Source organism: Pyrus communis, chromosome 4 (genome assembly GCF_963583255.1).
Source record: "Pyrus communis chromosome 4, drPyrComm1.1, whole genome shotgun sequence".
Taxonomy (NCBI): Eukaryota; Viridiplantae; Streptophyta; class Magnoliopsida; order Rosales; family Rosaceae; genus Pyrus; species Pyrus communis.
The window spans coordinates 13,196,397-13,268,485 of record NC_084806.1 but is presented as its reverse complement, the minus strand read 5'-3'; the positions used below and the strand labels follow the sequence as shown (position 1 = coordinate 13,268,485).

The window sequence follows — 72,089 nt, the reverse complement described above, 5'->3', positions numbered from 1 at the left end:
TTTCATACTTTATGCATGAATTTAAGCTTGGCTTGTGATACTTTTACAACGATTAGGCCTTGAGACATGATTGGGATTGTATGTGACATTTTTAAGTCCCAACAGCCAGCAACAGCCAGCCCACTGTTTGGGCTTAGACTGTTTTTTTTTTCCCCCTCCATTTTGGGGCTTAGGTTTTTTGCGAAGAAAAAAGGGCTAAAAAACATTTGGGCCAGCAGCCCAAGTTTTTTTTGCCACATGTTGGGCCTTTTATTTGTGCTCGGCCTTGGGCTCCTTCTACTACAGCCTGCAGCTGCTCCTTTTGGTCTGCCTTTTCTCAACCAAAAAGCCAAATTTTCTCCTGAGCCCAAGGAGAGGATCCTCCTGACCAAGACACGTGGGCCGTTGGATGAAAATCTAAAGGCTACAAACAGAGGGATCACTTTAAAGTTATAATAATTATAGTTGTTGGATGAAAATCCAATCGTCCACATGTCTTGGTCAAGAGGATCCTCTCCTTGGGCTTAGGAGAGGATCCAAATCCAAATTTTGGCTTGTTTCTTGCTTCTAGCCTGTACCCGACCATGCTGGGGTGCCTGGGGTCCAATGGCAAAGTTCAATTTTGGCAAAATTTTATATTCTTGACGGTTGTGATTATATCTTCGTTCTTAATCCTATCCTTATTTGTGTCCCAGCACATTCAACGGAGTATTGTCATCTCTGCTAGATTCATTTTCTCCATTTGCTACTTTTTTATTACCCAACATTTCATGCCATAAAGTATTGATGGCCTTATTGTCGTCCTATAAAAAAATTTCTCGAGCTTTACTAGCATACGACGATCGCACAACACACATGATGCACTCTTTCACTTCTTAACTTGTACTCTATGGTTGAGATCTCCATCTAGTTCTTCATCTTTGTGCAAGATAGAATCCAAGATAACGAAAGTGTTTACTCTTTGGTACTTCATGATCTCCATTTCTCATTCCTATCTTATTTGGACCCCCACTGAACTTGCACTCCATATACTTTGTCTTTGACCTACTTAGGCGAAGACCTTTAAATTCAACACTTTCTGCCAAAAGTTAAGCTTTGCACTCTCTCTTGCATTTTATCTATTAGCACTATATTATTTACGAAAAGCATACACCAAGTGCTATCATCTTGAATATGTCATGTTAACTTGTCTATTACCAATACAAAAAGATAGAGAACTTAAAGATGAACCTTGGTGTAATCATATGATTATGTGAAACTTTTAATTTATCCTTAAGTTCTTAGCAAGTCGTTGCTAAGAACTTAAGTCGTTGCTCATTGTACATATCTTTTATTACTTGAATATATGCCACCGTACTCATTTCTTATCTAGAATTTTCACACCAATATGCAATTGAGAAAAAAAGGGAATATTCGCTCAAAGCCGAATACAGCAATGAATGCCCAAGCTTACATATTTGATGATATTATGAAGTTATATTTGTACAGTATTCTACTTCAAATTCCACTAGATTATAAAAAGAGATTCAAACTTGGATCGATGAAAAGCACATCTGCAATCCAATCAATGTGGCTACGTGAAAAAATAAAATTACAACGATCTAAATGAATTACATCCACTTATTTCAACATGAGTAACCCAAATACATTCAATTTCAGAAACCAGTGGGTGGCATTAAACAGTAACTTGAAAATGGTTAATTGTTGATCATGCTTGATCGAATTTTAGAAACACATCAAAACAATACATAGGAACATTATTTCTGTAATCCCAAAACAAAAAGATATTTCTCTGCCTTTCAACGATACGGTTCTCGTCATAGCCCTAAAACTAATTAAGCAAACTAATTTCACAAGGTAATTCATGAACAATACCAGGCAGCTCCTGTGAACTTTACGATGGATCTTGAGGCCTGCTCCGGGAAGATCATTAGGGGAAGGCTGAGTCACCTCCAGATTTCCCCTTTTTTATTTCAACCAAAAGCAATTAACTTAGCAGTTTGATAGATGACACAATCTAGAAGGATCGAGAAAATGCTTCCAGGCTAAACGAAATCCAGTTTTCAAGGAACATTCATAACTTGGATGCACTGCAAGACGTCTGAGACAGCAATAACAAGGTCGCCTGACTTGATCAAATTCCTGGCCTTCAGCAGCGAGAAGGTTTTATTAAGGTTGCTCTCCATATCATCGGAGAAGCTCACCCTAAACGGTATCAGACCCCACTGTAGGTTCAGACGTCTCCGTACAGATGTCGTGTTAGTAAAAGCAAAGATTGGGCAGTCTGGCCGGCAGCGAGACAAGAGAGATGCCATGTGGCCTGTCTTTGTATAGACAAAAAGAGCATCTACCTCCAAATTATTGGCTGCAAAATGCAAACCACATCAAGATATTGTTCCAAATGCAGAAAAAGCGATGACTAAAACAAGAATATAATTCAACAGAAAGGATCAATAAATTCAATACTAATATAATCATTCCTTTGAATTAGCCATCTTACGAGGAGGTTGAGAATAAATGAAGACATGCAAGAACTAAAATGTTTAAAATAGATGCAGCCGAAATGCTATCCCAAAAAAAGTTATAAGATGAGAAAATACATTATTTTTTGTCATTTGGATATGTTGGTTCAGCTTTGCTGCAACTTAGGAGCTGCATTTTATACAATAAAAAAAGGAAAACATTTTGGAACAAAGAATCCAGATACAATGTGGCTACCAAAATGCATAAATCACATATGATTATCTCAACATTACTTTCATGTGGGTGTGTGTGTGTTTGGTAGAAGTGAGAAATTTGCTTTTGTTATTAGTTTATTGCTTATAGTGAAAGATGCGATTTATATTACACTAGATGGAAATCCTGGCATAAATCCACCCTAAGAGAACACAGGAGCCCTTTACATCAAGACTCTCAGTGTAGATCTATTACAAGTAGTTTATATTGACAGACACGACCAACCCAGGGAGTTCCCTAACCATAGTACTATTATACATGCAAACAAACAGATAACTACTTAGCTTAGCTCACTTAGAAACGTATTTAGCGAATACTTACCCATCTTGGCAGCAGAAATGCAAATCTCCTCTGAAATACTGTCAGAAAATGAAGTTCCAATAGCTGGCAGTTCCATAGCTTCATGACGTTTCTCTTCCCTCCACCATCTTTCAATCCTCAGACTAACACTTCTGAGAACAGCCAATGACTTTTCTGGGAACTGGCCCATAGCCGACTCACCAGAAAGCATCAAAGCATCAGCGCGCTGCCTCACTGCTTCAGAAACATCAGCCACTTCAGCTCTAGTGGGCGTAGGATATTCAATCATAGATTCAAGTAGTTGAGAAGCCACAATGACTGGCTTATTTAGCTGCCGACAAACTTGAACAATCTTTTGCTGGGCTGCTGGGACCTGTTCTAGTGGTATCTGAGCACCGAGATCTCCTCTTGCTACCATTGCTCCATCTGATGCTTGAATGATCTCTTCCAAGTTCTTTAGCGAGTCAATACTCTCTATCTTTGCAATGACAGCAACATCGCTGCAGCAAAATAATTTTAAAAAATTATCTTAAATGAGGAACACATGTTAACCATCTTGGACAAAGTAGAACAAAATAGTCAGTAGGAATGATATTTATCTCAGTATATCTAATTCAAGTGGCACATAGGTATATTAACCTTTAATTATTCAATCAAAATGATTGCACAACCAACGTATTAAAAGAAATTTCACAAACCATAAACCTTACAAAATATATATAGGTGGTAGAAAGAAATATCAAATCTCTTAACACTGAAAGAACTAAGGCTATCTCCAACCGACCCAGCTAAAGGGCCATAGGCTAAAATATAGCCTATTTTGACACGAAAACCGTCTCCAATCGAGGGCTAGGCCAAAGGGCTTGTAGGCACCACCAGGCCAGCGGGCTAGCCAAAATGAGCCAGCCAGCCAGCCCGATGCAGCAGCCCAGCCAGCACCTTCTGGTCCTATAAACCCGACAAGTTCCATGCTTAATCACATGTCGATTGAAAGAAACAATATTGCAGCAGAACCTCTTCTTAAGTGATGCATCAACTTAATTAATTAAAGCAGCTTTAGCAAAAAGTTAATTAATTATCTCTTCTTTTCGTACACAAAATAAACATTTTAATTTTATGTTTTGCAAGTAATCACATCCCCGGTATTGACTATTAAAATTTCATAATATTATTTATATATTTTTCTTATATTATGTACTTTTTTTAGTATATTATCTTATGTACTTTGGCAAAAAGAATTATACCATGCAAGTGGGCAAACTAATAATTAAACCTTAATTTGGGCTTTAAAAAAATTAATAATACAATCAGGACGCATGCAAGAGCCAAAGTATCGTTGGGGTTGGTCCAGTGGAATGTTGCATATATACGTAATTAAATTTAATTTATTTCATAAACCTAACATTAAACTATTTAGTGACGATGATTTAGGTCAGTGTTTTAAAGACACGCCTCGGGGCATGCCTAGGTGGCCTTGGAGGCGGGGCTTTGGAAATTTCGCCTCTGTTTTCTTGGATTGGGCAGAAACTCGCTTAGGCTTTGTCGGGACGCACCTAGGCGGCTGAGGCGCACCTGAGGCGTTGACTGGGCATTTCCGTGATCCAAAGTCTTGCTTGAAATCTGAAATTTTCTGGAAAACTCTGTGCTCTGTAACTATGTTGCAGCGGCGTCTTCACGAAGAAGACAACCGCGCGAGGAAGAAGAAGGGTTTTTTATTTTTTATAAAGTCTTGGCCCAAAACAACGTCGCTTTGGCCAAGTCTAATTATTTATTTATTTTTATAATCACTGCAGTCCTTCTCTGCCAATTCTCTGCTATTTTCACCATCCAATATCCCATTTTCTCTGTAACCAACCAATACCCGATTCTCTCTGCTATATTTCACCCCATCCCCAATTCCACAATTCCCCAATTCCTCAAACCCTAAATTCTCAATCCCAATCCTATATTTCAAATTTACACCAATCTCGTACCTCAATTTGTTTCAAAATTCTCCAAACCACCATTATTTGTTTCAAAATTCAAGTTTTTTAGTACTCTAATCTCAATATATAATTATATATACAATATATATTAAATTATTTAGGTCCTGTGAGGACTTGCCTCACACCTAGGCGGGGCTATCCATGGAACGCCTCACCTACGCCTCCGCCTTTTAATACATTGATTTAGGTACAACCTTTTTTATTATTGGTTGGTTATTGTTCGGAGGTTCTTTTCGTTATAGAACATATTAAAAAATAGCCCCCTCCAGTTGGAGATGGGTTTTTTGTCAAAGTGCTATGTTTTGGCCTATGGCTTTTGGCCCCTTTGGTTGTAGATGGTACAAAATATGGCCTGGCATTGTTCATTAAAAAATAATTTCTTGCAAGGCTAAAGGGCTAAACATGGCCCTTTGGCCCCCTTTCGGTTGGAGATGGCCTAACAAGAGCACTGACTCAATACTCAATAGGAACAACAGGAAGGAGGCTTCATAATGGAACGAAAACATATGACCACAAAATATAATATGTAAATGTATATGTATAATATATGTATTTAAGACTTAACTTCTTTACCTATCTCGTGACCGTGCAGCAATATAGCTTTTAAGATGATTAATGACTTCCGCAGACTTGACAAAAGATACAGCGATAAAATCAACACCCTCTACAATCCCAAAATCAATGTCCAACCAATCCTGAATATATTGAAAACTCAGAGTGTGAGAACAAAAGATAAGTTTAAAGAACTTACCAATATTATTATGTGGAAATAATACACAAGTAGATTTTAGCAATAACAGAAGAAATGAAGAACAATCACAAATGTATGTCATTGCAAAGATATACACTTTTCAAATGATATACAATCACAAATGCATATACAAGCACAAATGATATACACTTTTCAAAGTTTGCCAATTCATGATTATGCTTTTAAGAATTGAAGTTAGACCAGACCATACCCCAGAGTCCAGACAAGGTTATCAGAGTACAGAATTAGCCTTATGACCAATTTGAGATTGTGACACGAATTAATAATTATGAAAACATTCAAAACTTGGGATTCCTTTATGTAATCTCGCTCAAGAGACAATCCATCTTTGTGATACGAAATTTGTAGGTAAGGATGCTTCATATCAGAAGACACTAATGCACTGAAACCATAACTCCATGCTTACAAACCAACAATAGAGTTATCCAAATAGTAATAATATGACAAAGCTGTGCTTACCAGAAGAGAGTAGTATAATTTAAATTTGAGAATCTTAGAAACGAAAGTCATTTCAAAACTGAAAATAAACATATGTGGAAGTTGAAGAAAAGATGATTATAAAAGTGTAGTCTTAGACTTTTAGCTCAGCCTTTCGAAACTTATTCTCCTCTTTTCAAAGTAATGGCATTAAATAATTAACTAGTTTTGAACACGCTTTGACAAATATTGAAACAAAAGCATATGCAACAGAACCATCACTAGACGTGATTGAAGATGCATATATGCATTCAAAAATTCAACTTGAACAATTTGATAATTCCTAATGGACACATCAAATGTATCAATATTCAACTTGCACATTCGAAAGCCTTGCTAATACGTTTTGAAAAACAATGTAAAGAGTGGAATGCAGCCCCTGTGGAATCCTATACCAGGTTTACAGGCCAAAATGGCCAGCTTAGTTATATTGTCAAATTGTCAATTATAGTTTATAACTAGACAAATATATGTATTCGGAAGTTGGAACATACAGAAGGCTCGTCAGGGCATCGTTATGCATTTTACTCACTATGTAAGTCACATACAAAAAATAACATTTAGAAATTCAATACATACATCCCCCGATGAGTCCCTCAATGTTTTTCTTATGTAAAAGAACGAAAATAATGAGCAAACCTTAGAAGAAATTGTGGGAAGCATGGCATTGCGTTCTCGCACTAAACTCCCGTCCCTCCAGAAAGTCAAATTAGCCCGAGGCAGCAACAAACCAGGATCAGTACACTTACACTTAACATCAGGACCAAGCTTCTCAATCACCTCGAACCTCACCATCCCGCCATCCACAAGCAGTTCATCGCCCACTTTCACATCTGCAAGCATCATATCATACATCAATTTTCGCATTTCAACTAAAACAAAGCGGGAAAAGCTTAAAAATTTAAGAAATTTGGTGATATAATTTAATTACCTTCAGCAAAACCTTCATAATTCACATTGATGGTGTGCTGGGGGAGAGTGGAGCCGAAAGCTCTTACACTAAAAGTCCATACTTCACCATCCTGTACATTCGAAAACCAAACTAATCAGCCAATCAGCACTCAGCATGAAACATTGCACATAAGGTGCTTGACAAAATGTCACAAAGAAGCAAACACACGGACCTCGGCTTTGGCGGAGGAGGCGCCACCCAAATCACCCATATGAATCTCGCTGCCTTCGGTGTCCATCATGATGGCGACGGCGTATCCCTTGTCCACGTTGAGCCTCCTGACGCGCTGAATGACCTCGCGGTGCCACTCGCGGGTGCCGTGGCACATGTTGATGCGCGCCACGTTCATGCCGCCGACGGCGAGCGACTCGAGCTGGTCGAATCCGGAGGTGGCGGGACCGATGGTGCATACGAGCTTGGTGCGCCTGGTGGAGCGGAATCCGTTCTCCCGGAGCTCGGCTTCGGTGACGGCGTCGACCTCGATGGAGCTGGAGAGAGCATGGTCGGCGTGCGAAGCAGAGGATTGGAGCCCCGAGGAGGATATGCCGTTGTCGGTGGCGAGAACGGAAGGCTTGCGATCGGAGGAGGAGGCTCTGATGGAGATCTTTGGGAAGAAAGGGGAAGCGGTTGTAGCGGTGGTGGTGACCGGCAACCGGCGATTGAAGGTGGAGAGGAAGGAGGAGTGATGTTTTGGGATGGCGAGGTTGGAAGGGGTGAGGGGATGTACGGACTGCGACATTGTGACTGGTGTTGACCGGCGGTGTACGGTCACGGAGGAAGAAGGTGGGGAGTTTAAAAGGGGAGAGTTGGGCGGGGTTACCGAAGAGGAGATAGCTTTGGGAAATTGGGAGGAGTTTCCAAAGCGAGGAAAATGGACGAGGGACAAAAACGACTGGAGACCGATGGGCATGGATGATACGACGGCGTTTTCCTAGTCCCTTGTTTGCGGAGACGTGTATGAGGGGTAGGGGAAGAATTACCAACAGGATCCTCTTCCGATTTTTTTGCTGAGATTTTGAGGATTTGTAAATCGTGTTTGATTATCGTACATCGTGCGATTAGTTTTTATCAAGTACTATTTACGTTTAATTTTAAATAAAAATATTTAAAATAATTTTTTATCGCATGATGTACGATGAACGAACACGATTCAAGGATCCGAATTCGAAGAATTAGGTGATGATTACCACGTGGCAAATGATTTGTTTGACAGTTGGCAGTTTAGATTGAGAATGTATTTGGTGATTTGAAGATGAGTGTTTCTTTTTTGGGTAAATTACACAAAACTACCTCAACTATTGGGTCATTAACAATTCCATACTTTGTCTTTAAAAAGTTTCAATGTCATACCTTATCTTCGAATTTGTTGCAATGTCATATCTTCCGTCATTTGTCTGTCAATTCCTCTATTAAATGCTGACGTGACTTGAGGTGAGGCCCACTTTCTATTAAAATTTATTAAAATAATAATTTACCCTTAAGGAAAAGAAAAAAAACTCAAGCACCCAGATCCCATCTTCCCCGACCCCCTTCCCTGCGATCCAAATCCAAAACCACTCCCCACGACATCCTCCTCCTCCTCCTCCTCCTATCCTACCCCCAAACCCTAATTGCACCCTCCTCTACAAGCACTCGCCGTCGCCCAACCTCGACCTCTTCATCCTTATTCTCGTCCTCTTCTCCAAGGCCACCCTGTTTTCCTTGCCTTGCTCCTGAGACTCTGGCGCCATATGACCGCGCCTGGGTCTCATCGCTAGGAGGAAAGGTGGTGGTGGGAGAGGAAGTTGGAGGTAGCGGTGGGTTTGGGGAAGACGAGAGGGGGAAGAAAGGGATGGGTTAGGGGGATGGGTGCGAGGGTGGGTGCGGAGGAAGAGATAAAGGATGGGTGCGGAGGAGGAGGTGGAGGATGGGTTTGGGGATAGGTGCGATGGTGGGTGCAGAGGAGGAGGAGGATGTTGTGGGTGGGAGTGGTTTTGGATTTGGGTTGAAGGGAAGGGGGTTGCAGGGAAGGGGGGTCGGGGAAAATGGAATCTAGGTGTTTGAGTTTTTTTTTTTAAAGGTAAATTATTATTTTAATCATTTTTTATTAATTTTTTAATAGAAAGTGGGCCCTACCTTAAGTCACATCAGCATTTAACAGAGGAATTGAGAGACAACTGACGGAAGGTATGACATTGCAACAAATTCGAATATAAGGTATGACATTGAAACTTTTTAAAGACGAGGTACTGTTAATAACCCAATAATTGAGGTAGTTTTGTGTAATTTACCCCTTTTTTTCCACAAAAGAAAAACTTAGGTGCTTTGAAGAAGAGTAAATGTTGCATCCAAAATTTGTATATTTAATTTGTCATCGACGCATTCATAAATCCATAATGTTTTTCTTTTAACAACAAATTTTCCATATCGCTTACCCTTTTATTTTTCTAATAAAGATTGATTCAAACGCATGACATTCTTACAATATTGGGAAGAAAAGTCTAGTAGACCTACAGTGACATGCTCCAATCTCGATATCCCCAAATACCAGGATAGGCACATGTTGGCCAACACCCGAGGGTGACGAAGCTATTTGAAACATGCACACAATTAAGAATACGTAATTATAACGAATTAAACCAAAGCAGAATCGTGTTCAATGCATACAACTAATCAAGAATAATGTGAAATAATTATTGTAAAAGGTATGAACAAAGGAATGGGTCCTACCCTTAGAAGACTTGAAGATCCAAACGCGGAATTTCCTTGACGCCTGGACTATGTTCCTTAATTCTAACTCCTGAAGGGGGCGCAAAACAGAAAATGTGAGAGGACCAAAGTTTATAATAATAATGCTAATAATAAGAAAACCATTTTCTTTCTGAATATACTAACCCCTTATTTTGAAAACACACATATATGTAATACTATATAGTAGTTTTCCGAATACTCTACCTGCCGTGAAAACGTTCATAAAATCAATACGTATGAAACTGTGCTCAATGAATATAGTCACCCGAAAGCAAATCCGTAAAACCTCTGTAAATCCCATCTATGATGTACTCTCTAGGGGTATCATAGTCGCCCAAAGGCAGTACCTATCCATCACCTAAAAGTGAAGTTGTATGACACTAGGTTACGCCAGTGAAGAAACATGGTAGGCCCCATCACCCGAAGGTGAAGCTGTACGACTCCGGATTACGCCGGAGAAGAAATATATAACATCACACACCAACACTAGCCGTGGCTAGTGAAACTGTCTGACACTGGTTTTGCCAGTGAAGTTGGGGGTATGGCATAAATATCTCACTCCTCATTCGTAAGAAGGCAGTACTAGTCCATCACCCGAAGGTGAAACTGTATGACTTCAGGTTACGTTGGAGAAGAACATACACATAAATATCCTCAACTGTGTCCTACGGCCATATAAATCTATATACCCATGTTTTGTGGATGTGTTGTATGATAACCCGCTAGAAAAGCACCAAAAACATATCTCAAAATCTCATCTCAAATCTGGAGCTCAAAAGCTCAAAGTCTTATCTCATAAAACCATGATAACGCATAATCATAAATCTGTAAAATAGATCATATTTGAAAGCCATAGAATTTCATATACGAGAATCCAAATATTCATAACCTTCCGTAAAACGTAAATTCGAGAAATCATAAATATTTCATAAAAGCAATTTAAATAAATCATAAATAGTGCATGGACGTAAAATCAAGAAATCATGCCTTTCGTGAATGCAAACCTAATATTTTATAAAAACATGCAAGTTAAGAAGGGGTCCACTCACAGTATTCCATTGCTAAGAATCACCCGGACTAGAGATGATGGTGTCGTTTCCTACCAATGCACCTAAACACAATTTGAGGCCATTTAGTAAAACTTTACCAAAGTGATAAAATTTGGGAAAATGGATAGCGGATTTGGAATCAGGACGTCGAAATTAGCTTAGGAGAGGTTCCGGTCGAAATTTGAAAAAGTCAACCCAACAATCAACATTTATAGGTTAATGTCAACAGGTCAGGTCAACAACCAACGGTTAATGGGTTGGGTTAACGGGTCGGATCCGGTTATGGTTTTGAGCCTAGGTTATTGAGTTACAGGATTTGGGCCTAGAATTCAAATCAGGCTTGTGCCGGGTTATAGCATTGGGCTTGGTTATTGGGCCAATGGGTTTGGATCGGGTTAGGGTTATTGGGCCAAAGGGTTTTGGGCCGGTTTATTTGATTTAGATTTGGGTTGGATCCGAGTTAGGTTTAGTGGGTTAGGCCTGAGGCTAAGTGGATTGGACCTGGTTCAATGGTTTAGGTTTTGGGCTGGGTACTTGGTTCCCGGGTTAGGTCAACCTAGTTTCAGATCGGATTTCCCAGGGAAGGAAACCGAAGCTTCCCAAGCTCTGATTAGGCTCATTTTTATAGCATTTGTAATGATTCAAAAGCCAAAATGAAGCTTGACATGAGAGGAAGATATTTGTACTATTTTGGAGTTGTGTAATGGGCGGAGTTACCCTGAAATTGGCTTTTAAGCCGTCGGTTCTCACCGGAAAAATATGGAGAAAATGTTTCTGAGGTATCCTTGTGTTCAAACACTACCAAAGCACCTAAAAAACTACCTAAACACAGTACTAAACGCGATCTAGGAAGATTTAGGGGTGGTTTCGAACTTACCTTGTCAGAAATCACGTGCACAATGACTATGCACAGTGCCAAGAAGGAGAGAGAGTGAGATCGAAGAGGTGAGGGAAAAAAGGGAAGGTCCGAGTGGTGGTGATGGTGTGATCGCGGTGGTTGCTGTCTGTGTGTATGTATGTAAGTATGTGTATGTGTGTGTTCACCGAAGTATGTGGCTCGAGTAAGGGGGTTGCAAAAATGGAGGGTTAAAGAGAAACAAAGGGAGCTCAAGAAAGAAAGAGAGAGAAGTCCGAAAGAGAAATGAAAGAGAGAGAGTTCCAGAAGATCAGCGGAGGAGACAGGTGGCAGACAGGGAAGTAGGGTGTGGGCTTCACGTGTCAGAATAATATTAAAAATAATTAAATATCCAACCCTAATATCTAGAATAGTGAATTGATAATTTTGCCCCTCTACTTCGTAATTCCGTAAAATGTTCCTCGTAACTCCAAGTCCAATTCCGCTTGTGCCCACATGCTCGTAGTGACGAGTTCTACAAGGATACTTTGAGAAAACGAATCTTACGTGACATGACAAGGCGGTCAACAAAAGTCAACACATTTGCCTTGAAGGGTATTTTTGTAATTTCACAATTATAGAAACCGTAATATTTGGGGACAGGTCGTTATAATCTACTGCCTTAAGAAAATTTCATCCCCAAAATTTAAAATAACTTGATATAAGTAAAATACTCGAAAATAGGGAGAGACTATGTGTGTGTGTGTGTGTACAAGGAAGAAATCAAATTAGAGCGGCTGCATAAAAGAGAATGCCCTTCCGTCACGATCGGATTGCAATGATTCCTCTTTCATACCTCCAAACTCAAACCTTCTTCCTTCCTCAATAATATAGTATAGTATAATACTCATATAAAAATATATGGTTGGAAATACATATTATTATGTAATAACATAAAGTAAAATATATATGCGTATAATAAAATAACGGCAAAAATATATGTATATAAAAACGTGCAATTCAAATACTTTATTGAGTTTAAAATCAAATATGGAAATAACCCACCCAAAATTTTGTAATAGCAAAAAGATACATTTATAAATAAAATAATGTAGTTTAAAAATATTTGCACAAAAAATCAAAACCAAAAATGAAAATGGCCTTGCCCAAGCATTCGTCATGTCACGTACTCTTAGAATGGGTGTGTGTGTCCTGGGTCGGGTCCTAACCATAGCAAACCACTGTTGTAGATGGGCCGACTTGCCCACTTGCTTAGCAAACCCAACAATTAAGCCATCGACGCCAATAACTCATCGTTATCTCAATAAGCAAATGAGAAGTTCCCGAGGGTGCCACAATTACCATTTTGCTCCTCAATGTGAGAGTGTGCCAAGATCGTCCAATTCACGCCTCGATTGCGCTACCGCATTACTCCAAAACGCACCAGTCAGAGCTGTTAGAAGTGCTTCAACATCCACACACACATGAACGATAAAGTCCTGAAGTGAAGTAATTGAAAGATGCGTAGAGGCGAACACATGTGATATAACATTTCTTTCATGACTAACTGCAATGATCGCACTCCTAATCGAAAGGTACAAGATTCAAAATCTATATTAGAAGAACTATCACCTTGACCACTTCCTTCGAATAACGGTTACCGCTTCAAACCACATATAGAAATGCACACCACAAATGCCACACTCAGAGTTTACATTTCTATCTTCACCAATTCCATGCCAAAATACTGCTTAGTCCCCAAGGCCACTTAAAATTCTTCCTGGTAAGTATGGTAAGCTGGTGAAAAGGTTATGCCCCAAATGTTCCTGTTAAAATTAGTATGAAACTGGATGCACATTTCAGCCGAGTTGATCCATCATGAATTCCTCAAGAATTAAGCGAGAAATCATGTCGAGAAGGTTCAAAGAACACTCAAGAATTTGAGGGTCAAAACAAGTCCATTAAATCTTGAGTACAAGATATCTAGATTTGATTATATAACTCTGATGCTTGAGTACATACAAGTACCTCACTTGATTGGATGATGACAATTTGGAAATAGTCGAACTTGAAAATTGGCTAACTTAGTTTTCTGATGATCGAGAGTCATGTCGCAAAAGTCTCCAAAAGTTCCACACAAGGTGGAAATATGAATGATTGAAGAATATTCAGGTATCAGTGTACCCTTCTATTGAGGTGCTCAACAACTACGCTTGCACAATTGGGATGGTACATGATGGTGCGGTCATATACATTGATATATTCTATAGATCACCGCCACCAGAAACTTAGCTCATTTTAAGTGAAGATGCAACTAAGAAGTTTGCGAAGTTGAACGATAGTTTACTAAAAACCAACGAACAGAAATTTGGATTTTCGCATGACTCAAAATTCACAAAAAGTCGTTACAACGGTAGCTCTAGGAATATTAGATCACCAGTGGTGAAGATTCGCTCGATAGGGTGCTAATTGGGTGATTCAAAGGCTGACAATCTTAACTAAAAACCTCAACGTCTGAGTGATCCTCCTGAATAGTCTGTCTACTTCATAGGTAATATAAAAAATAGAAGGGTTTTCCAAGATTGACTTAGCTATCTTTTAGTACCATGAGGTGAAACTAAGATTACAAGTAGAGCTGACATAGACCAAAATGTCAGAGAGTCTAGAAGATTCGAAAATGAGGAATTTGGACAAATGGTTCAAGGTATAGTCCTCATGGACCGAGGGATAGTACACTGAGTGACATGGTCGACAAACATCGAATCATTATCAAAGTCTCCACATAGGGGTGTCATTAGGTTTTCAAATAAGGATGGTAGGATGAGACAACACCTAGAACAAAACTAACTTTTTCCTAGCCAAAAGAAATGGAAGTAGGGGTATGGTTAAGGAATCGTTGACAACTGTCGATAGAATCGACAAGACCAATGATATTTCGCAATTCATGACACTCGTGATGATTTTTGATTTCCTACAATTGCAACCTTGGATTTGGTAAGAATCTCTTCTGCTACGCTCACGTCTCCCAAGAAGGTACATAATCTAAGCAAGGTCGACATTGGAATAACCTGATATAAGCTGGATATTAATGTTTAATAACTAACCTCGTGGTTAGAGTAAACAAGAAGTTATCACTTAGATAATCACCAAGAATTTTTCTAAGGGTCCATATGAATTCCCTCAGTCAAAACAACAAGTCTGAGAAAGTTGATTCGCTCTACCCCACAGATACATGCTAACCTTATCTACAAATGGTATTTCCATAATTTCTTCTAACCCAAACTTCGAGCGTCTTAAATGATCTCCCAACTGGTATACCTCTACCCGTCATTCCAAAGGAATGCATGTCGCAGAGGACCATCCTCCCCTTTGATCCTCAACTGTTCCAAATTAGACTTTCTCCCACTGAGATTTCCTCTAATTCACGTCACTCTATGCCATTCCTAGGGAATGCATGTTGCAGAGTAGCGATCCGATGTTCAAAGTCATTAATCAATTGGTTACGTCTAGCTTGAGGCACAATCCCGACACGTTCAATAGGATGTGACTATTCATCCATAATGAGGATTGCACTACTATGCCGAAAGATGCCAATAAACAGAAGCCATGACATCCAAATGATATCAAGGTCGACATATTACTAGAGTAGGAGAATATCTTAAGTATGCTCTGAACAAACCATGCTCTAATACCAAACTGACACGCCCCAATCCTGATATCCCTACATACCAGGATAGGCATATGCTAGCCGACACCCGAGGTTGACGAAGCCATTTGAAACATGTATAAAAAATAAAAAAAAATGTAATTATAATGAATTAAACCAAAGCAGAATCATGTTCAGAGAATACAACTAATCAAGAATAATGTTAAAGATTTATTGTAAAAGGTATGAACAAAGGAATGGGTCTTACCTTGAGAAGACGCAAAGATCCGTACGTGGAATTTCCCTAACACCGGGACTGTGTGCCTCGATTCTAACACATGAAGGGGCACAAAACAGAAAATGTGAGTAGACCAAAGTTTATAATAATAATACTAATAATAAGAAAACTGTTTTCTTTATGAACATACTAACCCCTTGTTTTGAAAACACATATATATAATACTATATAGTAGCTTTCCGAAAACTTTACATGCCATGAAAACATTCATAAAATCAGTACGTATGAAACCGTGCTAAAAAATGAATATAGCCGCTCGAAGGCAAATTCGTAAAACCTCCGTAAGTCCCATCAATTTTGTACTCTTTAGGGGTATCATAGTCGCCCGAAGGCAGTACCTATCCATCATCCGAAGGTGAAGCTGTACGACACTGGGTTATGCCAGTGAAGAAACATGGTAGGCCCCATCACCTAACGGTGAAGCTGTACGACTCCGAGTTACGCTGGAGAAGAAATATATAACATCACACAACGACACTAGTTGTAGCTAGTGAAGCTGCTTGACACTGGTTTCGCCAGTGAAGCTAGGGCTATGGCATTAATATCTCACTCCTCATTCGCATGAATGTGATGTTGTACGGCACTGGGTTACGCTAGTGAAGAAACATGGTAGGCCTTATGACCTAAAGGTGAAGTTGTAAAACTCCGGGTTATGCCGGAGAAGAAACATACACATAAATATCCTCAACTGTGTCCTATGGCCATAGACATCTACATACCCATAATAACGCATTATCATAAATTTGTAAAATATATCATATTTGAAAGCCATAGAATTTCATATACAAGAATCCAAATATTCATAACCATTCGTAAAACGTAAATTCGAGAAATCATAAATATTTCGTAAAAGCAATTTAAATAAATCATAATTAGTGCATAAACGTAAAATCAAGAAATCATGCCTTTCGTGAATGCAAACCTAATATTTTATAAAAACATGCAAGTTAAGAAGGGGTCCACTCACAGTATTCCATTGCTGAGGAGTCGCCCGAACTAGAGAGGATGGTGTCGCTTCTAAACACAATTTGAGGTCATTTAGTAAAACTCTACCAAAACGATAGAATTGTGTAAAACGGATAGCAGATTTGGAATCAAGACGTCGAAATTAGCCTTGGAGGGGTCCCAGCTGAAATCCGAAATAATCAACCTAAAAGTCAACGTTGACCGGTCAATCGTCAATGAAAGTCAACGGGTCGGGTCAACGAGTCAATGGGTCAGATCCATTTAGGGTTAATGGCCCAATGGTTTTGGGCCTAGGTTATTGGGTTATTGGATTTGGGCCTAAAATTTGAATTAGGCTTGGACCGGGTTTGCACTGGGCTTAGGGATGGGCAAAATACCCATGGGTTTGGGTAACCGCGGTTATCTGCCCATTTAAAGTTCATGGTTACAATTATGGGTAACAGTTTAGACGAACAAAGGGTTATGGATATAACCGTTTATGGGTATAACCGTTTATCCGTGAAATTTAAATAGACGGTTATGGGTATTACCAGTGGTTATAACGGGTATCCATCGGTCTTCGGTATTACCCGCGGTTATAACGGGGATTCATTTAATTTAATATATGTAAAATTAAAAAAAAATTAAAAACCCTAAATTTTCAATCTCTCCGAACTCAAAGTCTCAAACGTCCTATCCCATACTCATCTCTCCCTCATCGTTGCCCTCTCTCTCATCTCTGTCGCTCATCTATCTCTCCTCTACGGACTCAGAGTTGAGAGAATTCACTCTATTGGGTTTCTACGGAGGTTATGAGGCAATGAAAGTTTAGTTTTTTTATATTTGTTTGTCCATTGACTTGATCAGAACAATTGGATTGTATAAGTGAGGGCTTAGTGATTCAAACTGGAGTAACATCTTTGTTCGTCAGATTTGTTAGTTTAGTGTTATTCATCTGAGGATCATATACTTAATGTTTAATCTCGTCTGTGTTCTACAATGCGAAATTAGTATGCAGGGCCTAGTAAGTTCTTATAGAAGTATCAGCGTTTGTAAGATTTGTTGTTTTAGTTTAATACATATAAGCATCGCATACAATTTCAATCTCATCAATGTCAATGGCGGAGCCAGAAAATATTTTATGGGTGGGCTAGCTAAAAAAATTACCCTAAAATCAAATTTTTTGGTTTTTGCTACATACGTATTCTATGCAAAAATTTAAGTTTAACTTTTGTATTTATATACTTAAAATTTGCTTGGCAGGAACTCAATAAGCTTCGCAATTGCAAACTAACAAAATTACAATGAATCATCAAATTTCACATATATTTAGATTTAAACACAAGAAGAAGATAGAAAACTTGATATCTCAATTACAATCACACAACTAGATCAAAGAAAAACACTGAAAGTAGAAGTAAAGACAATATTAAAAAATTGGTTGAAACTAATATAAACCCCACTATATCAAAGCAGAATAATCTTGAACAAAATGACATCACAATTTTCGTGGTAATTTTTATATTTTTAGTTGTGCTAAATACTCACTGGGCTAGTTTCATTAAAAATAATTCTTCTTAAACATTTCTTTTTGTCTATTATATCTACACACTAAAGTATATATACATATTGCTACAAATCCTCCTTGGGCTACAGCCCACTGTAGTCCATAGTGTGGCTACACCATTGATCAATGTTATACAGTGCCACAATTTGCCTCTATGCAAATGAATCCATTAGTGTTCGAAAGTGTTTAGTTTCGGAATATTTTGGAGCTTTGAATTATCTAGTATTCAAAATAATGACTACTTTTTGTTTTTAGAAGCTTTACTTTGTAATCATATGGATTATAATTAAAGACTTGCTTAGGTGTAACAGAAAAATATAGTTTGTAAACTATTATTTCAATTATTTGAATTGTATGAGGACTTAAATTATTAAAATAGGGAAATGCATGCTAAAATGTACCTATAACGGTGTTTAATTCTTAGAAAATGAAAATCATGACAAATTTTTCTTTTGTAATTTTCAAGTTGTTAAAAAAAAAACATGTAGACGAGTAAAAAAAGGGGTAAACGGGTAAATGGCTATGGTTAAATTGGTACACGGTTGTGATTAAATGGGTGCACATTTATGGGTATGGTTAACCGTTTATAAACGGTTATGGGTATGGGTATAACCGTTTATGCAATTACCCAATGAGTAAATGGTTATGCAGGTATGAACATAAATGGTTATGGGTAAATAACCGCGGTTACCTGTCCACCATAACCGTTGCCTATCCATAATCGGGCTTGGTTATTGGGCTAATGGGTTTGGATCGGGTTAGGGTCATTGGGCCAAAGGGTTTTGGATCGGTTTATTTGATTTAGATTTGGGTTGGATGCGGGTTAGGTTTAGTGGGTTGGGCTCAGGGCTAAGTGGATTGGGCCTGGTTCAATGGGTTAGATTTTGGGCTGGGTTACTTGGTTCTCGGGTCGAGTCTACCGATTTCAAGCTGGATTTCCCAGGGAAGGAAGCCAGAGCTTCCCAAGTTCTAATCAGGCTTATTTCTACACCATTTGTAATGATTCAAAAGCCAAAATGAAGTTGGACATGAAAGGAAGAGATTCGTACTATTTTGGAGTTGTGTAGTAACTCTTAAGCTGTCGGGTCTCGTCAGAAAAATATGGAGAAAATGTTTCCTTGGTATCCCTGCATTCAAACACTACCAAAGCACCTCACAAACTACCTAAACACAATACTAAACGTGATCTAGGAAGATTTAGGGGTGGTTTCGAACTTACCTCGTCAGAAATCACGTGCACAGTGATTATGTACAGTGTCGAGAAAGAGAGATAGTGAGATCAGAGAGGTGAAGGAGAGAATGGAGGGTCCAACTAGTGGTGATGGTGTGATCGTGGTGGTTGCTATCTCTGTGTATGTGTGTGTTCGCTAGAGTAAGTGGCTCGGAAAAAGAGTAGCAGAGATGGAAGGTGAGAAAGAAAAAGAAGGAGCTCAACAGAGAAAGGGAGATAAGTCTGGAAGAGAAATGAGAAGGAAAGAGTTCTAGAAGATCGGGGAATGAGACATGTGGCAGATAGGGAAATGAGGTATGGGCCTCACGGGTTAGAATAATATTAAAATAATTAAATATCCAACCCTAATATCTAGAATAGTGAATTTACAATTTTACCTCTCGACTTCATAGTTTCATAAAACGTTCCTTGTGACTCCAAATCCGATTCCACTTGCACCCACATGGTGGTAGTATAATCCAATAAAACAGATCTTACATGACACGACAAGGCGGTCAACAAAAGTCATTGCATTTACGTCAAAAGGTAGTTTCACAATTATACAAACCGTAATATTTGGGGACGAGTTGTTACATATAGTTAATTATTTATTTTTTGTTTCTTACAAAAGAAGACAACTAATGAACTGTTGTTAAGACCCAAAATATCACATGCAAACCTCATCAAATCTCGAGGCCCAATTGCTATACAAGCCTCATGCCAAGCCCAAATATAAATCACATTGTGCCCATGCATATTCGTTATCGCAAACTTTATCGCGCTAATCATTATTCATGCTAAAATAAACCAAAGTCACATGTCCAAGGCTTGTCAAGAGAATTGCGGTGTGCATAGTTACGGAAGTTTATCAGGCCTATGTGGAGTCAAGATTATGAAAGACTTTGGGCTACTTGAGAGCCCAAAGATCCAAGTCCATAGCCTTTGAAGTCCACGTAGGTAAGCTTGAGAGATAACTAAACTTAAGTTTCCCTTTTTCCCTAGGGAGTTGACCAACTTAGTTAGGGAGAAACCAAAGTCCTCTAGCCTTATAATCACATGAAAATCCAAACAAGCATTCATGAATGGTTGACTTTTCCTTCCCAGCTCAAGTAGAAGTTCAACACGCGAAAGCCATGAGGCACGCTATCAGAAGTGGCCCCTGTGAAAAGTTGACCCGGGAAGGCATCGCCTTGGGAAGAAGGCATGATGCATGTTTCAAAAAAACGGCAACGTATACTTATCTTAGGCATTTTTCCAACCCCAAATAGAATAAAAAACCAAACACAAACCGATTAATTACGAATCAAAGTTGAATTAACATTTCAACTTGCTCGAGTTACACCTATTGCAGTGAAGTTGTTTTTAGGTTTGTCAAAAGATAGACTTTATTTATAATCTAATCGAAATTTTTACATCCATAGTGAGAATATTAAACAAGAACTCTGGGCTTATCTCTTCCCAAACAAATAAACCACCATGTTTAGCAGTAAAAAAGGTAACTGAGTAGGCAACAAGGTTGCTACCTTGCGACACAAACCCAATTTTGACGTCCTCAATATGCTTCACCAACGATTCAATATCAAAAAACAGGTTTTCCAAGTCAGCTTCTACTTCGACCTCCTTGTTAAGCATTCAAATCAACATATGGACATCCAATTCAATCTCGAGTTTCTTATATCCTTCATCCTTACAAAACAAGATCGTCGCACGAATAGCCTCTGCTTCCGCCAAGATCATCGAATTAAAAACCTTCATCCTGCTCCTCTCGCTCTCCTCAAACAACCTGCAAAGTCCCGAATCACCCAACCATGTCCCCCAAGTCCTGTATTCGAGTTCCACGAGCCATCACAATTAATCTTCGTCTCAAAAGTCGATTTCCTCCACCCTCATTTGCACCAACTCCTACCTGCACCCTATTCATCTTCGTTTTATCCAATGACTCCCACTCCTCATTCACAAGTACCCGATACTCACCCACATGTTTCCTCCTAACCTCAATTACTTTAGTCGGATTCCGAGCTTTGCCTTGAAAAATCACATCATTTCTACACTTCTACATTCTCCAAAGACCAATTCCTGAAGAACCTTGTCCTGCTTTGCCATCTCTTTGACATGTGACCCCAAGGCCTCCCAACATCCCCTAGAGTCACCTCCCACCATCCATTTTTTTCGTTTTCGTTTTCCTTTCTTTTGAGAATAATTAAGAAAATGAATAGTTCGAATTACAACACTTATATGATGAAATGATGTCTTAAGCCATCATGTAAAGAAATATGACTCTTTGTATGAAATGATGTCTTCACTTGTAAGTGAAATGACTTAAGTTCGATTCTTGCTAAATGCGAAGTTGAACTACATATTATGGCAAGCCAAATTAGAAGGCTTAGCCTACTTCCCCACTCCTTAGACCTACTCCAACCCTTGGAGTAAGACTCAAATTTTAGATTCTAAATTTACCCCAACTTGCTCCAACCCTTGGGGCAAATATGAATTTTAACCCAAAACTCATTTTTGGGGTAAATTTAGGCTAGGATTCCTCTCGAGTTACTCAGGCTGGCCTACCATATATGTGTATTTTTTTTTTTGTTTTATAATTATAAATTAATTGAATCAAATTGCTAAGATCTAATATGATCAAATCCAATGGTAAAAAAAAAATTAAATAAATAAAAAAAAAAATAAAAAAAAAAAACAACTAACAGTCCAAATATAAATCCAACGACTAAAGTAATTTAAAAAAAAAAAATTCTTTTATGTGCTTTATTTATTTGATGAAGAAGAAATTTATTAAAGCTTAAAACCTCTAATACAACCGTTTCCCATACAATCAAAATTAAAAGTCTCCATAGCCGAAATCAGAAGACAAAAGTCCTAAAAATGTGGGTTGGCAATAATGAGGCCCACATGAGCTAATGTGTTCGCCACGAAATTAGCCTCCCTATAAATATGCCTCCAACTGATATGTTGAAATTCAGAAGCCAACCATTTGATGTCCTATATAATAGGTTTAAGATGCCAAGGGGGCATCCAAACATCTTGCCCCACCTAGATAACAAGCTTAGAATCTCCTTCCACCATCAACTTCTTCACAACTTTACGCCTAGTGAACAAAAGCCCTTCCTTTAAAGCAACGGCCTCCGCAACCGAAATGGTGGCGCCATCAAGGTTCAATGCCCCAGCACCAATAGGTTGCCACTCCTCATTTCTAAGAACAAAAGAAGCTGCAAAACTATCCAAACTAACCGACCCATCAAAGTTTAATTTCACATAGCCTTGGGGAGGAGGATGCCAACAAGGTGTTGGTGGCAAGGATCACCTCTAGAGATCTTCTTACAATTAACCTTAAAAAAAGATAAGCCTTTGTGGCAATGGAGAGAGAGATACTCCTAGCCGGATTAGGAATTATACTTCTAAAAACTTTATTATTTCTATCATTCCACATTTGCCAACAATTCAAAATAGCTTTACTAAGATCACTCAAATCATTGCATTCAACATTGTCAATTAGTTCCATCCAATCTAACACATTATTAGAGGTTCCACATTTCTTTAGCATGCTCGCAATTAAGAAAATAATGATTTTGAGTCTCATCCTCATTGCCACACATAGGGCACAATTTGTCAATATTCTGAATAAATTTACTCGATCTTATCCTAGTATGAAGTTTTTCATGAGTAAAAAGCCATGCAAAATTTTTTACCTTCAGAAGTATCATTAACTTCCATATTTTCTTAAGGAACTTCTGCCTTTTAACTTCTTGACTATTATTACTCTGAATCCAAGTCGCTGACTTGATTGAGAACTCACCAGTAGATGGGTGAGTGCTCCCACACAAAATTGTCACTTTTATTTTGAAGGGAAATAGGCACCATACAAATTTTCCTCACAACATCCAAGTCCAACACTTGGGAGAGACGAACTCTATCCCAACTTTTATTATCAATAAACTCACTCGTTTTAGTGTCCCAGTTTATGTTATGTCGTTGATTTTCAAAAATTAGCTGGAACAATGGATAAGGAAAAACCCAATGATGGGTCCAAAAAAGGATATCCTCACCATTACCCACAACCCATCTAATTCCCCTATGAATAACATGTCTACTATTCAAAATCCCTTTCCAGGCCAAATAGTGGTTTTGCTTGACTTTGCAACTAAAAAAACCATCCTTCTTTAAGTACTTTCTTTTAACAATTTGCACCCACCAATTGTTTTAATCCTTTAAAACTTTCCATCCTAACTTAGCCAAACATGCATTACTGAAATGATACACTCTTCTTACGCCCAACCCTCCTTGATCCTTAGAAGTACACACTTTTTTCCAAGCCATAGGTTTTAACTTCCTATCTCTCCCCCAAAAGAAGTCCCTAAACTCATTGTTTAAGTTCTTGGTTACTCGAGTAGGACATTTAAAGCAAGACTTGATATGGTTCGACATACCAAAAAAGTTAGACTTAATGAGGGTTAGTCTTCCTGCCTTGGAGAGAGTATTAGCCCTCTACCCAACAAGCTTTTGCTTAACCCTTTTGATTAATTCACTGGATCTTTTCAAAACACAATATTATGAATGCCTATATATTTGCCAAAGGTAGTTTTATGTTGAATATGTAAAACATTCACAATAGCATTTCTAGTTTAAGCATTAATATTTTCTGAAAAATAAAGCTAGGATTTGTGGAAATTTACCTTTTGACCCGAAGCTTTGGCAAACATATTAAGAACATGAAGTACATTCCTAGCACATTTCGTAGTTGCCTTAGCAAATAACAAACAATCATTTGCAAAAACTAGATTTGATATTCGAAATCCACCAGGAGAAGACAGAATACCAACATGCGATTTAGGGGTAGTGGCCATTTCATTAAAGTGTCTAATCAACAATTCCATGCAAAGAATGAAAATATAAGGTGATAAAGGATCCCCTTGCCTAATTCCCTTCTTAGGGTAAAAGAAACCCTGAGTATAACCATTAATCAAAATCGAGAAGGAAGTTGAGGTAATGCATTCCATAATTAAGCTCACCCATCTTTCAGCAAAACCAAATCTAAGAAGCACATACCTGATATACTCCCAATTAAGATAATCATTTTTTTTTTTCTAAATCCAGCTTTATTCCCATTGCTCCAGTACTTCCTTTCTTACCTTTAAAACTAGAAAACATTTCATGCGCAATCAAAATATTATCATGAATAGAACGTCCGGGAGCAACGTCTTCTAGATATGCGACAATCGAGAAATGGCTTTAACCTTTTAATGATGATTTTTGTGACTATTTTATAGCTCATATTGCAAAGACTAATTGGTCTATAATTACTTACCACCTCAGGATTGTCCACTTTTGGGATGAGGGTAATGTTGGTATGATTAATAAGCCTCAAGCTAGTATTATTTTCAAAGAAGGTTTTAACCAAAGCACTCACCAAATCTTTTAATTGTATCCCAGCATTCATGATAAAAACTTGCACCAATTCTATTCAAACCTAGTACTTTTAGCACACCAATTCGTCTAACTGCATCCCATATTTCTATATCTTCAACAGGCTTGAGTAAAAGTTCATTGTGATGGTTGTCAAGACAAGGATCAATAATATCTGCAATATAAGAGATATCCACGAGAGGGGGACCATCATAAGAAAACCTCAGTTTAAAATCATGCACAAAAACCGGTTCTAGACCATCACCCTTATTCCACCACAACCCGTAACTATTCTTAATCTTTCTAATTTCATTTCTCTTTTTTATGAACAGTTGCCACTGTTTGGAAAATAGCTTGCGTTCTTATCACCCAATTGCAACCAATTGACTTTACCTTTCTGTGCCCACATAACTTCTTCTTGTCTTAGAATTGAATTAAGTTCCTCACTAAGCATTATTTCTAAATCAATCTCTGAATCAACATTTTGGTTTTTCATGATGGTTTCTTGCACCTTAGCAAGGTCCTCAAGGATTTTTTTTTTTTTCTTACGCTCCTTTAAATTACCAAAAGTTGTTTTATTCCAACTGTTAACCATATATTTGAAGGTCCCAGCAAACGCCCTAAAGTGTCAATAGGACCAAACACTCCATTGCATCGCTAGGCATTCTTAACAAAATCCTTAAAATCAAGATGAAGAAGCCACATAGCTTCAAATCTAAAGGGATAATTATTCTTATAACAATTTCTTAAGTAGTATGTTAAGAGAATAGGTCCATGGTCAAGCCCATAAATTGGGTAGTTATACAGGTTATAGTTCGGGTTCTCATTTAACCAATATGTATTAGCTATAGACCTATCAAGTCTTTCACAAACTCTATTGTTATCAACTTGGTTGTTGCACCAAGTAAAAGAGACACCAGAAGTATTTAAAGATAAAAAGTTTCCTCTGTTTAAAAAATTGATGAACCTGGTCATATATGAAGTTGTAGCTTGGCAACCTCCTTTCTTCTCATTTATGTCTACTATATTATTGAAATCCCCCATTAAGCACCACGGTTTATTCTTAGGGTCTAGTTTAAGAATATCCTCCCACAATTCCAACTGTAATTGTTTTTTAAGAAAAGCATACACAAATGTAAAAAACTGATCTTGAACAAGGATCATTCACTAAACAATGCAAATAACGAGAAGTATAAGGGATAACAGTAACTACAACCTTGAACGAGTTCCATACTAACATAGACCATCAGCCCTACCAGTAGGGCTACAACTAAACATCTTATAAAAAAAATCCTTCCATAAAAGTTTCAGCCCTAAAAACTGAAGAACTAATAACTAGAACCTTAAAAAACTGCAGGCATTCAGATCCCACAAGAGAAAACTCGAGGAACAAGTTAGGAAGCTCAAGACTCCCAATTGAATACCTCGGCCTTAAAACCCTCTCACCCATCACGGGAGAGAACACTATATCAATAATTCCCCTTACCCAAAAGACTAATCTATTAATCTCAAGATTTATTGCAACCAGATTTGAAAGAGGACGTTCCATAATCCATCGGAAGTCTTTAAATTTAAACATTACTTCCCCAAAGGTAAAGTGAGAGGCGCTGCCCACAACCTTTTGAAACCCCAAATCCCAAAAGTAAAAATTAGCTACAATAAAATTTCCATCTTCAACCCAACAAGACAACCATCTGCAAAAAAAAAACTGTAAAAAGCTGGACCATTTTTAAATCTCCTACATGCAGCATCAAACAGCGCACTAAATCCAAAATTAAAGGATAAATCCCAAAAATCAAATAAGCACCAGCACTTATCCCTTCCCCATTCAACTTCCCACGTATTAATTAGCTCACCAACATTAGCTAGCTTATAGATATCCCATCCCCAATTAGCTTCCCTCACCTTCCGTTTGCGCCATCGGCGCCTCCACTTTTCCTCAGGAAACCCTAGCATTGAGCACTCCTGTGTTGGTGCAAAATTTTTTTTTGTTCTTTACGGGAGTTATTCAGATACAATTCACTCATTCTCCACATATCTGAAAAATCTAGCATTGTTTCCAATGCAGAAATTAGATATTTTCATATTCTTTTACAGTGTTTCACGAGTTTTATGGTGTCGGTTTAGTGATTTTTTAATATTTATTAGAATTTAAATATTTTTAGGTAAAAATGTTCATAAAATTAAATTAGGATAGTCAACATAATTTTTTTTTTAAAGTTACTTGAAAAAAAAATTATCCTAAATTCATTCTTTAACAATCTCGGGTTAAAAATTTAACAAAGAATGGTTGGAAGAGAAAAAATGTTTCTAGGTTAAAACCTAAATTTTCTGAATTAAAAATTTTAGGTTTTAACCAAATGTTGGAAATAATATTAGTATAGATACTATCATTTGCTCAAAAAACAAGAAGTCGAGATTATCCAAAATGGTCATTATCTATTGAATTAATTAAAAGTGATCTATTGAATTAATTAAAAGTGACCTGCAGTCCATTAATCTGATAATTAATCCAAAATTATTGACCTAAATATCACTTTTGGACATTATCGATTCAATCATTTATTTATCTTCTTTGAACTGTTGACTCACTTTCGTAGTCCCGAAGTACTCACACTTGAGTTCCTAAAACAACTCAAATCCACTACACTTAAATCAGCTTATTGCATTATGTGTTCTTGCAAAAACCTCTCTTTTATGAACTAAACGTTTATAAACTAAATTGAACATGTAGTTTCAAATTTAGTGCCTTCGAAACCCGAAGTTTTCATAAAACAATACACCTACGAAAACTCGATATTTTTCATGAAAAACCATGTCTTAGAACCTGAATGTTCTAATTTTGATGCTTATGGATGATTCATTCCCATATCACCAATCACAATCTTGTTCCTTCCATTTGGTGGATTGTCGAATCGTCACAAGTTCGATTTTCCTGATTTGGACGTTTCTAATAGAAACCACTTTATGTAGAGTACAAGACGTGAATCTCCACTTGACTATTAAGAAGCTAAGAAACCATTGAAGCCAACAATGCATGGAAGAGCTGAATAAGCCTCCGTCATGATTTTCATTTGAAGACTTATGCCTGAAGCACTACAAGCGAAAGTACCTTCTGAACAAGGATTCCATGGCTCTTTAGCTCGCTCCACCGTCTAATCATGAAAGAAATTGCATGAAGCATACCATGATTATGTCCATAAATGAGTACGATTATGAAGTTTATAAATCCAATCGAATTTTGACTGGAGAATACTTTTCTCGTCATTCCTTATTTTTAACTCGCTCCTGTAGCAGTGCAGAAAGCAAAAGTTTACCAAATTCTTGGATTTGATTACTACCACAAACGTGAGAGAAAGGTATAGACACAGCTTCAGCTGAAGTCTACGAAACGGTATAACTCAGCTCGGCTGGAGTATACAGAATGGCTAAACCCAGTTCAGTCAAAGCCTACCGAATGGTGGTGCCATGCTTTGTCATGGATGCATCGAATGGTACTACTTTGCTTCGGCAGAGGCTTACCAAACAGACCCCTCCAGCTTCAGCTGAAGCTTATCAAACCCAATTCAAGGTCTGTCTCTCTTACACTCCAATTTCGAGTTTGTTTTTTACAACATATAGTAGAATCAAGGCCTGCCAAGATGTAGCATCATGCCCAAACCATGATCCTTAGTACCTAAGACCTAAAACTTCAAGAATAAGGAATAATATTCCTGAACCTCAACCCTGCAGAATCTATTTCCATCTCGATGGAATAGATTATTAGTTATGCACCTGTTCGTGCCCCTACCAATGTCGTTGAGGAGTACCATTCTCATCGTCAATATGTAAGACTAATTTTGCTCCACCTATGTAAGACTAATTTTGCTCCACCAAACATTGCTAGAAGAGCAGAATTTTGATATGGATGGCCTTGTTGGCCGAATCCTCTTAGTAAACCATTTACTTTGTGAACATTTTTCCATGCTCTTGGATTCAAGTTTGGTGTATGTTTTCGTTATAGATAATCTTATTAATATTGTCCTCGAATATAAGTTAATTGAATCATGTTTTTAGTATACATGTGACCGAATTCAATTAAGCACGTGATTAGGTACGAATGTGGGACAATTAGTTGTTTGGATGAATGTGACATCCCACATCGCCCAGGAGAGTGATCCTTATATGTATATTCTCATCCCTACCTAGCACGAAGCCTTTTGGGAGCTCACTGGCTTCGGGTTCCGTAGGAACTCCGAAGTTAAGCGAGAGTGGGGCTTGAGCAATCCCATGATGGGTGACCCACTGAGAAGTTGCTCGTGAGTTCCCAAAACCAAAACCGTGAGGGAATGATAAGCTCAAAGCGGACAATATCGTGCTACGGTGGTGGAGCGGGCCCGGGAAGTGATCTGTCCCGGGCCGGGATGTGACAATGAATGTGATACTACACACACTAACTTTACACCTAAATCACATCTCTAGCAACGACTTTAAGTCTATCCAACCTGATTAAGAGCATTGGCACACTCTTCATTGTATGAATGGTACTGAATTACCATGTCAGATACCTTATCTTCTCCCCATTCCGGAAGAATGTCGTTGAGTTTTAAAGGATATTCGAGATGACAAGTATCATCAATGAAACCACTAAAGAAAATATAGTGAAATATCTTTGCACCACCTCCAAAAATAAGCATGAAGCTTTGATTTGGGGCCAATAGGTTGTCTCCCAACTGGGAACACACCATATGTGGCCGGCCTAGAGCCTAGTGATTGAGCAGTTTACTTGTTTTGGCATAACCATTTGGGACATTTAGGTTGAACAATGATGTCATAAAGCATCTCCTTACCCAAAGTAAGGATCATGTGCTTACAAGCACACTTTGCCAAGCCTACTCGTTGGGGAAATTGATTTTCTAAATCATCCCTCACAAAGATACGAAACGACAGTGGATTCAAGGAAATATATATGGACTAATCCAACCAAAATGCAGACCATATAAATACTTATGGTTTTGGTTGATGAATCGACAAACTAGTCACATGTTTGTCCACACACATTTTTGCTAAACTTCCTGATCGATTTTAAGGGTTAACCACCATATTTATCCCATAAAGTCTGGGGTACTCGATAACGCCGAAAAGTTATATCGACGATTTTTGATAAAGTATTGCATGTCTTTTGGGTTTATAATTGGACATCGAATTCCCATGTTCACCCAAAATAGCCTCGCATAATGATCATAAAGCGTAATTTAAATGATCTCCTGGACCTTGGTGAATGTACCAAGTTTTCGATTTCTACCTAGGGCTATGCAATCTTGTACGCAGCTATGTTGGTCCGCCTTGAAACCTATTGCCACCTAACCTATTTAATGTTACAATTGGTTACCAGGTACGAACCTGATGTTTCGTACTTACGCATTTAGGTGTGCATTCCATATGCCAAGTTGTGCCGCTGCAACGTACTAACATGGGTCCTCAAAGAAGGAAATGAATCTTTGTCGATTACAATTCTCCTTTATTAGGTCTTTTAGAGCTCTTGTAAGTGATCTCTTTACCACTTATTTGCGGATTGTCACTTCAATAAGACAGTCTTCCCGCCGTTAAGGGGAGATAAGAATGTTAACGTTCATGTAGAATGATGCTAATTTGCGTGGATGTTGCCCACTGTGTCTCATCTCGATCCTCGTACCACACAAGTGTGATAAGCAAATGCGATGAATTTTAGCTTTCAGAATGTTGCTCCAGACTTATTCCTCTAATCTAGCTAAAGTGACGAGATCATATACCAGCTGCAAACATGCCTACAAGGATAGACGTACTAAACGAACATCGAGTCAACATCCCCGAAGTATATGCCGCCCTTGTTGGATGGTTTGGCCGCCCTTGTTGGACGACCCGATACACTGGCAGATAGCAATCAATCTGTCTTAGCCTAGAGCACAATAGATCACTTGATTCATAGGATTCACTTCCCTATAAGAGGAAGACACGGCACAACAATGAATCTATATTTGATCGTTTTCTTAAATCATTTCCATTTCATGAGATTAATCCGGATTACTCCCGAGACTTGAAGCTCTTGGTCCAATATACTAGTTTGGATGAGAAAATGGAATTGAAATGAGATTACCATCGATGATGTTTTCACTTATATGGTAGCTACCGACATAAATGAAAGCAACGATATCGAACTGTGTTTCGTTGATTAAGTGACAACGTAGAACTAATTGGACAATCGAAATTACAATCCAGGTTAAATTACTTACCAAAGTGTGTTTTGGACCCATCATTCCTACACTGCCCAAGGTAACGCTGTTGTGTTACATGTGGGAAATGAAGTATAATGAGATGAATGAAACAGTGCGATATAATGCACACCTTACAGCGCAAGGTTTCTCTCAAACGCCTTATGATTAATTGCAACATTATGAAATGTGGTTAGTATTTCTCCATGGGGATATTGATAAGGAGATTTACATGTAAGTTCCTGAAGAATTACATGGACTGGTTCAAATAGTTTTAAACCACAGAACACCCTCTTAACTTGTTTGAGGCATTTACTTACGGATTGAAATAATCCGACGGATGTGGTATACTCGTCTAAGTGATTATTTGATCAGTTAGGGATATGAATGAATGTCTTTACGTGTTAAATTATGAAGTCTTATTCCGAATTACTAGAGTTACAGTTTATGTCGTTGGCATGAATCTCACTAAGATTCTAGAAGAGCTTAAGAAAATTGCCTCGCACCTGAAGACGGAATTTGAGATGATGGATCTTGGGAAAACTTGTTTATGCCTTGACATGAAGTTCAAGCGTTGTTCTGACGGCACTTTGGTACCAGTCAAACTACACCCTGAAGGTGTTACCTTTGAGTATACCTATGATTTTCTATACGCTATATGCAAATGTGACACTTGAAGAGGTTATGAAATCTGAAATTCCATATCTAAGTTCAACTTTGCGCTTTGTTGTACTTAGCTCATTGCATTAGACAAGACATCTCATTTGCTGTTGATCTATTGGTAAAGATGCAACACCGTGCCTACATGCAACCACTGAATTGGTATTAAAGACATTTTTCTGCTACCTTGAAAGGTACTACGGATTTAGGCAAATCCTAATGCATCTCGAGCGGATCCAACCCTCCTGATCCTCGGAAAGATGCTTGCCTTATTTGTTATGCTGACGCTGGTTACTTATCAAACCCGCACAAGGCAAATCCCCGAATGGTTATGTCTTTACCATTAGGAATATCGGAATATCTTAGAGGTCCACGATATGACCTTAGTTGCGAAATTTTCGAATCATTCCAAGACTCACCTCACTTCACAACACCATACGTGATACATGGTTGAGAGTTCTTGTTGAGCATATTTGAAGTACCTGTGATGTTTTCATCCATTGTTGAGTCCCAACAATGATCCATGAAGATTATGACTCATGTATCAACCCGACCAAGACATAATACATCAATGAAGTCAACATCAAGACATATTGTTTCTATATCTACATTAGCAAGACATCATGAGATTAAAGTCATGCAAGCTAATCCTAGACAACCTTGCCGACCTCTACACAACGTCACTACCGAAGTCAACCTTCCAGAAGTTTGTCTGAGGAATTGGTATGCCTAACTACTCATATACGATGCTTGTAGTTCTCATCTGGAAGTTTTGTCAAACTCAGGGGGGAGTATCCAGAATTATACTCACTTGATCTTAATGTACTCTTTGTTTCTACGATTAGGAGCATTTTCCCACTGGGTTTTTGCTACATAACTAGGTTTTGACGAGGCACCTATCCTGGGCTGATCATACCCTTGTGAGCTCTTCTACTTGTGTCCATAAGACGTATAGTTTTGACTTAATGCAACTTCTCACTTTTCTCCTTAGCCTATGAGTTTTTCTCCTACCTTGGGTTTTACCATAGCAAGGTTTTGTGAGTTTTACCATTTTATGTATTCTTCCGTTGATCTGAGATTCGCATTCGCTCATTGTGTCGACGACTTCATCAATTGTACTTACTTCATCACTGAAGACCTGATGCGCCATTTATTTGGGTATTTACACACTCAAGGGGGAGTGCTACAGTCCTATTAAATTACGAATGTGATTGTGTAAATCCTAGTGTATCTAGGGATATCTTTGAATATTCCTTTTAGTAGTTAATATCCTATTAGAGTTGTAATCTTAAAAGGGTAAAGAATTAACTCCCTACTACTATAAATAAAGGTACAATGGGGTGGAATAAAACACACCTCACAATTACACATCTCTCTCTTCTCTCTACTATTGCCGCACCCCCTCTCTATGTCCTTATTCTAGTTCAGTAAATTAGGATTACAACTACTTATTTTTCATCTTTTTTTTTAATTATTTTTCGTATTATATAATGTTACATAATAGTGAACAATAATGTCAAGGGATCATACTAATCAACACACGTCATTATGTTGTCCCAAATAACCGTGCGGCCTCTTACACCACTTGCTGAACGGTTTGATATTATTGTACTTTGGAAAAAAAATGCTTCTGTTGTACTATGAGAATAAGCTTATTTTTGCTGCTTCACGTTTTCAACTTTTTTTTCACCTTAAACTATTTATAAATGTTTACCAAACACTCTTTTTAAGCTCAATTTTTTTTATACCCACTTTTATATATCAAGTATTTTTGGTGGGTACTTCAACGACTAATCAAATATTTAACAACTCTAAAGGCGCTTCCTTTATCGCCTTCTCGCAAACACCGCTAAGCCTTCCCCATACAGATCGCAAAATTTCTGAAACCCCAAAGCTTTTGGGTGGATTACTGATCCAAACCCAAAATTAATCTCGGGGGTTTCTCTTGGTTCCAATCCTCCGCTTCCCGAACCATCGGAAACCGCCCTTCCCCGCCGATCAACCGCCACATCCTCCTCCATCTTTCACCCTTCCGCCAATACCCAAATCCAGGTTCGATCGTTTTCCTTTTCACTTTTTTTTAATTCTTGAAATGTTTCTGTTCATCGATCTGCTAATTTCGAATCGAAGCCACATTAGTTTGTCATTGTTATTTTTTGGTACTGTTTTTTTTTTTTTTTAATCTTGACTTGACCAAACCATCCAGAATTAACACAGAAATCAATATATTCATGTAATTTATTTGTTTTTAGATGTTTTTCGATTTTAAATTTTCTTGTTTTTTTTTTCTGATAAATATTGGTTGTTGTAGGTAAAGTTTGGATTTTTGGGTTGGGGATAGAAGATGGGGGCATTCATTTCCAAGTTTTGGTTCATGTTGTTTCCTGCAAAAGAGTATAAGATAGTGGTAGTTGGGTTGGACAATGCTGGGAAGACCACTACTCTTTACAAATTACACTTGGGAGAGGTTGTCACTACGAACCCAACTGTAGGCAGCAACGTCGAAGAGCTTGTCTACAAGAACATTCGATTCGAGGTACCTTAGCCATTCCTCTCGCTTCTATGTTCTATTTTTTTCAATTTCGTTAACGGATGGTTATCCATTTTAGGATGGGTGAGTTTCTTGATCAAGTTAGGGTATTCTTGTGCGTGGTCGAGCTGTCGAGGGGTCCTTTTATCTGTGTTTATTGGATTCTTGTTGTTTTCTAACAACCTTTTTGGTAGACTTTTTAATACTGTATTTGGCTATTCATTTAAATTTCTCAGTTTCTTTTATTTTTTGTTCTTCTGATAGATATTTCGAGATAGCCATGCAGTTGATAGGGTTGTGTAAAGAAATCATCTTGCCCAATTGTTTGGTTTCTTAATAGTGACTAGATGTATCTGTTCCTTTTCCTCAATTGCCTGCAGTTCCCCTACTGCTACTGATAATCCTACCCATGTCAATGCCTTTGACAGTAATCCTACTCATCAAACTCATTTAGTTAATGGAGTTATAGTTCACTGCAGTATTAAGGGGAGGAAATTGTTTGGTGAAATTTGTTTCTTTTAAGACTATCGGTGTTGTATTGGGAGATTTACAGCAGCATGCGCTTTTAGCCCTTTCCACAAATCTTATCCTCTGCACAAATCTTATCTGAAGCATAATAGTAGTAGCCTTTTCGTGGTAACTTTCAAAGTTGATTATCTGTTCTAATAATGAAGGGGAATGTTTTATTTTGGGTTGCAGAATTTTTTTAACCATCGGCATACAATCTGTTCAATCATTTTGTGTCAAGTACTTTAATAGAAAGTATACCATGCTTGACGCATTGAAAGGTTAAGAGTTAACTGGAAACACACCAGTTGTTTTATATGCTCTAAAGCTCTCACAGTTTAGGTATGTTTACCATGAGAGTACTTGACTCCAAGGGCTTGAACATTCTTTTGTGGAAGGATGATTAGAGTTTTATATTTTTGTTTAATATATTCATGGTCTTTATAAGAAATCATTCAGTTTCATTCACGTTGTTTATTACAGTTTTGAAATGATGAATTTATTGAGCATGAAGAAACTAATGTTATAACAGTTGTTAGGATAGCGTAAATTTTACTTGGATTGTTTGTTCTTGTTGTTACTTTTTTTTTTTTTCAGTTTTATTCTAGTTACCTACTAGAGTCATGTGTGCGTGTGTGTCATCATTTGTACATCTAAAATGGCATAGATTTGATGCTGTGATATCTGGAGGATGTACTTTTGGACAGGGCTAATTGTCCCTGCTGTGTTTCTGAAATATATGTCTTAACATGTCAAGCAACAATAACTCCACCTATACAGGAAGCATGAAATTTCAACATTACTTGCCAACTGAGCATGATAACTATGACTTTGCTGATGGTAATCAAAGAGGTGTAGAAAGGAATTGAATGTTGTCGTTAAAACTTAGAAGATAGTGACGTCCTTCAGGTATAGTGACATTGTTGGTCTGTGTCCAAGTCTTTTTAGCTCATTAAATATTTTGAGCTACCCCATTTAAATGATGCTCTACATCTCAGCTCAATCAAATGTTAGTCGTGCTCTCAGATTTCTCTTCCCTTGCCATTTTCATTTCGTTCTCTCTCATTCAAGGCATTATATCATGCTTAAGTTTTCTTGGTGGTAGACGCTAAGATCTAAAGAAGATACCTGCAAATCATGTCAATGACAGGTATGGGATCTTGGCGGACAAGAAAGACTGAGGACTTCATGGGCAACATATTACCGTGGAACTCATGCTATCATTGCGGTTATAGACAGTACAGATAGGGCCAGAATTTCAATTATGAAAGATGAACTGTTCAGGTTGTTGGCACATGAGGATCTTCAACATTCTGTTGTACTGGTTTTTGCAAATAAACAAGACCTCAAGGATGCAATGACCCCAGCAGAGATCACCGACACGCTCTCTCTTCACAGCATCAAGAATCATGACTGGCACATCCAAGCCTGTTGTGCCCTCACAGGAGAAGGGCTGTATGATGGTCTAGGTTGGATTGCCCAGCACGTTACAGGGAAAGCGCCCACTTGAAGAAACGAGCACAAGAGAGATTTTTTCAATTATCTGGGGTTTCGAGGCCGAGTGATGTAATGGTGTCAGTTGTGTATCATCTAAAGCTATTTGCTCTGAGCAACTTTGTAGATTGTTTCCAATTTCAATTGCTTGAAGAATATTTTACCTTCTGAATCATTAGGCATTTCATTAAACAATACAATGTGCCTGGAAAATTGTCATCCTCTGCCGATACAGTGAAGCATTTTGATTGAAAAATTGTTACACTCTGCACATTTGCCTTAAATTAAAGACTCCCATATGAAAGCATTGCCATAAATTGTCATCTGCACAAAGAAACTTTTTGCGGAACATTTGCGGGTAACAGTAATCACAAAATCTTTAAAATGTCCTAATTGAAGCCTGTGTGAACAAACGAAGATGGAAGCCTGGAACACAGCAAGAATCATCACAATATCCAGCATCTGCAACCTTTTGAGTCTTGGGGGCCTTCGAACCATCGATCCCAGAATGGATTAAGAGGGCCGTGTGTTCTGTCAATAACAAGAGGATGAAAATCAGAAATGATGGGGAAGTTAACGAAAAAACGCAAACAAGTAGAATAGAGGTGTTACATTGGGAGTAATGGATCAGGCCTTGTTTCTGCACTGTTTAGTATTCTGGAGAACAAACAAAGTTGGTAAACATACTGATCACATTCAAAACTCGGTTTCTAGAAAGAAAAAAAACCAAATATTCTAAAGTCGCTTCCTTGCTTACTCCTTGCATGCAGATGATGCCTTATCCATCTTTTCAAGCTGCTCCAGTTCTTCCTGCACAAACAAAATGAGGAGACAAAAAATCCATTCAGCAGCCTTCATGATGATGTCATGCTGATAAATCATGACAAACAAACACGCACACAACAAGCTGCTGAATCCCTTTTTCGGGGTGCCTTTAGATTACCAAATCACATAACTAGGAAAACCCAACAAAAAGAGAGGAAAACAAATAAAGCAATAACCACTATAAATCTCCAATTCCCAAGTAAACCTAATGTGAAAAGTGTCACTAGATGCTTGCCATAAAAATTCGGGGTCGTGGGAGGCTAAAACATGTCACTAGATGCTTGACAATGACGAGTGGTAGATAAGCTTTATTATAGAAACATTTGAGAAGCCAATAAGTTCCGAAAGCAAAATTTTAACACAATCACATTTCAAACTTATCTTAACAAGAAAAGTTTATCACTGCACAGTTCATTAACATCCAACTTTTTGACCAGAACATTTTGTATGCCTCGCTCTTTCCTCAAGGTGCCCTACCCACATGGTGGAAGAGTGAGTAATGAAACTCAAAACATCTTAAGCATTAGTTGCTTCCGAAGACAGAGGAATATGGAGTTGCATTTCTTAAAAGAACATATGCTTTGTAACTTGCAAGAGCATGCGGCATCAATTGAGATAATGAAAGCTTTATTAGACCACCTCTCAAACCAAAACTTGAAAATAACTCCAGACATGACTTTCCCACCAATATATGTGGTTGCTCGTCAAACCAAAATGATAGCAGCAAGTTTAACAACTTGTACCAATATATGTGGCTTCAAAAATCTTATCTGAAGCATAACGTTAGCAGCAAGTTTGACAACTTTTAGCCAGACAATGACACCAATAATAGCAGTTGCTCCTAGGTTAGTGGATGGAGTGTTCTAACAGTCAAAAGTCCAAAGAGGTTAAAATATCCAAACATAAATGTAACAAATTCATAATTTTTCTACTCAGCACACGAGAAGCCATCTTTCCAAACACTCCAATACCATTTAACTAGCCTTTATCATTTCTGTGAACTTTACAGCTGAAAAGTTGAAACTTAGGTGAGAGGTACTCTGAATGTTGGTAGCTCTGGCCAAGTTGACTATTACAAACCTCCTGTTATTATACAGCCTCAGGAAACTTTAAGATAGCATTGGAGATTGCTAGATTCAACCGAGTGTTCTGCCGTTTAAGCTATTTGACTCCGGTTCTTCTCGTGATAAATAGGTACTTATTATGTTGCTAATTTTTTTCAATTTTATTCTAGTTTTCAGTTGTCAACAATTTGATAGGTCATGCATTTTCACAAACATCTGGTTGAAACCTTATTCCACAACACCCCTTGTTATCTTTTCAATTCAATAAAATTTTGTCTTCAAGAACAACTTAAAGACAAAAATCTTGTAGTCTTGCACCGCATTTTCAGTTATCAAAACAATTTGACAACAAGACAACCATCAAAAAGCATTAACTTCAGAGTTTGATGTAAAGGACTGAAATATGTATACAACGCATGCCAAACAAATGAGCCACCGTACAAAGTGTAAAGCTCAACAATTCACTTCTCAAAAGTTAAAAGTGAGCAAATAAAATAAAAGGAAAACTAATGAAAAGGGCTTGAAAATTTTGAGTTTTAACGATAAGGACAAAATAAAAGGTAAAGTGAATAGTACCATGATTGACTTTTTAGTGTAAAAATGTGTTTTTTCGTTAAAGTAAACAGTACCGTGGGCTTTTTGTTAAAACTCCCTAAAATAAAATACAAGGTACACCTCTTAGCTGTAAAGTTTATCATGCTTTCATTACCAACAAAATCAATCAGTTGTTCACAAGAAACATGTACTCACCCAATGCAAGCGAACTCAACACCAAAGAGTCCTGGACCAACCACGTCCATTATCCGATTATTAATATATTATCTATCTGTTGTGAATCAAATTGCCCTTGTGCACGTGTGATAAGGAACTATAACAACCGAGAAGGCAATCAACTATTCCTAATGCAAACGTACGTAATAACAGGACAACGACTAATAACTCCTAAAATTTCCAAATTTTGCAAAAAATATGGATAGAAAGGGGTCACATGGCCGCAATCGGAAAACCTGATGAAGAGGGTCATATTTAATAGAACAACAACCCTCATAAATTTTGGGTAACAATGAATAAGAGGGTCACATGGCTGCAATAGGCAAAGCTGAGAATACACTCAAAAGCGTGAAGCATAAACTTCCCAAACGCTCACATTACACTACAGAACTAGAAAACCAAGCCTACGGATTGAAAAAACAGGACCACAATCTAGTAAACAATCAAATCAAACCAATTGTTTCGAACTCTGCAACCATTTTAACACATTCACCAGAAACCTAACAATTCTACTAAATGATTTTTTAATCAATTCCCAATCCTACATTCCATCATCGACTCTCTAAACCTTCAAACTCCAAGCAAACAAACAGAAAATCCAGTAACCGTACAAATCCAGCAGCTAATTGAATTCAACCTTAAAAATTGGATATTCTCACTATCTCACTGGCACATGCATCCAATCACACTCAGAAACGAAACATAAGACAATCAAAATCCAACAACATAAGACGAACTCAAATTCCCAATATCATAGACAAAGTAAAAAGAATCACACTGACCTCTAAGAATCTAGTTTCTTGCTCGAGCCGCTTCAACTCGGCATGTATCCTGTGCTTCCCTCTGGTATCGGCGGCGGACAAAGACTGCAGCCGTAGGGTTGTTGGGCTCAATGTTTCCGACCTATCCGATTGCATCGTATCGCATAACCCACTAAAGCTTCAAACTGTCTAGCAAAAACCCAGTTGCAAAAACCAACATATATCACAAAGAAACAATTTGATCACCGCAGAAACGCCATCGGAGTGGAAACCAACGACAACCCAGAGATCTTCATGGACCCCACAATCAATTTCTCACCAGAGACACAAAGCCCTTTTGCAAAGGAAAGGATCTACTAGTTAAAGAGAAAGGGACAGAGACAGAGAGTTTGGGTTTTTTGGGTTTGGCTGTTTTGGAAGGGAAATAAAGGGAAGGGAAGAAGCTATTTTTCTTTCTTTGTGTTTTAGTTGTCTGGTGGTGGAGGGAGTGTTGGATGAAAGCTGGTTTTCTTTTTTCTACCTTTACAATTTTCTCTCTTTTTTGTCTCTTTTTCTCTCTCTGCTTTTTACTCTCTCTCTCTCTCTGTGCTCTGTAGTCCAAGGAGGCATAGAGACTCGTACAGATTCGTTACTTCGTTGTGCAGCCCCACGCGGCGTTTATTTGCCCACTTTGCGCCCTGTAATTGTGGATGTTTGCGCGCATGGTACTGTGGGCTTGGACAGGACAATTTTTTGCCCACGCGTTTTGGTACTAGAATGTAGACAGGGGAAGAGAGTCCGCGGGAACCATTACTTGTTCGTTGGTGTTGGAAGAGACCAAGTTATACGGAAGTGGAACCGGTTTGTCCCTATTGTAGCATTTTGATTATTGGATATTATGTGGTCGTCAATTTTTTAAATGTAAATTTTTCTCGTGTTAAGAGACATTAAATGGATGTTAAAACGGATGTTTGTGAACTGTGGTGTGCAAGTTTCTCTAGTGATGGTGTAGGTTATCCACTATTGTCGATCAAGACAATTTTATTTATGTGACAGTGTGGTATAATGACATTATGTTCTACAGAAGAAGACTGTAAAGTGGTTTTTAATAGAAGGTCAATTGTTTTTTTAGTATACGATCAAGTGGCTAAGAGCAATTACTTCTGCATTCAAGGGATTCAGATTTACCTCCTTCAATATTGTTTCTACGAATAGAAAAAAAAAATGCACCTAATACATGTACAATTATGGCACGTTTACATACCCGTAATCGGAATCAATTTACGGAATTGGATTCCGATTACGGCATACACCTTTGTTTACATAATCTTGGGGAATCAAAATACATGTGGGGTCCACACGCATTAAGGAATCCAACTCCTAATTTTGGAGGAATTGAACTCCCTACATAAGGGAGGTATTTCAATTCCTTGTGACTTGAGGAATCCGGAATGGATTTTATTTACCAATTATGTCCTCACTTATTTCTAATTATCCCAACATTGCCCATCATTTGACACTCATTATGCCATTTTTTAATAAATAAATAAAAACTATTTATATATTTTTATATAGATGAATTTTATTATATAAATTTAATTTAATTAATTAGTATGAAAATAATTTGTTTATGTAAGGGCAATTTAGTAATCAACCTAGTTTTCATTCCGATTGAAGTGAATTAGTAAACAATTTATATGGATTCAACATCATTCATGTAATCTTTTAATAAATAAATAAAACCTATATATATATATTTTTATATAGCTAAATTTTATTATATAAATTTAATTAAGAATTAAATTAAATTAATTAGTTTGAAAATAATTTATTTATGTAAGGGCAATATAGTAATCAACCAAGTTTTCATTCTGATTGAAGTGAATTAGTAAACAACTTATATGGACTCAACATCATTTCTACTCCGATTCCAGACAGTTTCAGTAAACAACTTCAACAAGAATCCGATTCTGATTCCACCTCATTTCAATTTCTCCTCAATCTAATTTCTCCTCAATCCAATTCCTCTCAATTTGATTACGGATTAGTAAACGCACTCTTAATCTTTCATTCCGGCACGTTCACTCCCTTCATATGAGTATTTGACGTAGGTAGATAGGATGGCCAGTGAATTGAAGAATAAGTTGAAATGTGCAAAATCCAACATCAAGATCCAAGCTTTGCATCCTTCAGTGACCTATTTGGGCCCATGAGAATGGCATCACGTGTCCAACTCACGATTTGGCATGAGTTTCTTAGACCAAAGTATGTCATTTACTACGTTTTTGTGAACTTAAACTGGGTAAAAGTCATGAGATTCGATTTGTGAGCCAAGATCTTGAATTCATGATTTGCACAAACGATTAATGAGAAATACGTCAACAACATACCTTGATAATTAGTCGTGAATCATCTACAATCTATTTTCTAAGCAATTTGTAGATGAGGCCCCTTGTTGCAAGTTAAAACATAATCCATATTTTTCCTTAATGTACACATTATATATGTATGTGAAGCGATAATAGGCCCCTTCTGCAACTCCATCATATGTAGCATATTGCTTTACAAAATTGTTAGCAGTACACGTATTCAAATTTCTGAGAGCAATTGTTTTGAAAGAAAATTATATCTGTTATGAAATGAGGTCCACTATATAGTGTGTTGCCACCATATGTTTTTAACAATTAGTTTTCTACTTATGGTATAACTTTTTCAATGCTAATGTCTCATGAAAACTATAACAACCCGTCCCTAATTTTACAATTTTATTAATTTTAAAATAGTGAATTGATGGAAACACCCCTAGTGGTGAGATTGTTGACTTTCGTTGACCGTCATTTTGTGATGCGTATAAGCTATTATTTTATCGTATTTTCGAAGTACTTGACGGTACGAACACATAGGCCAAGAGGAATCAAAATCAAAGTTACGATGGAGGTTTTACGTAACCACAAATCCGAAAAATACTATTGTGAAAATTACTATTTTATATTTTATATATCTTTCATAATTAATAATTTTGGTTGGATATTTTACCATTTTAATAATAAAATAGCCCATCCCTAATTTTACGGGTTTTATAAATTTAAAGGTGTGATTTTACCAAAATGCCCCTCGTGGCAAAAACTTTGACTTTTGTTGACCATATTTTTGTATCATGTAAGACTCATTTCCTTGGCATATTCTTGTAGTTCTCGTCGATATGAATGCGTGGGTGCAAACAGAATGTAATTTAGAGTTATAACGAAGATTCTACAAACCTTTAAATGTTGAGGGCATTTTGGTAAATTGACATTTAGAACACATTTGAAATTGGTTGTATGCCACATGGGGCCCACAGATTGGTCCTCATTTTTCTGGATTCTTCTTTTTGTGACATCCCACATCGCCCAGGGGAGCGATCCTTAAATGTATATTCCCATCCTTACCTAGCACGAGGCCTTTTGGGAGCTCACTGGCTTTGGGTTCCATGGGAACTCCGAAGTTAAGCGAGTAGCGCACGAGAGCACTCCCAGGATGGGTGACCCATCGGGAAGTTCTCGTGTGAGTTCCCAGAAACAAAACCGTGAGGGCGTGGTCGAAGCCCAAAGCGGACAATATCGTGCTACGGTGGTGGAGCGGGCCCGGGAAGTGGTCCGTCCCGGGCCGGGATGTGACAATTGGTATCAGAGCCTAACCCTGGCCGCGTGTGTGCCGACGAGGACGTCGGGCCCCTAAGGGGGGTGGATTGTGACATCCCACATCACCCAGGGGAGTGATCCTTAAATGTATATTCCCATCCCTACCTAGCACGAGGCCTTTTGGGAGCTCACTGGCTTTGGGTTCCATGGGAACTCCGAAGTTAAGCGAGTAGCGCACGAGAGCACTCCCAGGATGGGTGACCCATCGGGAAGTTCTCGTGTGAGTTCCTAGAAACAAAACCGTGAGGGCGTGGTCGGGGCCCAAAACGGACAATATCGTGCTACAGTGGTGGAGCGGGCCCGGGAAGTGGTCCGCCCCGAGCCGGGATGTGACACTTTTGCTCTTCTTCTTCTTCTTTCTCCCGTTACTCTCCCTTTTGTTCACTCTTCTTCACCAAGCCTTCCCACCATCACCAACCAACAATTTTTCTAGCAAAACTCGATGAAGTCACTGTCATCAAGTTTATCTCACCATTACGAACATAAATCCAACTTTAGTTTCATGAAATCAATGCCTAGATGCAAATATTGAAGCCACTATTTGGAATTAATACTTTGTCGCGATTTTCAGGCCATATCTGGTCAGATCTTGAACTCCAAATAGGTATAAATTGATTACTCATGCTTCGTAGATGAATTTTCATATTTGGATTGTCGATTTTGGTTAAGAATTGGAGAAGTTATCAATGTTTAAAGTTTACCCAGTTTCTGGCAACCTCCACGGCTTTCAAGCCATTTTACGGCCAAACCATGGCGAGTTAGACATTGTGAAAGGTACCAATTTGTTCGTTTCGTTCCAAGGTATGATTTTCTTTGAATTACTCAATTTTTTTGAGTATTGACAAAGCTATGGACGTTTAAAGTTTTCCAGTTTCTCGACGAGTTCCTTAGTTTTCTCGCAAACCAATCACCTCCAAACCATTTTCCGGCCATCTCAGGCCACCGTTTGGCTTCCAAATAGGTATAAACTTGTTCTAGACTTCCCTATCTTCATTTTGATATATTATGGGTCAAATTTAGTTGAGAAATGATAGAGATATAGCCATTTGAAGATTGCCCAAATTTCCGGCCATTAAACCCAGATTTCGGCCAGGTTGCCACGACGCGTTGACCCATCGACCCGAGCCGGTCAGAATATTCTTTGGAATCCTTATGAAATATTCTCTAATATTCCCTAAATTGACTTTATGAAATTTCATATCTGCTTTTGATATGGCATTCATCGTACATCCATATATATTGGGAAGTAAATTATGTTATCGGCATGAACTTGTAACATGTACGGATAATAGTCGCAACATGTTATTTCTCTTCCACCATCATCATGACTATTAACTTCTCAATCATACGTAATGTATGGTAGCAATAATGGATATTGTAATGAATTATAAAATATGACAGTCTCAGGCGTGATAAAGTCTTGCACTAATTGTCTCCACCATGATATCCTTTCTATTTGCAATAATGGTATTATCTCCATCTATTATAATTGCAACAACTTGTGATACTAGTGGTAAATTATATTGACACCAATCTATTGGTTGCCCTTTTAGAATCAACTTGCAATTGGGCAAATCTTGGTGTTGTTCGAGTCTTCTCAATGTATGGACAAAAGAATTATGGTCATATAAGATTTGTTGTATCATTTCAACCACACGCTATCTAAAACTTCACTTTCACACATTCGATTTTCAACTTCATGCTTACTGTCACATATATAAGCTTGCAAAAATCATGGTTTGCTCCTTTGATTTGGAAAAAGTCCACCAATCTTATGATATATTGCACCTGAGCAAAAAATGTGTAAATTGCGCGACCACCAATATTTATTCTTTCATCCATGTGTGCTCCCATTAAAGTGAATGCAAATGCGTGATTGTAAACTCGAATATTTTGTCTAAAGTGTCTACCCTCAGTTGTTTGGTTAGAGAATAGAGCAACCATTCATGATAAAGACTATATTAGGGGTAGAGCAACTCTTCTTTTCAAGCAACACATATTCGAATCGAGTAAACAATTGTGCATAGCTATACGAACATGTGATTGGAGTAGGTAATTAGCAACCTAGTATAAGAATTTTCTTTGTAACTAATAATATATATATATATATATATTATTGAATTACATATTAAGCTCACCAGTGCAGGAAGGAATTGAATGTATCCCATTAGATAGTTCTGACCTCATCAAACGTGCCAATTGTTTTATATGAGTACGCATTCTAGCAGAAGTTTGGTCATCCCTATTTGTGCTATAGAACCCTTAAACTCGCGCTTCAAGCTCAACTTGTTCTAATAAATCGACCACATTATGAAGTTGTTACTTAAAAAATTTGTGTTTAATATTTAATATATTTAGTTGTGAGAATTTAATATTTCGTAAGACTACTAATAAAAATAACTTTAATACGAGAGTATCGAACAAAAGAAATTACCTAATTTTTTTAAGTGTGAAACAAATACAAAGAGAGAAATTGTGCCTAAATACTAGGAATTTGTTGTTGTATATTAGTGGAGTCAACCTCAGCATTATAGTTACCCAAATGAATCCGTTCTTGTTTATTACCGGGACCTATTGTTGCATAGTTAAAAAATTTAGAAATTAGAAATTAGTTTTTGCATTAGTATAATCAAAATAAAAAGATGAATATGAAATAAATATCAAGAATTTGTTGTCGTATATTACAGGGGGATGCCAATTGGAGTTTCTTGTTTTTTTTCATGTGCTATTAGCTAGATATCTTTGATGTTATTTAAGGCTCAATGATTGACGTCATCAAACGATTTTCAACGCCCTCCATGCAATTAGTATATCTAAAAAGTTAATAAACATAATGAACCTAAGATTGAATTGACATTCCACGGATACGAAAAAGTCTACGCAGATGCGTATGAACAAGAAAAAAATAAAAACAAAAAAACAAAAAAAGACAACATATTAACCTATACAATCCATATTTAATAAATAATACATCTTAACATCAAAATATTTATAATAAATTTTATAATAGAATTATATATTAGTTATTTATATATTTATTATAAAATTTCAATATTTTTCATTTATATATATATTTTTACATAGTAATTATTTATGTATTAATTATAAACTTTACTAATTTTACATAATATTGAAATTATTTTCATTTCTGACTTCACTAGTCAAAATAGATATACTAAACACAATTAAATACTCATAGGCATATTAGATCAACAATATTATATAGCAAGGACAAAGACGTGGTCAATCCCACAAGGAATGATTGAAAGCGATTTAAACGATTCATCATGCAAAACATTATTAAAAGAGAAATTGATTAATTGGGTTGAATATTTTATTAAGACTAAAACTAACAACAAATTTAAGAGAATAATATAAGACATGCAACAGTTAGGGATGACCTATATGGGAGATTCCATGAGTTCATATTTAAAACAAATGAAGTACTACTGTCTGCTGCCACGTTATCCAAGAAATTACTCCTTAAACAACTAGTACCAACTAGTTTCTCAGATGAAAGACCCTCTACTTCTCCCTGTGGACACTGACCTTAGCATTCAAGACCACATAGCTCGCCGTATAGACACTGGCATGTTCTCTCACTTGGTAGCCATCATAATTCATTGCCCCCATCTCTGCTTCTTAAGGCTTCATTCTACTATTTTCATGTCCGATTCTTTGAGCTTTTTATTCTACAATCTCCATCTCCGAGTTCTTTTTCATTCTCAAAATTTCAATAGCTACGACAACTGTAATTGTCATTAAAAACAAGATACATTAGAATTTCGGTAAATTAATTTTCATCTTTGAGTCCTGAGATCGCAATCTCCAAATTTTGATCGCCAAGAAATTCGTCTACTCGTAGTGATTTGATTTGCTAGGGTTAGGATTCAGTAGGATATGGTTAGATTTTTATCAATCACAACTCTAAGTTTGTTTCTTTTGTTGTTTGAATTTCTGAAGTTTATGTATGCTTTGAAGCTCAACATTGATGAGCTAGAAAACTCCATTTGTTTGCTATGATTTGTAGTTTTGTAATTTCTTGTTGTCTAACTTGAAGCTTGATCGCGTTGTTAGTTTTATTGCGATTTGTCCTTGTTTTTCCTTAATTTCCATTTCGTTAACAAGTTGCATCAGATACATTTATAAAAAACTATGAAACTGAAGGTATAATTTCTAACCTTGGTCTAATATGATTTACCACTTCAAAATTTATAGTTTGTCATAAGTTGTGCAGAGTTCGGCTGATTTGATTGTGCATTAGATTAGTCTTTTTGTCTGCATCATATGCAAGTAGTAATTTTCTGTTATGCATGTGTTGAAAATTGCATTAGCACTTCATATTTTTGTTTTTGTTGTATTTATCACTTTTGTTCTCTTTGTTTATTCTCTATAAATTTGCAGGTTGTACTTCCTGTCAAAATGATATTTGAAATGTAAGAACGTACTTGCAGGAGTCAAACCAATCATATACACTCATGCAAGTAAGCTATTCATAAGACACTCATAACAATTTTTAGATTGTTTGGAATATGTTGTCAAACATTATACTAACATGAATTCTATGATGCTTTGTTTTTTTTTTTTTTTTGGTTGGAAGTGACTTGAATTTTGGATCACAACTTTGTAAAAGTACTCTTTGGGCCCGTTTGTTTGACAAGATTACAGAGGACTGGACTGGACTGGACTGTAGTCCCTTGTTTGGTCTGCTGCAGGATTAGGTTTAATGACCTTAGGTAGGACTCGCTCGGATTATACACCTCCTTACGAGGTCTTAACAAGGATCCCCAATTTCGAGCAGACTTATAAGCCCAGAGAAAATCGCGAGAGAGTGACTTCCTGCTCGTCCTCATCTCTGTGTCTTCCCTCATCGTCGTCCTTGCCCTGCTCCCTCATCGTCGTCTTCCTCACCCTCATCTCTACGTCTTCCCTCGTCTGCATCTGCTCGCCCTCATCTGCTCCGAGTTGTCTGGTAAACTTCGAATCTTCGATTTATTTCATCATTTGTTTTGCAGATCGTGATATTACTAAGCTTTATTTGATTTTGTTGTTTTGGGTTTGAGAAATTTTGAATCATAGACCTCTGCACTTGAACAAATTAGGGTTTTGATTTTTAGGTCAAATTGAGATTAGAATTTGGGGTTTTCATATTTCAACTTTTCTTTCAAATCCGAACTCAGAAACCATGCATGGCCATAAAATCGACAAGTCTTTTGCAGAAGGGACACATACTTCCATCTCTGTTATGTTAGCATAAATCTGTTTGGTTTTTCGTTTTTATGTTCTTGGTTCACGAATCTTTATCAGTTTCTCTTTTTTATTTTATTAAATTGCATGTAGGGTTGGATGTTTATGAATTGTGTGAGCTGAAGAAATTTTTGTTATGCACTCTTTAATGGTTTGTGGTTATGTTCAAACTCGTATCCTCTGTTTCGTTTTGTTTCTGCATTTTTTTTATTTCCTTTTACCTTCCTCGGACCACCTTGTTTAAATGGCATTGGAGATAGGCAGGAAGCAATTCCATATGTCCTGTCAATGCCCAACCATGATATTACAATGTGAATGTTTTGTACCGTGTGGGGTTGATGCTGAACTGCAATATTCTATGGTTGTTAGTTGCAGAGAAGAGGAGCATAAACGGAAGTGGGCAGTGCTCATAACCCAAGGGAAAACAAGTAACAAACGACTCAAAACCCTCGAGTCTGGAAGAAGGTATAATTCCTAAACCCATAGATCAATTTTGGACAGAATGTAGTCCTTGGATGTGTGAAAGTTTGCGTTGCATCTCTGTGAATACGACTTCTGTGATATTATAGAAAAACCAAACTGTTCGTATTGTTGGAAATTTGGAATTAGGGTTGGTGGAATTTTGATGGATCTGTTAAATATTCTAGTCTCGCAGCTGCTGGATTTGTTATCAATGTTTCCAACAGTGTTGTTAAAATTGTAGGAGCTATTCCTATAGGTTTTTCTTCAGTTCTTAAACCTGAGCCTATGTGATTAAAGTTTGGTCTTATGTGCACTAAACGGCTTCGATTAAATAATATTTTTGCTGAAAGATATTGTAGACTTTTTATTGATATGATTAAAGGCTCGCATCAATCTGTGGAGAATTTCTTCTATCATGATATATGTTTGATCCTTTCTCAGAGAATTCAATGTTCAAGGAGTTCAACATATTTACCGAGAATCAAATTTTGATGCGGTTTCTCTAGCTATCTATGAACATACTATTCTGAATATTTTCATATGTTCATCTATGTAATATAGAAATTATGTTACAATATGGACATTTACTCTAGTAAGTTGTAGTTTCCACATGTTTTTATATTTGCATTTGGTTTGGTTGCTTAATGGAATAAAAGGTCGTTATTTTTTTTTTCCCCTGTTGAATCAGATGACCTTATATCCTTGTGAGTGTCCAGGTATATAACTTCATATCCTTTTGGAATGCAACACATTCTATGTAGCTCTATGTTCTATACATTTTAGAAACTTAACAAACAACGAGCAATATTTGAGCAAACCTTAAATTTCCGAACGTGATTTCAACGATCCAATTGTTCATCTTTCACATTCTATGTACCTCTATCTTTCTCTCTCTCTCTCTCTCTCTCTCTCTCTCTTTCTCTCTCTCTGTAGATCTAATTTGAAGTGATTGAAAATTGGGTTTTGTGATTTTTTTTTTTTTTTGTTGTTGTATGTTTTGGCTTTGAATTGCCTTGTGGAGCTCTATTGAACACTAGGTTACATTGCTATGCAAAATTGAGGCGTTTTTTACTCCATCAAGACTTGTGTCCATGAAGAGCAAGGCATTTGTCCTAGTTTTGGGGGTATTAGTTTGGATAATTTCAACTTGCAAATATGCAAGCTCACATTTCATATATTTTGGATGTATGCAAATTATAGTTTGGATAATTTCAACTTGCAAATCAGCCATATGTAACTTCTTGGATTAAGCTCTCTGGGCATGATTTCTTGGATTAAGCTTGCATCATTGTTTAATCCCCATTCTTGAACATAGTAATTTCTTGGATTAAGCTCTGTGGGCATGATTTCTTAATTGACTAATCTTAACACACATGCTACATGTGGGAGACTGTCTTTTTCCCATCAACCATATGTAACACACATGCTACATACGAGATTTCAACATCAGCCGTATATTTGTTGATCCAACATTAATTGTGACTTGGCTGGTTATTTTTGGGCTGTTGATGCAGTTAGTTGTTTCAGAATTGTTTGTATACCGTTAATAACAATAAATATTACATATATAATGTCCTTAATTTTTTTTCTTTTTTTCTTTTGTTTGGATAGATATGGATCAAAGGAAGCTCTTATTGATCTTATTGTTAGAGATGTCTCATTTAGAGACAATTTGCATTTGTACGATTCTTGTGTTGCTGATGCTAAGGGCCAAACAGAGACATGTTGAACGACACACTTTGACTAAACCCTAGGGAATACTGATGTTGAATGTGTCAACGAATTGAGAATGCATAGGACTTTTGGCATATTATGTGACTTACTTCGTCAAGATGGGAGGGTAAAAACGGATGGTTTGGTCTCTGTAGAGGAGCAGGTGTGTATGACTTTACAAATACTAGCACATCATACTAAGAATCATTATGTTGGTGGTAGATTTTATAGGTCGGGAGAGATTATAAGTAGGTATTCCAATAGCGTATTGCAAGGAATTTTGCGATTACAAGGTATCCTACTAAAAGTCCCTCAGCCTGTGCCTATTGATTCTACAGATCCTAGGTGGTGATGTTTTAAGGTATGTTGATAATTATTTTCATTTTCCCTAAGCTTTAACTCAACTCTTCATTCCCTTTGTATAAATTAACAAAAGCTTATTTTTTTGTTTAGAATTGCTTGGGAGCATTAGATGGAACACACATTGATGTGCATGTACCTGAAATTGACAAACCAAGATACCGAACTAGAAAGGGTCGAGTCGCAACTAATGTATTAGGTGTGTGTTCAGGAGATATGCAGTTCCTATATGCGTTTCCGGGGTAGGAGGGTTCCGCATCAGACTCTAGAGTGCTACATGATGCAATTACTAGGCCTAATGGTTTTAAGGTACCAGCGGGTAAGACTATTAGTTAGTCTCAACTTTGTAAGTTAAGTCTAGTTTTGTTTGTGAACTACAAAATACTAATATAAGGTCTTTTTTTTTATTAGGTTATTATTACCTTGTAGATGGTGGTTATACAAATGGTGAAGGATTCCTTGCACCCTATAGGGGAATACCTTGTCATTTATCTGAATGGGAGGGACAAACACCTTCTAATGAGGAAGAATATTTTAACATGAAGCATTCTAATGCAAGGAATGTAATTGAATGTTGTTTTGGCTTGCTAAAAGGAAGGTGGGGGATACTAAGGAGTCCATCTTTCTATCCAATAAGGACACAAGGTCAAATAATTACCGCTTGTTGCCTACTACACAATCTTATTAGGCAAGAGATGTCTGTAGATCCAATGGAGAATGTGCCAATAATAGAAGATGGACAAAATACAGAAGATGGTGAATATGTTGGTAGTGTTGAAACATCTGACCAGTGGACTGCAAAAAGGAATGTCATGGCTCAGGAAATGTATAATGAGTGGAGAGCAATTAGGAACCAGCAACCGAACTAGCTATATGTGTTAATGATAACATTTTATTTTAGTTTTCCTTTTTATCACGCATATGTTGGATATTAGAAAAATGATTACATTGCTCATTAGTGAATGTCATTTGATTTATTGATTGGATGGTATGCAAATTAATTGGATATTATGCAAATTTATTGGATATTATGCAAATTGATTCTTTGTATTGTATTTTAGTACATTCAAATATTTTTTGTTCAGGTATGGATAACCACAATAATTTGAATGTTGCTCAAGAGCCAAAAGAAAGAAGGCATAAATAGGAAGCATTTGAGGAAGAAGTATTACTATCCGTTCTTGAGGATTTTGTTGCTTGGAAGCAACGGTGTGACACATGTGCTTTCAAACAAGGTACTTTGATTGAAATAGCTAAAGCTGTCAATGTTTTATGTCCTAATTCAAATATAAAGGCAACTCCACATATTGAGTCAAAGTTGAAGAAATGGGAAAAAACATATAGTTTGGTCCTTGACATGATAAACACAAGTGGATTTGCATGGAATGATGTCAAAAAGTGCGTTGAAGTTGACAGTGATGACGCATGGCAAACTTATGTGCAAGTTCATATCCTATTTTATTAATACATTAGTTATATTCTTGCTGTTATATTTGTTATGCATGCTAAATTTTAGTTTTTTTATGTTGATATAATCTTAGAAAAATAAAGAAGCCGATGGATGGAAAAGCAAACCTTTTCACTGTACGATAGATTTGCATATATGTTTGGAAAAGAGCCAAAACCCCTGCTGAAATGATGGAGGAACAAAGTCATGATCAGGTTGGTGCAAGTGATATTGGAGGTGAAAATGTTGTATCTTCAATGAACCAACAAAGCCAACAAAGCACCCTATCTGAAAATAGCCAGAGAAAGAGGAAAAGAGCTATGGGAAGTTCAAGTGATGGAACTGAGGCAATTATTAGTGGACTGAAAGAATTTTATGTTGAAAGTGGGAAGATGATGCAAATGGTAACTGAAGCTTTAGTTCAAGGTACTGCAAATCATACTGACATAGCTAACGAACTTGAAGCAATGGGTCTTTCTCCTATGGATCAAATTGATGCATTGACTCTTATTTTGGAAAAACCACAAAATGTGGGAGTGTTTAAGGCAATCAATTCGGAACTCAAGAAAGTGTTCGTCCAAAGGCTTTTAAGCGACAAAGCAAGCGGATGAGTATATTATGTGGTGCCCTTTGACATGGATGTATTTTATTAATCGTACAATCTTAGGTTATGGCTTCTAACTTAGCTTTGCACTATGAGGTATTTTGGCTAATGTTAACTAGGATTTTGTAAATTATGGAGATCTACTTTGGAATGCTATACTATAGTTAACTGGCATTTTGTAAAATATCCTAGATGAAAGTTTAGTGAATGATGTTTTAAGAGTCAATCAATGGCAAAGATTGACTTGTCACAAGTATCTTCTTATGTACTTGCATTTGTCGGACTAAGAAATCCTTGGATCAAGTTATGTTGATATAAGTATTTGATGGCTAATGACGTTTAATGTGTGATAAGAAAACAAATTAAATCAACTTAAGGGAAAGTTGTGGATTGATTACAATAACAATTCAGGAGATTAAACTCAGGGCAATGTGCCTAAATATTTGTAGTAATTTGTAAGATTGCTACTCCCATTTCAATTTCAATGCTGCTACACCTATGCCAACCCTAATTCCAATTCCAATTCCTCCAATTTTTAGGGCGTTGGGCACATGTATTGGAGCTATTAAAATAGAACAATAATGTAGTCCTAGTCTAAGCAAACACAAATCTGGTGAACAGTATTGTTTTCATTATCCTGTTTCTTAATCTGACACTGCACCAAACGCTTCACTAAATTAGTCCAGCTTAGTCTAGTCTAAGCCAATCCAGCTTAGTCTCTGCAGCTAGTCCAGTCCGAGACAATCCGGGGCAACAAACGCACCCTTTTAGTTCATCTGAACTTATAGCAAATGTGAAGGTTGGGATCAATTGTGTATGTTTAAGCAAAGCTTTTCATTAACTAGAGCCCATAGACTTGTTTCTGTTCTTTTTTTCTTTTCCCCGAAAAATGGTTGGAATCAATTGTATTTCATTTAGACCTAAACACAAACTTGGAAATTATTTTGACATATCAAGATAGGATATGTTCACACAATCAGTTCGTAGTTCAATCTTTGAGCTCCATTCTCTAAATGAAATATTGTTCAGTAAGTGATTATGTTATGGCTAAATCTATATAACCAATAGACTTGATATATGAAAATATATTTGCATAAATGTTGTTTAGATTATATAGTTCTTACAGAAAATTTATGGCATTTGGTGTTTTGGTTGTAGCCAAACTGGTGGATGCCCTATGATGAGTAGTAGACCTGGCAATTTCTGACACGACCCGATAACCCGACACGACACGACACGAAATTAACAGGTGTTTGGGTCGACACGATAACGAATCGGGTCTTATCGGGTAACCCGATAAGCACCTGTTAAGATAACGGGTTGGGTCGGGTATACACGTGGGTAAACACGATACACGATAAGCAGAATATTATTTTTATAATTTTATAACCCTCAAAAAATACTGTAATAATTATATACATTAATTTTACAATTTTATACCCCTAAAAATTATAATAAATATATATATATATATTAAATTAACTATAAAATTTATAATAATTATAATAATTATATATACTATAATAATTATACCCCCAAAATATTAAGTCTATCTATACTAATTATATATATATATATATATATATATTAAATTTTATAAAAACTATAATAATTATTAATTAATAATTTAATATGCATGATCATGCATTGCATATTTGCATGATTTTGCATCCATTGAAATTTGATGCGTCAGGACTCAGATGTGATTTGTTTCCATTCTCAAATTTCAATAATCAATTTCTTGCCATTGCCATTTGCCAACTTGCCGCCCTTTTTGAAAAAAAAAATGGAGGGAAAATGAAAATGTTAAGAAAAGTTGAAAATAAAACAAAAAAGTGAGGGAATTCAATTAGGGAAAGATGTTGGAGGGAAAAGTGAAAATGATAAGAAAAAGTTGAAAAGGAAACAAAAAAGAGAGGGAAAAATGAAAATTAATAGAAGTGGTGAATCTAAGTATAAATAAACTCTAAGTGTTAGTCAATCTATCGTTTTACGAATTCTCCAAAACTAATTTCAACGATCCAAACCGTCAAAATTGTTTGTATGTGCTTGGAGATCACATCAGCAAAAAATCACAAAAAAAAAACATTCAGAGATCAAGTAAACGGGACAAAGCTTTTTAACGGTTATAAATGAAAAATCACGATTTAACGGTTATTTTAACTCCGATTTTGATGATTTTTTATAACTACGCTCCTTGACCCTATATGAATACAATGAATGAATTCGATATTCAATTTAAAATATTTACACAAGTGGATACCACAAAATCTTATGTTATACTTAATAAAAGTATAAATAAACTCTAAGTGTTAGTCAATCTATCGTTTTACGAATTCTCCAAAACTAATTTCAACGATCCAAACCGTCAAAATTGTTTGTATATGCTTGGAGATCACATCAGCAAAAACTCACAAAAAAAAAACATTCAGAGATCAAGTAACGGGACAAAGCTTTTCAACGGTTATAAACGAAAAATCACGATTTAACGGTTATTTTAACTCCGATTTTGATGATTTTTTATAACTACACTCCTTGACCCTATATGAATACAATGAATGAATTCGATCTTCAATTTAAAATATTTACACAAGTGGATACCACAAAATCTTATGTTATACTTAATAAAAGTATAAATAAACTCTAAGCGTTAGTCAATCTATCGTTTTACGAATTCTCCAAAACTAATTTCAACGATCCAAACCATCAAAATTGTTTGTATATGCTTGGAGATCACATCAGCAAAAAATCACAAAAAAAAAACATTCAGAGATCAAGTAACGGGACAAAGCTTTTCAACGGTTATAAACGAAAAATCACGATTTAACGGTTATTTTAACTCCGATTTTGATGATTTTTTATAACTACACTCCTTGACCCTATATGAATACAATGAATGAATTCGATCTTCAATTTAAAATATTTACACAAGTGGATACCACAAAATCTTATGTTATACTTAATAAAAGTATAAATAAACTCTAAGTGTTAGTCAATCTATCGTTTTACGAATTCTCCAAAACTAATTTCAACGATCCAAACCGTCAAAATTGTTTGTATATGCTTGGAGATCACATCAGCAAAAAATCACAAAAAAAACATTCAGAGATCAAGTAACGGGACAAAGCTTTTCAACGGTTATAAACGAAAAATCACGATTTAACGGTTATTTTAACTCCGATTTTGATGATTTTTTATAACTACACTCCTTGACCCTATATGAATACAATGAATGAATTCGATCTTCAATTTAAAATATTTACACAAGTGGATACCACAAAATCTTATGTTATACTTAATAAAAGTATAAATAAACTCTAAGCGTTAGTCAATCTATCGTTTTACGAATTCTCCAAAACTAATTTCAACGATCCAAACCATCAAAATTGTTTGTATATGCTTGGAGATCACATCAGCAAAAAATCACAAAAAAAAAACATTCAGAGATCAAGTAACGGGACAAAGCTTTTCAACGGTTATAAACGAAAAATCACGATTTAACGGTTATTTTAACTCCGATTTTGATGATTTTTTATAACTACACTCCTTGACCCTATATGAATACAATGAATGAATTCGATCTTCAATTTAAAATATTTACACAAGTGGATACCACAAAATCTTATGTTATACTTAATAAAAGTATAAATAAACTCTAAGTGTTAGTCAATCTATCGTTTTACGAATTCTCCAAAACTAATTTCAACGATCCAAACCGTCAAAATTGTTTGTATATGCTTGGAGATCACATCAGCAAAAAATCACAAAAAAAAAACATTCAGAGATCAAGTAACGGGACAAAGCTTTTCAACGGTTATAAACGAAAAATCACGATTTAACGGTTATTTTAACTCCGATTTTGATGATTTTTTATAACTACACTCCTTGACCCTATATGAATACAATGAATGAATTCGATCTTCAATTTAAAATATTTACACAAGTGGATACCACAAAATCTTATGTTATACTTAATAAAAGTATAAATAAACTCTAAGTGTTAGTCAATCTTAAAAACAAAAACTCTTTATCCTTGCACATTTAATATTTGTAATAGATTAGTAGTGTATGTATTATTTTTTTTATTAGGCTTTCATTTTCGAGTGTAGATATAGTACTTGAACGAGAAATGTTTTAATGTTTTCAAGTAATATTTATGTCGCAATGTGTGGTATGTGCAAATTTTAAAAAAAATATATTTTTTTCTTAACGGGTCATAACGGGTCGGGTCACTTTACCCGTTGGGTAAAGTGACACGACTTGTTAAGGACCCGTTAAGATAACGGGTGTGACACGACACGACCCGTTAAGATAACAGGTGTTACACGAAAACGACACGAACACGACAGACACGACCCGTTTGCCAGGTCTAATGAGTAGTAATCTACAAAGTGGATAGATCTTGAAGAGTACAAAGTCTAAGTCATTTTATGTAAAGGTACATCCTGTTACTTTTAATCACTTATATGTGAATGTCTACCATTTGGAGTAAAGACATTCGGCATGAAACCTTTATATGCTCAAGTTAGGATTTTTTAAGACGCCCTGTAACTGGTGGTGGCGGTGAGCCGCTTCTTTGTAAGACTAGTGTGTTTCATCATATTTATTTTATATGATCTCTATCAATATGATTGTACGCCATGTGATGAATTTATAGGAGAGTTTCTAGCATGGAGTATCTCCGCAATTAGTGTGTGTGTAGGTGAATTGCCAATTTAGTTCCTGAATTATGACCTGAATGAAAATTAGGTCCCTAAACTTTTTTTTTTTTTTTTTTTTTGCAGAAAAATTAGTCTTTCAATTATAAAAATATGCCAATTACATCCCTAATATTAGACTCGAAACTGCTATATTCAATTTTCTGTCAATTTAAGTCACGTTACTTGTATGTGATACACATTGCAGGTTAGATTGGTAATTTTTCATAAAGAAATAGTGTATGGAGTTAACTTTGGAGGGTAAATTAGATGTTAGATTCACAACCTATAGGAAATGCTAAGGGCTTATAGGCGAGAAAATGATGGTATTACACTCTAAAGTGTGTCAGGTGATTTAAGTTGTTGAAAAATTGGATAAAATAGCTTTGAATATATTAGTATGTATGAAATTAGCAATTTTAACGAATTTTGGGACTTTATTACCGAAAAAATAATTCAGTGACCTAATTTTCATTGAGGTGATAGTTCAAGGACTAAATCGGTACTTCACCATATATATATATATATATATATATATATATGCTAGTATGTAATATGTAGCTTAGGATTATTCCGTTTGGGAAATTTTTTTCATCAACCTTCTAGATATCAAGGTTCTACAGAACCTAGTTTCCAACCTCAGTCTCAGTTTTAGAATCCTGGCTCTCAGATAGTTTCAGGCCAATCATTGCAACCTTTACTCATCTGTCAAATATGTGATAAAAAGGGACATGTAGCTTTAAACTGTTTTCAGAATGGCTGTTAAATATGTCACAGAAATGACATATTGTTGCAACCTATTTCGACAGACTCAATTCTGCACCTGTTTCTGTGCCTCAATCTTAGAACTTCTCTCAATCTCGTATTGTGACTCAGCAACATCCATTTTACCTTACTACTCCACAGTTAGTTTCAATCTCCAAATCCATTTCAATCTCAAGTGCAGAACCCTAATATGATGTCTTACTCTCAGTATTTAAATGGGATGTTCTCTCCTCAACATGGTTCAACTGGTGCCTTTACTACAAGAACCAATTTCTCCTCAACAGCACCACAACAAGAGTATTGGTTACTGGATTCTGGAGAAACCAATCATATGACCTCTAATCTGTCCAATTTGCAAGCTGCTACTCATTATTCTTCATCAGAGACTGTTACTAGTGCTAATGGTGAAGGTTTACAAATTTCACACATTGGTCAAGCTAGTTTATCAACTTCATCTCATAAACTTGAGTTAAAATATGTGTTACATGTTCCATACTTATCCCAACACTTATTGTCTATGTATCAATTGTGCAAAGACAACAATTGTAGGTGTATTGTTGATGAGTTTTTTGTGTGTATACAGGACAAGGTCACCAACAAGGTACTCTATCAAGGACTGAGTAACCAAGTTGTCTATCCACTTCCCATTCTCAAACAACCAAAGCTAACTCTTGCAGCATTTCTTGGACAGAAAATCAATGCATCTCTTTGGCATTGCAGATTGGGTCATCTAACCAACTCTGTAACTCAAGTAGCTCTTAGTAAGTCAGATATTCATTTTCCCTGTAATTCTACTCCTCACACTTGTATTGATTGCTTACAAGGCAAGTTTACCAAGTTACCTTTTCCCATAGTGGCTTCAAAGTCTTTTGTTCCTTTTGAAGTCATCCACACTGATGTATGGGGTCCCTCTCCTACTAAGTCTTTAGAAGGGTATAGCTATTATGTGTCGTTTATCGATGAATGTACACGATATACATGGATATTTCCCATGACTAATAAAGCTGTTGTTCTTTAGATATTTGTACAATTTCAAGCTTATATTCATACCTATTTTTCTGCATATATTAAAGTACTACAGAGTGATGGTGGAGGGGAGTATACTAGTATTCTATTTCAAAATTTTCTCAAATCCAAAGGCATTGTACACCAAAAGTCTTGTCCATACATTACTGAGCAGAATGGTTTAGCTAAGAGAAAGAATAGGCATCTTGTTGAAATTGCTATTACATTGCTTCAAAAGCTTTCCTTTCACCTAAGTTTTGGTTCCATGCATGTGCTACAACTACCTACCTTATTAATAGAATGCCTACTTCTATGTTAAATATGCAGTCTCCATTTGAGATGTTGTTTAAATCTCCACCTCGACTTGAGCATTTAAGGATTTTTGGTTGTGCTTGTTAACCTTCCTTGAAACCTTATAGACTTCATAAACTAGAACCTAAAACAACACAATGCTTCTTGGGGTATGCTACTCAATATAAGGGCTATATATGCTATGCTATAAGGGATAACAAGCTTACTGTGTCTAGGCATGTCTTGTTTGATGAAATTTTTTTCCTAGTGCAAATGGGTTGTCCATTTCTTGTCTCAAGTCCGATCTATCCACTAAACCACTTTCAATCTCGATTAGTCACTCTAATACTTTTCATCATCCTCCAATCATACCAATACCATTCCCACAGCTATCATCCTCTTCTCAAATCCCTGTTACTTAGTCCTACTCTTAGACACTTGGTGATCTTGTCTCTATTGGAGGTTCAATTACCTCAGATTTTACATCTTCATTGGTGTCATCTGAAAACCATCCTGATGTGACTACCTCTCAAGTTCCAGATCTGCAACAAGTTCCTATGATCAATATTAACAAGCATCCAATGCAAACAAGGTCCAAGTTTGGGATCTCTAAAAAGAAGGCATTTTCTGCTACCTTTCTAATTGATTCCTCTCTGGATAAAGAGCCTTAGTCTTTCAATGCTGCTTCAAAGTGTTCTCAGTGGAAACAGGCAATGAATGAGGAGATAAGGGCTCTTATTAAACAGAAAACATAGACCTTAGTTCATCTTCCACCTCAAAAGAACTTAGTGGGTTGTAAGTGGATTTATAAGGTGAAAAGACATCTTGATGGCTCTATTGCAAGGTATAAGGCTCGTTTAGTGGCCAAGGGGTTCTCTCAGGAAGTTGGTCTTGATTATTATGAGACTTTTAGTCCTGTAGTTAAACATACTACAGTTAGATTGATGTTATCATTGGTTACTACAAAGGGGTGGAAACTTAAACAATTAGATGTCAAAAATGTTTTTTTTGCATGGATTTCTAGATGAAGAAGTATATATGTCTCAACCACAAGGGTTTATTGACAAGGATCATCCAGAGTTTGTGTACAAACTAGAAAGGTCTTTGTATGGACTTAAACAGGCTCCTTGAGTGTGGAATGAAAGGTTATCCAGATTCCTTCTTAGTTTGGGTTTCAAAGCATCATATGCTGATCCATCTTTATATGTCAAAAGTTATATCCCATATCGCCCAAGGTAGTGGATCTTGTAAGCCTTATATGTATATTCTCATCTCTACCTAGCACGAGGCCTTTTGGGAGCCACTCTGTCGTACGGTGCGAGTATGTCGACGAGGACGTTGGGCCCCTAAGGGGGGTGGATTATTACATCCCACATCGCCCAAGGGAGTGAATCATGTAAGCCTTATATGTATATTCCCATCTCTACCTAGCACGAGGCCTTTTGGAAGCTCACTGGCTTCGGAGTTCATCGGAACTTTGAAGTTAAGAGAGTTTGTGCAAGAGCAATCCCATGATAGGTGACCCATTGGGAAGTTCTCGTGTGAGTTCCCAGAAACAAAACCGTGAGGACGTGGTCAGGGCCCAAAGCAGACAATATCGTTCTACGGTAGAGTCGAGCCCAGGATATAGTGGGGGCTCGGGCCGTGATGTGACATAAAAAATAATGGTCATTCAATTGTTGTATTGTTGTTGTATGTTGATGACATTGTTCTTAGTGAAGATGATGATTCCCATGTCCAATCTGTAATAAACCAGTTAAGCAGGGAGTTTGGTATGAAGGATTTAGGAATTCTACACTATTTCCTTGGTCTGCAAATTGAGTATCAATCTCAAGGATTACTTATTCATTAGTCCAAATATATCAAGGACTTGCTACACAAGACAAATATGCTAGACAGTAAGCCTTGTACAACTCATTGTCATCCTAATAAAAAAACACTTAACTTATGGTAGTCCTTCAGTTCCTGATCCAGGTATTTATAGAAGTGTAGTTGGTGCATTACAATATTTGACTTTTACTAGACTTGATATAGCCTATTCAGTTAATCAAGTCCGTCAATTCATGCATTCTCCCCTTAAAAGTCATTTTGTTGTTGTCAAGAAAATCTTGAGGTATCTCAAATGGACTATGCATCTTGTATTATGCTTTAAACCTGGCAATTTGGATATTAGAGCTTACACAGATGCTGAATGGGTTGAGGATCTCAATGACAGAAGGTTAACAATTGGTTTCGTTGTGTTTTTAGGTAACAAGCTCATTTCTTGGAGTTCGAAGAAACAACGTACTGTTAGTCATTCTTCTACTGAGGCATAGTATAGAGCAATGGCAACTACAACTGTTGAGGTGGTATGACTTCAACAATTACTCAAGGATCTGTCTTTTTCTTCTTTAGTTACACCATTGCTTCATTGTGACAATATATCTGGCATGGTTCTAGCAACTAATCCCATTTTGCATTCTCAAGCTAAATACATTGAAATAGACTGTCATTTTGTGCGTGAAAGGGTTCAGCAAGGAACAATTTTGTTGCAGTTTGTTATCATCAGAACAGTTTGTTGATATCCTTACCAAGGGTTTGTGCTTTCCATTGTTTAGTTCTCATTGTTCCAATCTTAAGCTTGGGAATGTCCAGAATAAGATTGAGGGGGAATGTTGGAATAAATGATGTATTGTTAGTTGATAGAGTTGTTAGGTATTGCCATGTGTCTCAAGTGTATTGGTGACTCTAGAAGTTAGTTATGTGTGGTTGTATTTATAAAAGGCAAATGATGTAATAGTTTAGATATATGAAAAGTCACAGTTTCTCTCACTACTTCCTCTCTTCGAATTCTCTCTTGCTTTCTCTGCATTTCTCCATAGTAAAAATCTCATAATTATCACTGAGATAGAAAGCAGCTCTTACAAAGACAACAAATATACATGGGTGTCACTTCGTGGGCGGGTATATTTCTTGTGGCTTTTAAACTTTATTATGAGCCATTTATTATTAGGGAAAACTTTAGCTTTGCTTCTTCAACTAATTACCTCTATTGCAATAGCATATTTTCATACGAATTTAACCCTTTTTCTGAAACGTGGAGATCACACTCTTGAAATTAGGTGGTGCGGTTGTAATTAAAGCCAAGCCTCAAGTGATTGACATGAAATTGACATTTTATTTTATTTAGATTTTGTTTAATTATTATAATTTGGAAGTTCACTAGCAACTATTTGGTGGTACAGTATTTTATCTAATTTGTTTGAAAGAATTAGAGGATGTATATTACGATGGTTTGTTTGGTTTGTTTTGTATCCTTTTGAAAGTTCGCTATTAGAGAATATATTATGATGTTTTGGAAGTTCACTATAAGCCTTTTTCTTTTTTCATTTGTTTTTTTTTTTTGTATTTTTGTATTTTTTTTGTTTCTTCATACTCTTTACATTTTTAAATAAGCACATACAAAAATTCCTTGAACTAAATGTTTTTTTAATCCTGATACTTTTTTATACTCTTTGCAATTTGTAAACAAGTATATACAAAAGTTCTGTGAACTAAATGTTTTGTCTTCTTTTAAATTACAGATATGAATCTAAATTCATTGAAGAGATTTCAGTACATTTATTAAATCTTACCAATCTTAATGTGGCAAAGTACCCAGTTGGAATCAAGTCTCGTGTGCATGATGTGGACAATCTTTTAAGGGTTGAGAAAAATGATGTTTGTATGGTAGGCATATGGGGCATTGGTGTAATAGGTAAGACAACCATAGTTAGAGCTGTTTATAATTTGGTGGCCAATAGGTTTGAAGGTAGTTGTTTTCTGGAAAATGTTAGAGAAGAATCAATCCAGTATGGTGGGCTAGTCAAATTACCTAACATTCTTCTATCAATTTTAGGTTCAGTTTTCTGTTGTGGAAGTACAGAGGAATGGCAAGATGCATTAGATGGTTACAAAAAAGTTCCAAATGCAAGCATTCAAGAAACTCTGAAGATAAGTTATAATTCATTGGAAAATCCAGTGAAAGAAGTTTTTCTTGACATCGCGTGCTTCTCTAAAGGTGAAAATAAGGACCATGTGATACAAATACTAGAAGGTTGTTGCCTGAACCCCAAGAATGGTATCAGAATACTCAAAGAAAAGGCACTCTTAAAAATTAATGAAGAAAATCATATATGGATGCATGACTTAATAGAAGAAATGAGTAAAGAAGTAGTTCGCCAAGAGTCGCCAGATGAACCCGAAGAACGTAGCAGATTGTGGTTTCACGAGGACATATATCAAGCTCTAATGGCAGACACAGTAAGTATCTACATTTCTATACATATATATTTCTAGAAGTAGCAACTTACACAAAATTTTCTTTGTTATTAAGACTATGGAAAACTTGTTTTTTTTTTTGATATAGAATTTTCTTTGTTCTAATACTGTTTTTTTTATTAGGGAACTAGAAAAATTAAGAGCATCATTGTAAAGTTTCCCGATCTTGATGGGACATCATTGAGTGCAACTACTTCAACCTTCTCAGAGATGAGATATTTTAAAATGTTTATAAACAGCAATGCACACTTTTCTGGAGACATTGGCTACCTACCAAGTGAGTTAAGGTTTATTGATTGGCCGAAATTCCCATTCCAATCTTTGCCACTAAATCTTCATCCAAAGAAGCTTGTTGAACTCAATATGCCTCACAGCCGCATGTCAAAACTGGGGGATAGATTCAAGGTACTGTTTTAAATCTGTTTTCATCCTTTTTTATGTCAAGACATTACACACACACACTCACATACTTTGGAACTAGGTTGTGGTTTTCTTTGATCTTTATGATAAAGACTTTATCATGTGATCCTTTAGTTTCCAAATATTTACAATTTTTTTTTTTTTTTCATTACAGGGGTTGAAAAATCTGAAATATATCAATATGGAATTTTGTGAAATGCTAGAAAAATTCCCCGACGCCTCTGGATTCCCAAATTTAGAGGATTTGAATCTAAACTACTATACAAGTTTAGTTGAGGTTCATGAATCTGTTGGAAACCTTAGTAATCTTGCTGCCTTGAGTATTAAAGGATGCCGTAACCTTTGTAGGTTTCCAAAAGTCATCAATTTGAAATCTGCAAAATATATAAATCTTGGGGGTTGTAGAATGTTCCGGTATTTCCCCGGATTAGGACTATTATGGAATGCTTAACAAACTTGGATCTATCCGACACTGCCATCAATGTTTTGCCCTCATCAATTGGAAAACTTGTTAGCCTTGCAGTGGTAATATCGCAACGGCGACTTTTGCAGGTTATTATGTTAGTCATGATGTGGTACGTGGGTAAAAAGATGGTTCAGTAGACGGTGGCATTATTCGACTTCTAACAAAGTTTTATTATTGTTTTGGAAAGTAATATGTTTATAGACATAATTTTGAGCACAGATGGTAGCGTAATGTTTACTTGGAATCGAAAATGTTTTTTCAATGTGCTTGGAACACGTGCACATATGTCATATATTATTATGCAAGTGGAGAGATGTTTGAAAAAAAAAACTTTTCTCCACTTGCATAATAACATAAGACATACCGTCCTTTATTCTGGATATGAACACAATGAAAAATCTCTCTACGAGTGAAAAAGATTTGTGGTGCAAGCCCTGCACCAGTGCAGTTACGTTCTGCAGCGGCTAGATTGAGTGCTTTGATAATGGTTATTGGAAAGAACTTGAGCATTGGGTCTGACCAAGGTCCAATCCATTTATTTCTCAATTCAAGGAACTATTGAGTATTTATTTTTAAACAAAATGAACGATGTGCATGCTCGAAGATTTCCAAGTACTTTACACATGACATATATGGGTGACAATACCCTCTTTCACACTAATGGGTATTTCTCAGTTGAAGGTACTAATGGGTATTTATGGGTAACAAGACCCTCTTCAAAGTTGACTTTGTCGATTTTATAGAACAAAAGTGCTTTCCGATAGCATTTTTTTGGCAGTTCATGGTGGATAAAAGCTAAGTTTCAATGTAAATTCTTATTCTCCAACAAGAGTCACATAAGCAACTGGGTTAAAATCAGATTAATCGAAGAAGGAAAGGCTTAAACTAGAAGGAAAGTCTATTTTATAAAAAAAAAAGCAAAAAGGCAGAAGACAAAGATACCGAACTCTTCACATGAAAAAGACTTTAAAGCTATGCAGCCTTCTTTTTTTTACAATCTCCTGTACATTGCATGTATTATCGATTTCCTATATAAAAACTTCATTTCAAAGCACTTTAGTTACTAGAAAAAACTTGCCCGAGTAGTAGTAGGAACTTGCCCGAATAGGTTTAATCTTTTCCTAATCGCTTGTATTTTGCATTTCCTTTCAAGTTATTACTTCGTCATTGAATATTTGATAAGTATATAACTCCCTTTTCTTCGTGCATTTTCATTTTCGTATAACTCGTCATAAATCTTGCTCTTACATTTATATGAGAATTGCATACTGAGTTGAACCAAGACTCGATCAGTTTATGATTATCACTTGGCATACACAAAGAAAATAATTAAAGTCCTTACCTTAAAAAGGCATGGAAAAGAACTTAACAAAAATTTAACACATCTATACACAATCCTCTGATTAGAAGCTCAATTTATTTGTTGGGCAAGTTCACAATCTAAGAATAAAATTGTTTAACCTTTATGATGATTTTGGCTAATAGTGGCACGCGTGACGATAACAAATAACTCATTTAAAAGAGCCTAATGCCTACTCAAAGCTTCCAAAAATATTTTCATACTGACAAAGAGTTCCAACACTCACATGGATAATTGTGACCACCAATAGGATCTGGATAAATTTGAAGAAAAACAATTAAAATCAACTAAAACAACAAGAGCACCAGTTGTGATAAGTTGCCTAAAACTTTGTTAAGTTTCTTCTTCCTCATCATCAAACCCAAAATCCTTTTTCCGAGCTACTTTTAAGCTTTTATTATTTCGAGAACCTTTGTTTATAACTTTGTTAACACATCAAAGATAATATCTTCATTTGGATTTGGAAACAACTATCGAATTTCGGAAACCCCTTAAATTAATTTATTGAAGATACCTTTTTTTTTTTTTTTTTTAAATTTATTACAAGGGATATTCTAAATTATGAATAGGGAGAAGGTTTGAATCCAAGAAGCAGTGAATTGAGTGAAAAGACCGTAATTATCAAGACAATCCATTACTTGTGAACATAAAAGTAACTAAGACTTGGTAAAATAATCAGTTTGCATGATCATTCCACTTATGGAAATCGTCATTGGCACCATTTCTTGTCATGCTCCCAGCTTAACTTGCATGGCCCGACAGGAAATATTTCCCAGCAACACTCACTACACTTATTTCCTTCTTGAATATCTTGGTATATGTCGAACCACTCAAATCGACCTAGCCATTAAAAACTACCGTAGAATTGTGTTGCGTGAAAGAAGTTAGGTCTAAAACTGAATTCAAATGTTTAGCGAATGTGGAGTACTTGGACGCCAATATCATCCTTTCTGGACTTATATATACTCATCCAACGACATCCAACGGAAATAAATAGGGTTGTGAGCGTTATCATCACTTGAGGGTGGTGAGTGAGAATACACCCCTTAACCAATATGTAATTGAGCCACTTGTTGTCTTCAAGTGAGATTAACACTGTGGTTGAGAGTTGAGACCATATAATGGTATGTATGTTTTCTTTTTCTTAATAGTCGACAAATTTATCTATGAGCCAATGTAAAAATTGAAATTTGAGTTTTTGGTTCAAATTCTGGTAGCGGAAAGTTGCTCACTTGATTTTGCATGAGTAATTGGAAGAATGGAATAGATATCTTGGGAATTACTCAACAAGAGGTAATGAAGATCGTTTGATGTTGCTCAACTATTACACAATACAAATAATTGTGTGTTGCTCCAAAATTTCATATGTTCAATCCGAATACGTATGTGAGCCTTGGTAGATTAGATTGCGGCATCAAGGAGTTGGAGCCCTTGCAAATTTAGACTGTAATTAACTTACGGGGAGAGGAGTTTGTTGCAAATTGGCGTAACCCTTATATATGCTCTGTCGATAAATTTGATGTGAAGAATATATGCCTTGTTGAATTACCACTCTTTTGGTACTCTTAAAACAACAAATGAAACAACATACAATATAGTTGAATTGATCCTTTTTTTTTTTTTTTTTTTTTGAATTGATTACTTAATATTGGATTGAATCGTGAAACAAGTGAATAAAACAATTGAATTTTGATCAGATTATTAAAAGTAGAAGATGCATTATAACGATCAGTGTATAATTGAGCATACTATTTGTCGACATCAACTTTTCTTAGTTTGATCAATGTCTAATTGATCAGAATATTAAAACATTTGAAATCCCATTATTTTGCCGACATCAACTTTTCTTGTACTTTAACATTAAGGCCTATTCTGTCATCATGCTATTTTTATTGATTGGACATAACAATCAATGTATAATTGAGCATACTATTTGTCCATAATATTAGAAAAATTAAGTTCATTATAAAATTTGTTGCTGAATAACGTAAATACTAATAATTAAATTATTACTAGATTAACTCTAATGGTGGGCTAAAAGCCAAATTACCCTCCAAAATTTCCCCCCAAACCCACTCCAACCCAAGGGGAAATTTTGTGCTAAATGCTAAATGCTAAACCAATGTCAAATTCCCCCCAAAATTTAGCCCAGAAATCGGAGTGGACTCCACTCAATATTTATTGGAATTTTAATTTTTTTAGATTAAAATGTTTATAAAATTAATTTACGATGATCTACATATTTATTTTAAAAAAAAATTAACAAAAAAAATAGCCTAATTTCATTCTTTAATAATCTCGGGCTAAAATTTTAGGCTATAACGATTGGAACAGAAAAACTGTTTCTGGGCTAAAACCTAAATTTTTCGGGCTAAAAAATTTGGCTTTTAGCCCAACCATTGGAGATGATCTTAATTTTATTGGATAAATGTCAAGGTACCAAAGAACTAGCACACTACCCTTATTTTGTATGCATTCTGTTTGCTTTAATGAATATCGTACTTGCTTAAAAAAAAATTATTACTTAATTTTGAATAAATGTGTTTCTTTTTATTATTTATAGATCATTTAAGTTACAAATTTTTTCCTTATCTCAATTTGCCTCAGGATCCAAGTCGTGGACGGTCCGAGGCTCTCGGGATTTTGAATCCAACGTCACCATCCTTTTCCGTCACTCACCGTCCTTATCGCTCTCTCGTTCCCGCCACGTGTCCACGTACTATCAATTAAACGCACCCAAAACCTTCCTCCAATCTCACGGCACCTGTTCCTCTTTTTTTATCAAAAAGCAGGAAAAAAAATATATAATAATAATAAAATAAAATAAAATAAACACTTGAAATATCCACCGCCACTTGTCTCTTCTTCTCCAGTAACTCAAGTCTCCTCGCTCGCTCGCTCCACTCTCTCCACTCTCTCCGCCAACAGGCAACCGCTTTTCCCGCCACCGCACGAAATGGCGTCTCAGCTCGGCGCCTGTGCTCCACGCGCCGCCCATTTCTACCTCCACAAGCACAAACACCCGCTCATTCTTCCGCTAGAATCCCTCAAAATGGCGCCGTTTGGGAGAGCCAAAATTACAGGCAGGGAAAGTTTGCGGATTAGGGTTTCCGATGGTGGGGACTCGTACCTCGGCATGTGGAAGAAGGCCGTCGAGAATGACAAGAAGGTCGCCGAGTTCGAAAGGATCGTTGAGAACTCTGCAAAAATCGATGTTGATGATCAGAGTGTGGAGCCTGTTGAGGAATTGGAGAAGAAGAGCGAGGAGTTCCAAAAGATTCTGGAGGTTTCGAAGGAGGAAAGGGACCGGGTTCAGCGAATGCAGGTTGTTGATCGAGCTGCGGCCGCGATCGCGGCTGCTCGCGCCATTTTGGAGGACAAGAATAAGGAGTTGAGGACTGAGGCGGGGGATCGCGGAGGTTCCGGTGGTGGGAGTGGCGGGGGTGGTGACGGAACAATTGGGGCTCGTCAAGAAGGTAAAGATTTGGACATTGTTTTTTATTTTTAATTAGGCAATTTGAATTTCTGATTGTTTGTTTAAATATGGGAATTTGATTTGGGATAATGAAGATAAAGATAGGTATAGTTTTGAGGTACATTTGATGCTATCGAGAAATATTGATCACTGTTTTATTTGCTAATTAAAGTCCAGAATTTCCAAGAACAAAAAAGTTAGAGTTTGATATCCTGCATATGTTTTGGATGCTGATGGGATTATTGTTTCACGGAGATCGCATTATATCAAATTGTAAATGGCTTTGTAAAAGTTAGAGTTGTGAATTTGTAACATATGTCGGTATTTTTTTAGAAGGTAGTGGATGAGCATCTGAATTTTGTGATCAATTGAATTGAATACTTTTTGTTTTTGTTTCTTATAACTTGCATGTCAGTAATTTGAGCATTTCGTTATCAAAAAAATTTAATTTCAACAGGAGCACAGATTAGGAGTGTAGTTGTGCCAGTGCCTCAATCGGAAATTTCAGGAACCTGGACTCCAGGTCCTGATTTTTGGTCCTGGGAACCCCCTCAGGTTAGTGATAAAGTTTCAGACGATGTCATTGACTTGCCAACAGCAATGAAAACTTCAGCACAGCTAAATGTCAGCAATCCTGTGTTGGAGAAAGAGCGATCTGTGGATTATCTCTCAATTCCCTTAGAGAGTAAGCTTCAAGAACCCAATCGAAACCCTCCTCTTCCTCCTCTCCAGTCACTGATGGAGGTTGAGAAAGTGGACGTCTCTGGGGCACTTTCCCCGAAAGAGGAACATGAACTTGGTGATGAGTTTTCAGCACATGCAGCAGAGGCAGCTCAAGCTCTTGATGCGGTGGATGAGGTGTCATCATATGGAGTGAATACAGATGGATCTAAGTGGTGGAAGGAATCTGGAATTGAGCAAAGGCCTGATGGGGTGATTTGCAAATGGACAATGACCAGAGGTGTTAGTGCTGACCAAGTTACTGAATGGCAAGATAAGTACTGGGAGGCTGCGGATGAGTTTGGTCACAAGGAGCTTGGTTCAGAAAAATTGGGTCGTGATGCAACTGGAAATGTCTGGCGTGAATTTTGGACGGAATCTATGTGGCAGGTTATTCCACACACACTGCTACTTCAAACTAAATTTAAATGTTTCTCCCCTTCTTTTTCAATATCACAATCTTAATGGATTTTAGCTTTGCTTTCCAGTCAGAAACAACCCTACCTAGCTTCTGCTGTGATTGCAAGTCTAAATTGCTTCCTCGACATACTTTTAGAATTTGTTTCAATTTGTGTAGTTTTTGAGCTATAAATTATATTAATCTATGTAATGCAGGCTCCTGTTCATAAAAGCGAGGAAATGCCCCTTAGAAATGCAGTGTTCCATCAACAGGATTGCCATAAGAAGTTTTATGTAGCAATTAGTTTATTTGTCGTACCATTGACTTCTCAACAACAATTTTGCTATTGCCAACAGAGTTGATATTATTTTTCAGAGAGTGGTCCTAGAGTCTATTAACTCATTTTCCAAATGAATTTATGAGATGAATTGTGCTAGGTTTGATTTGGCGATGAAATGTTTTGGTTAAAAAATGTTGTTTTACACCGAAAACCCTCATGCTTTCATGATTGTGGGAGGATGCCTATTCCTTGCACCAACTGGCAGAACATATTGAATGTACGCGAACCGTCTTCAATGTGTTTTAGAACCCTGGCCCTCTATCTGTCTGCATCTCTGTAGGCATAGTCTATTTTTAATGATTTTAAGATGCATGGAAAGCTGTCATCTCTTGTCGTGTTATCATTTTTGGGCATGTTAGTTTCGTCTGATGAGAATATGAATGTTACAAATCTTAGAACAAACTGAACAGAAAGTTTTGATTTGATTGCAGAATTGTGGACTTGTGCATATGGAGAAAACTGCAGACAAGTGGGGAAAGAATGGTAGAGGCGATGAGTGGCACGAGAAATGGAAGGAACACTATGATGCCTCAGGCCAGGCAGAGAAATGGGCTCATAAGTGGTGTAGTATTGACCCAAACACACCCCTTGAGGCTGGTCATGCTCACATCTGGCATGAAA

General features: G+C 36.7%; 4 protein-coding genes and 2 pseudogenes across 4 annotated transcripts in view; 4 read left to right on the top strand and 2 right to left on the bottom strand.

The window, feature by feature from the left end:
• Positions 1-1,581: 1,581 nt before the first annotated feature.
• On the bottom strand, positions 1,582-8,068 carry LOC137731562 (pyruvate kinase isozyme A, chloroplastic-like). The gene is made up of 6 exons (XM_068470701.1): positions 7,374-8,068; positions 7,181-7,271; positions 6,889-7,082; positions 5,574-5,695; positions 3,037-3,515; positions 1,582-2,344 (listed from the first exon to the last, which is right to left on the bottom strand). The coding sequence occupies exons 1-6, from the start codon at positions 7,938-7,940 to the stop codon at positions 2,043-2,045; spliced, it is 1,755 nt and encodes a 584-aa protein (XP_068326802.1). The 5' UTR covers positions 7,941-8,068; the 3' UTR covers positions 1,582-2,042.
• A 25,524-nt stretch (positions 8,069-33,592) lies between these two features.
• LOC137731625 (uncharacterized) lies at positions 33,593-36,489 on the top strand. The gene is made up of 3 exons (XM_068470787.1): positions 33,593-33,838; positions 34,098-34,322; positions 35,974-36,489. Exons 2-3 carry the CDS (start codon positions 34,131-34,133, stop codon positions 36,331-36,333), a joined length of 552 nt encoding a protein of 183 aa, XP_068326888.1. The 5' UTR covers positions 33,593-33,838; positions 34,098-34,130; the 3' UTR covers positions 36,334-36,489.
• A 30-nt stretch (positions 36,490-36,519) lies between these two features.
• On the bottom strand, positions 36,520-40,222 carry LOC137731626 (guanine nucleotide-binding protein subunit gamma 2-like). The gene is made up of 4 exons (XM_068470788.1): positions 39,760-40,222; positions 37,075-37,127; positions 36,930-36,974; positions 36,520-36,848 (listed from the first exon to the last, which is right to left on the bottom strand). Exons 1-4 carry the CDS (start codon positions 39,892-39,894, stop codon positions 36,764-36,766), a joined length of 318 nt encoding a protein of 105 aa, XP_068326889.1. The 5' UTR covers positions 39,895-40,222; the 3' UTR covers positions 36,520-36,763.
• A 7,901-nt stretch (positions 40,223-48,123) lies between these two features.
• LOC137732717 (protein ALP1-like) lies at positions 48,124-52,048 on the top strand (annotated as a pseudogene).
• Positions 52,049-52,266: 218 nt separating this feature from the next.
• On the top strand, positions 52,267-53,237 carry LOC137730908 (uncharacterized; annotated as a pseudogene).
• A 16,148-nt stretch (positions 53,238-69,385) lies between these two features.
• Positions 69,386-72,089, top strand: part of LOC137730962 (protein LIKE EARLY STARVATION, chloroplastic) — a 3,544-nt gene continuing 840 nt past the window's right edge. Inside the window, exons 1-3 of the mRNA XM_068469983.1 lie at positions 69,386-70,009; positions 70,466-71,118; positions 71,900-72,089. The exon at positions 71,900-72,089 is cut by the window's right edge and continues 1 nt beyond it. Coding sequence (XP_068326084.1) covers positions 69,490-70,009; positions 70,466-71,118; positions 71,900-72,089 — 1,363 coding nt within the window. The 5' untranslated portion in view covers positions 69,386-69,489. The remainder of the gene's footprint in view (positions 70,010-70,465; positions 71,119-71,899) is intronic.

Coding starts and splice junctions, on each gene's coding strand:
- LOC137731562 (XM_068470701.1), bottom strand. CDS start 7,940: ATGTCGCAGTCCGTACATCCCCTCACCCCTTCCAACCTCGCCATCCCA. Junction 5,696..6,888: donor TTCCCACAATTTCTTCTAAG/GTTTGCTCATTA, acceptor CAATATATTCAG/GATTGGTTGGACATTGATTT. Junction 3,516..5,573: donor GCTGCACGGTCACGAGATAG/GTAAAGAAGTTA, acceptor ATTTTGCTGCAG/CGATGTTGCTGTCATTGCAA.
- LOC137731625 (XM_068470787.1), top strand. CDS start 34,131: ATGGGGGCATTCATTTCCAAGTTTTGGTTCATGTTGTTTCCTGCAAAA. Junction 34,323..35,973: donor ACAAGAACATTCGATTCGAG/GTACCTTAGCCA, acceptor TGTCAATGACAG/GTATGGGATCTTGGCGGACA.
- LOC137731626 (XM_068470788.1), bottom strand. CDS start 39,894: ATGCAATCGGATAGGTCGGAAACATTGAGCCCAACAACCCTACGGCTG. Junction 37,128..39,759: donor AAGAAACTAGATTCTTAGAG/GTCAGTGTGATT, acceptor TTGTTTGTGCAG/GAAGAACTGGAGCAGCTTGA. Junction 36,849..36,929: donor CCTGATCCATTACTCCCAAT/GTAACACCTCTA, acceptor TGTTATTGACAG/AACACACGGCCCTCTTAATC.